This window comes from Poromitra crassiceps (assembly GCF_964638095.1).
Source record: "Poromitra crassiceps genome assembly, chromosome: 4".
NCBI lineage: Eukaryota > Metazoa > Chordata > Actinopteri > Beryciformes > Melamphaidae > Poromitra > Poromitra crassiceps.
Window position 1 is genome coordinate 19,502,564 of NC_139626.1, and position 71,749 is coordinate 19,574,312.

Below are 71,749 nucleotides of genomic sequence, written 5' to 3' on the forward strand. Positions count from 1 at the left end.
ATAACATCCTGCAGTTAGGCCATGTAACAAAGATGCATATCATAACCTCTTGCAGTTAGGCCATGTAACAAAGATACATATCATAACCTCCTGCAGTTAGGCCATGTAACAAAGATGCATATCATAACATCCTGCAGTTAGGCCATGTAACAAAGATGCATATCATAACCTCTTGCAGTTAGGCCATGTAACAAAGATACATATCATAACCTCCTGCAGTTAGGCCATGTAACAAAGATGCATATCATAACATCGTGCAGTTAGGCCATGTAACAAAGATGCATATCATAACCTCCTGCAGTTAGGCCATGTAACAAAGATGCATAACATAACCTCCTGCAGTTAGGCCATGTAACAAAGATACATATCATAACCTCCTGCAGTTAGGCCATGTAACAAAGATGCATATCATAACATCGTGCAGTTAGGCCATGTAACAAAGATGCATAACATAACATCCTGCAGTTAGGCCATGTAACAAAGATGCATAACATAACATCCTGCAGTTAGGCCATGTAACAAAGATGCATAACATAACATCCTGCAGTTAGGCCATGTAACAAAGATGCATATCATAACATCCTGCAGTTAGGCCATGTAACAAAGATACATATCATAACATCCTGCAGTTAGGCCATGTAACAAAGATGCATATCATAACATCGTGCAGTTAGGCCATGTAACAAAGATGCATATCATAACATCTTGCAGTTAGGCCATGTAACAAAGATGCATAACATAACATCCTGCAGTTAGGCCATGTAACAAAGATGCATATCATAACATCGTGCAGTTAGGCCATGTAACAAAGATACATATCATAACATCGTGCAGTTAGGCCATGTAACAAAGATGCATAACATAACATCCTGCAGTTAGGCCATGTAACAAAGATGCATATCATAACATCCTGCAGTTAGGCCATGTAACAAAGATACATATCATAACATCCTGCAGTTAGGCCATGTAACAAAGATGCATATCATAACATCGTGCAGTTAGGCCATGTAACAAAGATGCATATCATAACATCCTGCAGTTAGGCCATGTAACAAAGATGCATAACATAACATCCTGCAGTTAGGCCATGTAACAAAGATGCATAACATAACATCCTGCAGTTAGGCCATGTAACAAAGATGCATATCATAACATCCTGCAGTTAGGCCATGTAACAAAGATACATATCATAACATCCTGCAGTTAGGCCATGTAACAAAGATGCATATCATAACATCGTGCAGTTAGGCCATGTAACAAAGATGCATATCATAACATCTTGCAGTTAGGCCATGTAACAAAGATGCATATCATAACATCCTGCAGTTAGGCCATGTAACAAAGATGCATATCATAACATCCTGCAGTTAGGCCATGTAAGAAAGATGCATATCATAACCTCCTGTAGTTAGGCCATGTAACAAAGATGCATAACATAACATCCTGCAGTTAGGCCATGTAACAAAGATGCATATCATAACCTCTTGCAGTTAGGCCATGTAACAAAGATGCATATCATAACCTCCTGTAGTTAGGCCATGTAACAAAGATGCATATCATAACATCCTGCAGTTAGGCCATGTAACAAAGATACATATCATAACCTCCTGCAGTTAGGCCATGTAACAAAGATGCATATCATAACATCTTGCAGTTAGGCCATGTAACAAAGATGCATATCATAACCTCTTGCAGTTAGGCCATGTAACAAAGATGCATATCATAACCTCTTGCAGTTAGGCCATGTAACAAAGATGCATATCATAACCTCCTGCAGTTAGGCCATGTAACAAAGATGCATATCATAACATCTTGCAGTTAGGCCATGTAAGAAAGATGCATATCATAACCTCCTGCAGTTAGGCCATGTAACAAAGATGCATATCATAACATCCTGCAGTTAGGCCATGTAACAAAGATGCATAACATAACCTCCTGCAGTTAGGCCATGTAACAAAGATGCATATCATAACCTCCTGCAGTTAGGCCATGTAACAAAGATGCATATCATAACCTCCTGCAGTTAGGCCATGTAACAAAGATGCATATCATAACCTCCTGCAGTTAGGCCATGTAACAAAGATGCATATCATAACATCGTGCAGTTAGGCCATGTAACAAAGATACATATCATAACCTCCTGCAGTTAGGCCATGTAACAAAGATACATATCATAACCTCCTGCAGTTAGGCCATGTAACAAAGATGCATATCATAACATCCTGCAGTTTGGCCATGTAACAGTACTTTCTCACCCAAGGAAGGAAACGTCAACCTCTAGCAGACAGCAAAAGTGGATGGATCACGAAAATGTGCACCGCAACACCTTATGTTCCAATGCAGGGGTCAGCCAATTACTTCCTGTTGTGTTTACACTTCCTGTGACAGTACAGTACTATATTGTCAACCCGTTCTCACTCTGAGCGCGTCGCATATTGACGCTTTGTCCTGTCCCTTGTGCGTCGCTTGTTACTAACATGGTACCCTTGAGCGACACATGAAACGACTTGGGCTTTCCGACTAAACTCAATGCAAACCCATGGAAGTCATCTTTGACGCTTATGGCAACTGCTCCCCTATTAGCCTAACTGCTCCACCATTAGTCAACTGCTCGCCCATTAGGGTCTGGAGGAGCTAACCTCTCCCAGACCCTAACCCTAAACCTAACCTCTCCCACCCCATGCCTAAACCTAACCTCTCCCAGACCCTAACCCTAACCCTAACCTCTCCCACCCCATGCCTAAACCTAACCTCCCCCAGACCCTAAACCTAACCTCTCCCACCTCCCACGCCTAAACCTAACCTCCCCCCAGACGCTAATGGTGAGCAGTTGACTAATGGGCGAGCAGTTAGGCTGATGGGGGAGCAGTTGCCATAAGCGTCAAAGTTGACTTCTATGGGTTTGCATTGAGTTTAGTCGGAAAGCCCAAGTCGTTTCATGGGTCGCTCAAGGGTACCATGTTAGTAACAAGTGGCGCATAAGGGACGGGACAAAGCGTCAATATGCTACGTGGTCGGAGTGAGAACGTGTTGATATTGTGTTCAATGTGTTAACTGTGGCCAACACTGCTGAAGGAAATTAAGGTGTGTGCAGACCCCTAAGAGCCAGAGTCAGACTAGGTTTGAAACAGACGGTGTTTTGAACAGGAAGTCATAACACAACTGGGTCAAGTGGGCGGGGCTACATAATGTGAATAGAGCACAAGGAAAAAATGTAAAGAGGCATTGAAATGAGATTGACAGCTGCCTGTCTTTTAATGACAGGTGTTAACGCCATCACCCAGCTTTCATTAGACTAGGAACAGATGCTAAGAAAGACCTGCTCAGTGCAGACAAATCACTAAGCACATAGTTTACCTGCTCAGTGCAGACAAAATCACTAAGCACATAGTTTCATTTCCCCTGCACCTGAAGCCACATCATAAAAAATGATACACGTCTTAGCTAATCTGAAGCCTTGGATAACAGTAGGCTACTGTGTGTATCCTGCAGCTTGTGTCATCAGAATGCAGGCCATCAGAGAACAGAAAAACTATTTAGGGATATTTCAAACGCATCAACAAACGTCTGCATGGGTTTTGTCTAATGGCCATTTTGTGCAGTTACACTTTGAATCATGCATCATGATAATGTGGGGATGCCCTCTAGTTCAGCCCATTGAACAGGTGTGATGTATAAAATACAAATCAGATGCTTTCATACTTCAAGCTTTCGAACATGCTGCGAAGACTTGTTCATGCAAAAAGAGTTATTCATCATATAAAGAAATGTAGCCTACACCTTCTTTTACAAAATCAAGGTAAAGTAAATCACATTAAGGAGTACTACAAGGTTATGAATCATCTTAAGAGATGCACTTACTACAGGATTCTCTTTTGTGAATAGAATCCTGTTTTTGAAATGTTGGCTGGTAAATGTTTGCCAGAATGGCTAAATAGTGTTTTGACACCATTCCTATGAACTTTAACATCCAGTCAAAATAGATCCTGTAATTTATTTGATTACTTGTCCTTCTACATCAGCAGTTATTCAGTACTTTTCTCATGACCACAATTTGTTCTTAATGTGAAATATCTAATGTTCATATCATTTATTGATTTCAACTCGTGGACCCAGGACAGGTTCCGTGGTTCCAGTGTCAAACAAAGACACCCCAAGGGAGCAAATGAAAGGTCAGATAGGGCCATAGTTGTAGAAGCTGCAACGTGTCCACAGTGTAACCAGATTGCTTTGTGGAGCTGCCAAATTTTCCTCTCTCTCTCTCTCTCTCTCTCTCCCTGTCTAACATCATGCAGATAGGAGCACCAAGCTTGATTTGGAAAAGGTGGATTATGCATGTAATGTCATTGCCTTCAATAAAGGATTTTTGTGTGCATGAAATTAAACTCACTGTATTCAGTTTGGATCATTCGGGGTGATTGAAACAAGGTCAGAATGACTGTTGACATTTATGGACATTATTAATTATAATAATATTTAATAATAGATAGGGTAAAGGATAAAATAAATATGCTTTATGATTCAAGCTCATATCCAATGGCACTATAGAAAAGGTATGTAAAAAAAATGGCAGATGATAAACTTATATTTAATCATCAAGAGATTGGATCTATCTACTACATACATATAGCTGCTGCTACTACCACGAGTAGTGGATCCTACAAGTGCAGGTGCCTGATAGCCTACTCAAAAGGTAGATAGGCCCAGAGCTAAACATACTGTATACTGTAGCCTATAGAATAGATCATGACGCCAGTCGCCAGAGGATTTTTTCCAAAGTATGGGATTGGGATAGATGGTTTTTTTTGTACAATCAATAGCCTACATGTTAAATTAAAATGGACTTGTAAATGATTCAGGGAATAACCATCTTAATCATTTCCGTTTGGTTTGCATGTCCATGCGTAAAGTGCGCACGCTGCGTAAATTGAAAGCCTATCATGAGATCAGAACTCTTCTTCAAACAAACCATTAAGCCCAGTTGTCCACAAAATAAACATTAAAACAATCCACGGCACCAATCTTCTTGCACAACAGAAATCAAACTATAGTCATCGACTCCATTACATCTCCTCCTTGATAGAGTAGTCTAAGCAATACAGTTGGCCTGACGAAGACAATACTGTAGATCTCTACAAATAAAAACACACAACGTCCAACAAACGATTAAAAAACAAGTCGGCGATGACACGGTGACTCAGGTTAGGCGACACACATCACCAAAAATGTCAATTGATAGAGTCCATTAAAAGCTGGAGATGATAAAACGCGTCTAAACGGAGCCGGGCCGGTGCGTAATGATGACTGCACATCCACGTTTGAGCTGAAACGTGAAGTTGTTTGACATGTTTTAAGACGGCCCCTCCGAGTGACGGAGGAGGGACTCTGACTTGAACATGTACAAGTTATCTGGTGCGCCCGGGACCTCCCCAAAAGTTCTGCCATATAAAAGCCAAGCTTACCCATTTGTTTAGGCAGTAGGGAGTTTCCGCTAAGGTCTGGATTGGAGTTACACAGACCGGACCCAACTTGTATGAGTGGAGTCTGAGGAGAAAAACAGGATTCCCTTTGCCCCAAAGAGTCTACATGTCTAATATTTAGACATGTTCAGCTTTGTGGATATTCGGTTAGCGCTGTTGCTTAGCGCAACAGTGCTTTTGGCGAGAGGTCAAGGCGAGGATGATGGTAAGTAGGCCTATCACTTTCAAACATTGACTTGAGTTGTGTTGGGACAGTGGCACACAGCACACTCAACATCTGGATAGCCCGCAAGGATGCTGAGCAGTTTTCTGTTGTTTGGGAGATATCCTACTCTGCGGGAGACCTGATGGCAGTGATGGTGAACACATATGGCGTTTTGATGCTTTTGGAGATCTGGAAGTGGAGTTTATAGAACGAGATTTGTACAGTATTGTGCTGCTGCTCTCACTGACGTGCAAATACACGTTCAGTGCGTCCTAGGGCGAGGGAATTTTCAGCAGCTGCACAATCTTTGATGCGCAATGAGAGGACACTGGGTTCAAAGGGAGTGGACGCAGCTAGACTACAGGTTTTAAAAACTCTTGAAAACTGCCAGGTTCTTTTGATGAAAGCTCAAGTAGGCTATGTTAGTGCTGCAGTTTTTTTTTATCACCAACTTTCGAAAAGTTGCATTTTAATTTGTGTCGAAGTCTGGAGATCATCAGCAGCACTTAACTTCCAATAAAGCTACACGACCAAGTTGTAGGCTACTTGATTAACCAACATTTCGATACACTCTTAGCGAAACTAGAATTAGTTATATCTAATAAAATCACAATGGAAAATCTCTTAACTCTGACGTCGACTACGAAATTGTCTAGACATCAATTAATCACCAGAGAGTGGATGGTGTGTGTGGAGCTCTGTTTGTAGGTTAATAGCGCCACTACGTGGCAAGAACTGGAACTGTAGATCCAGCCTCCAGACCACGATCCTCCCACCTCTGAGGCCCAACCCACGCATCCAGCAAAAGCCCAACATATGATTACAGACACTTTCTCTCATTTTCCACTGGTAGGTGTCTGGTTTCTAGGTTTCTCTCCCGCTGCAGGGAGAGTCTGGCAAGCGAGACTACTGGACAAACGAATCTTTCCACAACTGTGCAGAAATGTTGGAAAGTGACTGGTGGTGTGGCCCAGAGGAGGTCTCTTCCGTGGCATGCCCTATTCTTATCACCCAACACTTCCCAAGCCGTTGGCACATTGCCCATTAACCCAGTTTCCCAGACATTAGTCGGCTGCTGAAGTGCTGACCTGGTGAGATGGAAGACCCAACAGTTTATCACATTTGTTGAATAACTGATCTAAAATATAAACAGCCTAGCCTACTTAATGTGCTATGTTGGGAAAACTAAAACTACCAAAGGACCAGAACTAGCCTAATTGATTTAAGCTGTATAGGGTCACGTGTTTCGTATGTGATGCACCTGTGCAGGTGTAGTCAAGGCTAAACTAGGTCCGCCACTTTCATGATGCACTGGTGTACTGTCTGTGTCAGTTTTTAAGCATTGACATCTAGCAATGCATCCTCATCCTGTCAGTTAGCCTACCTCTATGGTCGCTCACTCTTACCTACTATAGTGTCACCAAGCTCACCGCGGTGGTTATCCTCTTCTTCCCAGGCACATTCGGCAGCTGCACATTGGAGGGACAGTCGTATAACGACAAGGACGTATGGAAACCCGAGCCCTGCCAGATCTGCGTGTGCGACAGCGGCACCGTCATGTGCGACGAGGTGATTTGCGAGGACACGTCCGACTGCGCCGACCCCATCATCCCCGACGGAGAGTGCTGCCCTATCTGCCCTGACGATGGTACTCCTCCTTCATGACCCCCATCTCCATGCTCTGTGGTTGATTTAGCATTCTGGCGCCACCCAGTGCCCAGTTCATTTGAGGCACTTTGCACTTTTTTTTTTTTTTTTTTTACCATGGGGCTTGCTGGCCAGAAATGGACTGGAGAGGCCCTAAGCCTACCGCTTGCCTGAGGATTTTATTTCAGAAAAGAAACGCTTTGGATTTACCCTGTATTCAGTTCTTTTTTTGTTTATTCATTTAAAGATGGATTACACCTGCCTTTTGCCGAAGTCTGACCTATGTAACCGCCCAGCAGACCTACCTGTAGGATTACACTACAGTTTCTAGCTGGCTTACACAATGTCACCTACACTGCAGAAATGATTTACCAGCTACTGTTAGGCTATGGATGATCAAACCAACAAGCTCAGTGAAACATTCATGTTTTCACTAGCTTTGACACCCCAGCTTGGCCCTGCTATGGATATGTAGCCTTGAAATATCAGGGTAGGCCTAACACTCTGCACAGGTCTACCCTTTCACCTTAATTTAGGGTTACATTGTTTTGTAAATGTCAAAAGTTATGATCTGTGTCTGGTGGTAAATATGTTGAAGGGATGCTGACAATTTATCCTTTTCCATTGGCCCTGTAGGACCCATGGAGCCAGAGGCGGTGAGGGATTTTGCTTTTTAAAACCATTATGCTTGTTAAAAAAGAGATCTTTGTTTGGACATGCTGACAGTTTGGACAGCCCACTTTGGTTTAGTTTGTCATTACATGTGCATGTGCATCGTGAGTCTCTATGTTAGATGATGCACTTTGAAGAAGTGTTTTTATATTGTGAAGGATCCATTGCAGCAAAGCCTAACTCCCTTTTTCTGCCTATCCATAGCCCACTAAGGGAGACAATGGCGACAAGGGAGACAGGGTAGGTTCATGTTCACTTTCAATTTGCAACTTCACTCACTTTTATCCAGTCTGCTCTTCTTCAACACAACTATACCTTCTATGGCATTTCTGCAGTGAAATAGAGGCGCAATCTGACTGTAAACAAGAAATAAAGCTCAAGTGACTCTGGCTTGATGCATTGTTCAATATCATTATTTCCTGTTGGAGACAAGTTGGTTGTATTTTCCAAGCATTCCCATCACAATGTGTGTCTGTTGTGTTGAGTATTGTGTAGTTTTACTCACAGTGGCTCAGGCACTTCACATTCATAAGATTTCACTGCTAGCCAAGCCATACACCTTTGCGACATTGCATGTGGTTGACAATTTGTATTTTCATGCGTTTTCTAATCTCTCTAAGAAAGACAGCTTTTACCGTACTTCATACCGTAGACTTTTTACTGGCTAAATAAGTGAAAATGTAAACAATCTACAGCACATCGTTACTGTCTGTGCCACTACAAAGGATCATCTCAACCCCGATGAATCTGCTGTGATGTAATTGTCCCAGTGACCTTTGATTTATAGGTCAAAAGGTCAAAGTTCATTCAAAGTTCAAAGGTCAAATAAACATTTCTTGCTTGATACATGAAGAAGCAATACAAGTCACATTAATTTATTAAGAAACAGTAGCAAGTAGCGTGTCAACTAAAATTGAAAATGCATTAATTTAAAACATTTTGAGTGCTTTCATGATTGAAAAGAAACATTATTAGTTATTTTTTAATGCAACGATAGAGGTCAAATCAACATGAAAACACAATTTAAAGTTCTTTAGAATAACAGAAAAAGCAACGATGATTTTAAAACAAAAAATTAATTAATTACTTTAGAGAATATACACTTAAACAATCTGTACTGTATAATTACAATCACTATGGACTCATTTGTTGTTCTAATTTGTAAATATAAATAATTATTACAGATAAATGACATGGTGTAATACGTGTTGGTTATACTATGACCCATCATTTCGCCTCCAAGACAGATTAGCTGTAACAATAATTAGATAATAGATGAATGACATAGTGAATGTGAAATTGACCATGTCTGCCTGTCTTTTTCTTCAGGGTGTTCCTGGTGTTCCTGGCAATGATGGGATCGACGGCCAGCCTGGCCTCCCTGGACCCCCTGGCCCTCCTGGACCCCCTGGCCTTGGCGGAGTAAGTACCTCCATGTCAAAACACCCTGAAGTCTCGCACTAATGTCTTTACAAAGGAGATACCTGCATGGTATGCAAGCTTGAGTTCAGTTTAATGCACGTCCAGGAAAGCCACCCCTTCTTGCCACAAGGTTATCTCAATGATCACTCACTGAACAGGAGAGGAAGAGATCAGCAGGCAAGGAGAGGCTCCTCCCTGTTGGCTTCAGCACTGGGACTGTGGACAGCTCCTCAGGGTTAGCTCTGTGGAGTTAACCCAGAAACCTGTCCGTTGAGAGTCTTGCAATATTGGAATACTGTCTAAATTCTAAGTTCCGGTCTAAATCTGTGCTATAGGATTTGATATGTGATTACCTTCTGTAAATTTGACTCCCCTGCTGACATAGGAGAAGCTTGTGCTGCAAACCTCACTTTAAGAGTGCAAAGTAACCGTCAGAAAAGAACACAGTTTAGGGGCCAAGTGATGTTTTTGTGCTACATTACCCCATGGATGTCTTAAATAACTATTACATTTGATGTAGATCGTTCCTGCACTGCATGGTCCCTCGTTGATCTACAAAACAGTTGAAATCCAAGCTCAGTGACTAATTCTCTCCTCTTCTCTCTGCAGAACTTCAAACCTCAAATGAGCTACGTTGATCACTCCAAATCCAGCGGCCCACCTCAACCTGGCCCAATCGTATGGATGATTTTCTCTCTCCCCACATAAACTAAGAACTGACCTGTATTGCTAAAAATGCAAAAGGTGTACCACACATTGTATTATAATATTTGTCCTGATTCATCTAATTGTAACTTATCTGTTGGAATAAGAGACTTCTTAGCAGATTTGACAAGCTTAACGAAGCGATGATGTATTCGTCAGGTGCTAGTTGTCTTTGTTTTCACACACCTTTGTTGTACATTTGAAACACCAGTGTCCCAGCTAGCGCAGCTACAGTGGTGTAGCTCCTCCTGTTGTGTGAGGTCATGAATCTAAAGCCTTGTTTCTCATCTTGGTCAACAGGGTCCAATGGGTCCCCGTGGTCCTTCTGGCCCCCCTGGCTCCTCTGTACGTATTTCCTTATCAGTTACATGTCATCTGCACATTCAGACAATGACAGGCTAGTTACAGTTGGTTGGTGACATAGACTATTCCTATGCTGTACAGATATTGAGCTTAAATGTCTTCAGTGAGGGATTTTTTCTTGCATCAGATGTATAAAATCACACACAGATAGTGATAGATTTTGTATTCAGTTTCTCTTCTTGGTGTCCAACAGGGTCCTCAGGGTTTCACTGGCCCCCCAGGAGAGCCTGGTGAGCCCGGAGCTTCTGTGAGTATGCCACTTTTTCAACTACATAAACGCTTCCTATGGTTTGACTGTGATGAAGATGCTCTGTGTGTGTGTGTGTGTGCACACGTGCGTGCGTGTGTGTGTGTGTGAGAGAGAGAGAGAGAGAAAATGTCAGCATGTTTGTACTAAAGAAGCTACCCAATCTATTTAATTCTGCATTACTTGGTATTACCTGTTGATTATAGTCGACCTGTTCCACTTCCGGCTCTACCGACTGACCCACTGACACACATCTCTACAGATCGCTTATTGCTCCACAAACCCCCCCCCCCCCCCCCCAACACACACACACACACAAACATAAACAAATCCGGTCATTTAGGCCCAATGGCCTTCATCAGAGCATGATGCTGTGCTGAAGGCCATCCACTGGGCCAAAAAGTTTGCATGTTTGTTGACATGGCCAGAATAAATTGGTGAAATTTATGTCAACTTTGTCCTGAAGATCTGTGTGTGCTACTGTACCTTTTTACCTTTGGGTATTCAACATTGGAACTTATATGACTTTGGTTTAGCACCACAAACCAAATACTGGGAAGGCGCATCCTTTGAAAGATACAACTATATAACTATAACTATATAACTATCCTATTATAAAAGGGAGAAAGTGGGCAATGTTTGTCTGTTTGTCTGTTTTGTGCTGGCCACAGCTACGCCGTTTTACGTGCGATCGGGCTGAAACTTTCAGGGGGTGTAAAGAGCACCCGTGCGGGTGACCTGACGGAGCCGGATTTTTTAAATTAGGGCAGATGGGCAGATTAATTGCCCTAATGCTGAGCAATAGTTCAGTGATGATGTAATCAGTGATTATGTCATCAGTGATGTCATCAGTCTGAGGCTATATAAGTGATGGGAGTATAAGTAGGTAGAATCAGGGAGGAATCAGACAGAGACAATGGCTTCCACACCTGGGCTGTGCAGGTGATCTGACGGAGCCGGATTTTCTAATTAGGTGATTGCCCTAATTACCTAATGATGTGATGTCATCAGTGATGTCATCCTTCCTGGCTGAGGTTATATAAGTTCAGTGATGATGTCATCAATGATGATGTCATCAGTGATGTCATTCGTGATGATGTAATCAGTGATGTCATAGAGCAGGCGAGGCCGTGTATGCGTATGTGACGCGTAGTGGTCATCAGTGATATCATAAGAGCAAGTGAGCCCGCACAGCGGGCGAGCTGCAGGGCAGGCGAGGGAGCAAGTGAGCCCACATGGCGGGCAAGGCTGCGCAGTGGCCGAGCTGCGTATACAAGCTGCAGGGCAGGCAAGCCTAGGAATCGAGCGCGCGTAGCGTGAGAGATGCCTAGTATAACTATATAAATATAACTATATAACTAATCTGGTAATTTCTTGGTCTCTTTAGGGTCCTATGGGTTCTCGTGGTGCAGCCGGCCCCCCTGGCAAGAACGGAGATGATGTAAGTGATCTGCAGATTTATTTTCTCCTTTCTTTATTCTCCATCTGTTTCTGTTTATGATGCATCCTTGGGATCTGCTGGCAGTTAATCCTCACAAATGAACAGCTCAATGCAATGCGGTTTCAGTGTAGTTGTATTCCATATCATATATTACCTAGATATAATTATAGCTACAAATATGCAGAACACATCCCAACACATGATACATTCAGTATGATATATATAGCTTGTAGGTTATATTATTTTGTTGTTCCTAAAAAGTTATTCTGCTATATCAAGGATGTCAACATGAAAAACCAAAGAAAAATATATGACATATTCCAGCCTGTGATTTCTTTATGATGTATTAAGCTTGGTTCCACACACCGATCTGTTCTCACTAATCTGACCTCCCTGTGTGTCTCCCACAGGGTGAGCCCGGCAAGGCTGGTCGCCCTGGAGAGCGCGGAGCTGCTGGTCCTCAGGTGAGTGTGAGGTCAGGGAAAGGTTAGCTAAAAATGGATCTTATATGGGTGACATTTATGTTAGAGATGACCTAGGTCACGAGAACACACACACACACACACACACACACGGATAAGCACACAGAAAATGAGCCTTTAATTTGACTTATTTTCCAAATGATGTGCCGATTTTGAGAGTCAGTCAACCACTCTTCAAGTAGTTAAGTTATTTCAAACCATTTGGGGCTGTCAATTAAACAGTGTGGGCGGAGCCTCTTCCCAAACGCCACCTGTCCAACAACACACACTTCACACACAGCACTTCACAGGTTTGTTCACAGCCGAACACACAGACATTCACAATAAAAGCCCAACACACTTAATAACGCCCTTCACAATAAAAGCCCAACACACACTTTACACAGATCTTCACAATAAAAGCCTAACACACACTTCACACAGCCTTTCACAATAAAAGCCTAACACACACTTCACACACAGCCCTTCACAGGTTCGTTCACAGCCCTTCACAATAAAAGCCCAACACACACTTCACACAGCCCTTCACAATAGGCAGGCAAAGTCGATGTCACTTCCTGCTTCAGCATGCGCACCAAGAGATTTCACCCGCCATTTATTTTCCCACAAACATTTTGTAAAATGCTTATAACAAGTGAAATGATTCAGCTATAAAAAAAAAAAAAAAAATGGCGGATGAAATGAAGCAGGAAATTATGTCAACTTTGGCTCTCTGTAACTGCCCAAAACACACTTCACACAGCCCTTCACAATAAAAGCCCAACACACACTCCTTCAGGGGAAAGAGGTTAGGGGGAAAGTTAGAAACTCTTGAAGGGTGCTTTGTTCTAGTTTATTGTCATTAACAATGTGCAAGCACATGATAACGAAAAGAGAGGAAGGACTGCGACACAATACTAAAGAAAATAGAAGAATAAGCATGTTGTTTCTGAAGATGAGTTACTGAGATCTCTCTTGGTCTTCCCCTCCTCCCGCAGGGAGCTCGTGGATTCCCCGGAACCCCCGGACTCCCCGGCATCAAGGGACACAGAGTGAGTAGAGAGCGGCACCAATGGACGCCAACGTAACCATTTTCACCCGCTCACCGAGATCTCGTTATGAGTGGCACCTGAGCTAATTATGCTGATTGATTTTGTCCCCAGGGTTTCAGCGGTCTGGATGGAGCTAAGGGAGACTCTGGACCTGCTGGCCCCAAGGTAAGATAGCACCTTTCTGATCACCAGTGCAGTTCTTACCGAAAGATGATGAGACTTATTTTTCAGCTCATTGTTCCTTCTGTATTTGTCTACAGGGAGAGTCTGGTTCCCATGGCGAGAACGGTATTCCTGGAGCCATGGTAAGTCTTTCTCTCATCTCAATCATTCAGGATATCAGGCCTCAGTATAACTTGAGAAATGTATGATGTCCTCGCACTTCATCAAGCTAATATCAAACTCTCCCCTCTTCCTTCGCAGGGTGCTCGTGGTCTTCCTGGTGAGAGAGGCCGCCCCGGAGCTGCTGGCCCTGCTGTAAGCACTGCTACACTCCTCTAACACTGGACCTATTCCTATTTAGTCCCATTCATTAACCAGAACATCTTAGATTGCTAGAGAAAAAGGAAGATGACACAGATGAGTCAATGTTGTTCAATCACTAAATATATAGGCTGAATTCTGAAAACATGAATTTGACCTAATGTCCTTATCCTGTGCAGGGCGCTCGTGGTAACGATGGCAACACTGGTGCTGCTGGACCCCCTGTAAGTATATATATATTTTAAATATATAAATGCCATATTGCACATTATATTGCCAAATTAAAATCATCTGATATCAACACCAAATGCTCTAAAAGCTTTGACACATTATTGTTTTGGTAACAAACACATTCTGAAGTATCCATCCTTTGTGGCATTTCAAGTTTGTCTCAGTCTAGACTTTTGTTAATGTTGTGTCTTTCTCTTCCAGGGACCCACCGGACCTGCTGGAGCCCCTGGCTTCCCCGGTGGTGCTGGAGCTAAGGTGAGTCTCCCAATACACAAGCCATTTCCTCATCCAACAGAATGTGACCACAGCTGGTCTGGCTAGCTAAAAATAGACTGTCCAAATGGCTTGGTATGTCTGTGTGCACAAGTCCAACACCTGTCTGTGTTTCTCTCACATCTAAATGAGCTGATTATTGCAGTGCACTTGTATTCTGTACCCATTCAAATGCCAGCATTCAGTAATTTTCCTCACTCGCCCCACCCCCCGTCATCCACCTGACCCACCTCACTAGCCCCACCCCCCGTGTCATCCACCTGACCCACCTCACTAGCCCCACCCCGTGTCATCCATCTGACCCACCTCACTAGCCCCACCCCCTGTGTCATCCACCTGACCCACCTCACTAGCCCCACCCCCTGTGTCATCCACCTGACCCACCTCACTAGCCCCACCCCCTGTGTCATCCACCAGACCCACCTCACTGGCCCCACCCCGTGTCATCCACCAGACCCACCTCACTGGCCCCACCCCCCGTCATCCACCTGACCCACCTCACTAGCCCCACCCCCCGTCATCCACCTGACCCACCTCACTAGCCCCACCCCGTGTCATCCACCTGACCCACCTCACTAGCCCCACCCCCCGTCATCCACCTGACCCACCCCCCGTGTCATCCACCTGACCCACCTCACTAGCCCCACCCCCTGTGTCATCCACCAGACCCACCTCACTGGCCCCACACCGTGTCATCCACCTGACTGGCCCCACCCCCTGTGTCATCCACCTGACCTAGTGTCCTCTAGAGAGAGAGTGGCGTCAGCGGAGGACCAAAATGCGAGACTCATTAGCCAATGAACAGCCAGGAATGGGTCTCGCGCTACTTTTGCATGCTAAAATAAAGCTGATAATGTACAATTTGATTCAAGGGGGAAAAACCCTTTCAGAGTACAACACAAACTGTCTATTTTGCTGCAACTCGACAGTGCTGCTTAATCCAGGACCTTACTTCCTGGAACTCTTGAGAGTAAAAAACTGGTCCATTGGAGTGAATGGAGATGTCGGAACTCTTCTATTATACGGCTCTGACCTGACCCACCTCACTGGCCCCACCCCCTGTGTCATCCACCTGACCCACCTCACTAGCCCCACCCCCTCTGTCATGCACCTGACCCACCTCACTAGCCCCGCCCCCTGTGTCATCCACCTGACCCAGACAGCATCCAGCTCATTCTGAGCTCTTTGATGTTTTTGATGTTTCCCCACATCAGCATTAGTAGTAGGAGATTTGAGACACTCACTCCCTCATGGTTTAGGGGCAATATGACCCTATTAGGTTATGGAACATTTCAGCAGCATAGCCAGCATCAGCATCCACCTGGAGCAGATGAATAAACAGCTCAAATATCTCCACTCCTCTCCACTCCCCAGCATCAGGCGGCATATTGCAAAATTGAAAGGGGACTCCAGCACAGATGAACACAGTAACCACCAGATGGCATCAGCACACCTCTATTGGTACCCCGCCTCTGTGGCCCCCCCCTCCCTGTGCTGCTGTGGGCCTTTGAGCTATTATAGCATCCTGCAACTCTCACCTGTTATATAATCATATCCTTCAAGAGCCTGAGGACAAGAGGAAAGCAGTTTGTGATGTGACAGCAGACCGAAAGTGGGCCTAATACCTGCTATTTCTTCCTCCATTTACTCCACCCAGAAGATAATCACTCCCTCATCTCCTCCAACTAAACAAAACCCATGGACTGTGTATACTGAGAGATATTCTGTAGTTTACTGCTTTATCAAAATATAAACAATTGTGGTGTTGATGTGGTGAGATGCTACTAAGTGTTGTTATTTACTGTAGTATTTATTAATTTTTGATTGACCAACACACTCACATGCACGCGCGCACATACGCACACACACGTGTGCACCCATGAGCATGCACACGCACGCACGCACACACACATACATGTGCACACACGAGCACGCACGCATGCACACACACATACACCCACCCACACACAGGAAATGGAAGTGTTCTGTGACATTGTGACTAATGTGCAGCTGTTTGCGTCCCCTCACAGGGAGAGACTGGTGCTCAGGGAGGCCGTGGAAACGAGGGACCCCAGGGAGCCCGCGGTGAGAGTGGTAACCCCGGACCTGCTGGAGCTGCTGGAGCCGCTGTGAGTATAGCCTGGACGTAGGTGTTCCCTTTCACCTCCCTGGCATTGCACTTTGGTCATGTATCATTTCTATAGTATTTTAACTATTTTGTACTCAAATCTATGAAGGCAGAAAATTAAGACAACTTTTTTCTTTGTCTCACCACAGGGTGCCGCCGGATCTGATGGCTCTCCTGGCTCCAAGGGTGCCACTGTAAGTATCACACACATTGATCTGCCTGTCCCAAATCCTGCACATGAAGTGGTGTGACACCCACCTCTGCATTCCATAGGGTGCTGCTGGTATCGCTGGTGCCCCCGGTTTCCCCGGAGCTCGTGGTCCCGCTGGAGGCCAGGGTGGTGTCGGTGCTCCCGGTCCCAAGGGTAACAATGTGAGTAGGAAGTGCCATTCAGTGAGCCATCGTATCAACACACACTGTTCTTCTGCATTAGAGACCCAGGGTCACCTGACAGCGTCAACTCAATGTGTGTGTTTCTACTCACAGGGTGATGTTGGAAACCCCGGTGTTAAGGGAGAGCCCGGTGCCAAGGGAGAGTCTGTAAGTTTTAAAATACATTGACCCTGTATTGATATTTTGCAAAAACCTAACATGGACGCTGTATTTGCTGTTGGCCTTTTCTCTAAATGTCTCTCCTCACTTGCCGTCCTATCCAGGGCCCCGCTGGCATTCAGGGACTTGCCGGCCCCTCTGGCGAGGAGGGAAAGAGAGGTGGCCGTGGAGAGCCTGGTGGTGCTGGAGCCCGTGGAGTTCCTGGAGAGCGCGTACGTTACTTCCTCTTTCTCAGCACCTACATCAAACACACATGGCTGCCGCTGTGGGGGTCGAACCCAGGGCCAACCAAATGAGATGCATGCAGAGTTAGTCAACCGTGGAGCAGCTATTTCAAATAATAATGGGAAGGAGTATATTATTATACATATTGATCCCATATTACTGAAAGAATGATTTTTCAGCATCACTAATGGTAAGGAAGCTTGTCAACTTGCTGAAACATGAAAATCTATCAGTATAAGTCAGATTTCCATCTTCAAATTTAGCAATTTAAACATTGCATGTTGAATTCCCAAGGGGATTCAGCCTAGAGGAGCGCGTTGGTGACATTGTTGGTGTGTGTGTTTTTCCCCATTAGGGTTCCCCTGGTGCTCGTGGTTTCCCTGGTGCTGATGGAGCTGCTGGTGGCAAGGTGAGTTGATGGATCTACTCAAGGATTTCTGAAGCGTGTCAGGCTCAGTTCATTCAGCATTCACACCTACTGGATTTCCAATTTGCATTGCTTCACTCCATTCCTAATGTGAAGCCACATACTCATTCTTTCTTTTCTATATGTTTAAATCCTTGTTTAGGAAATCATAGCAAACCTCCAATTAACCAAAGACATCACTGAGGTTCTACTCTACACAGTTTAAACACTCTGAGCTCAGTGTTATGGCTAGCAGCTATCTCACCTGACTTTTCACCGAGGTTCTACTCTACACAGTTGAAACACTCTGAGCTCAGTGGTAAAGACATCACTGAGGTTCTACTCTACACAGTTTAAACACTCTGAGCTCAGTGTTATGGCTAGCGGCTATCTCACCTGACTTTTCTCTGAGGTTCTACTCTACACAGTTTAAACACTCAGCTCAGTGTTATGGCTAGCAGCTATCTCACCTGACTTTTCACCGAGGTTCTACTCTACACAGTTGAAACACTCTGAGCTCAGTGGTAAAGACATCACTGAGGTTCTACTCTACACAGTTGAAACACTCTGAGCTCAGTGTTATGGCTAGCGGCTATCTCACCTGACTTTTCTCTGAGGTTCTACTCTACACAGTTGAAACACTCTGAGCTCAGTGGTAAAGACATCACTGAGGTTCTACTCTACAGTTTAAACACTCTGAGCTCAGTGTTATGGCTAGCGACTATCTCACCTGACTTTTCTCTGAGGTTCTACTCTACACAGTTTAAACACTCAGCTCAGTGTTATGGCTAGCAGCTATCTCACCTGACTTTTCACCGAGGTTCTACTCTACACAGTTGAAACACTCTGAGCTCAGTGGTAAAGACATCACTGAGGTTCTACTCTACACAGTTGAAACACTCTGAGCTCAGTGTTATGGCTAGCGGCTATCTCACCTGACTTTTCTCTGAGGTTCTACTCTACACAGTTTAAACACTCAGCTCAGTGTTATGGCTAGCAGCTATCTCACCTGACTTTTCTCTGAGGTTCTACTCTACACAGTTTAAACACTCAGCTCAGTGTTATGGCTAGCAGCTATCTCACCTGACTTTTCACTGAGGTTCTACTCTACAGTTGAAACACTCTGAGCTCAGTGTTATGGCTAGCGACTATCTCACCTGACGTTTCTCTGAGGTTCTACTCTACACAGTTGAAACACTCTGAGCTCAGTGGTAAAGACATCACAGAGGTTCTACTCTACACAGTTGAAACACTCTGAGCTCAGTGGTAAAGACATCACTGAGGTTCTACTCTACAGTTTAAACACTCTGAGCTCAGTGTTATGGCTAGCGACTATCTCACCTGACTTTTCTCTGAGGTTCTACTCTACACAGTTTAAACACTCAGCTCAGTGTTATGGCTAGCAGCTATCTCACCTGACTTTTCACTGAGGTTCTACTCTACACAGTTGAAACACTCTGAGCTCAGTGTTATGGCTAGCAGCTATCTCACCTGACTTTTCTCTGAGGTTCTACTCTACACAGTTTAAACACTCAGCTCAGTGTTATGGCTAGCAGCTATCTCACCTGACTTTTCACTGAGGTTCTACTCTACACAGTTGAAACACTCTGAGCTCAGTGTTATGGCTAGCAGCTATCTCACCTGACTTTTCACTGAGGTTCTACTCTACACAGTTTAAACACTCTGAACTCAGTGTTATGGCTTGCGGCCATCTCACCTGACTTTCCTCCCCCTGTGTGACAGGGAGCACCCGGTGAGCGTGGTGGCAATGGACCAGTGGGACCTCAGGGAGCCACCGGTGAGGGTGGACGCCCTGGTGAGCCTGGAATGCCCGGATCCAAGGTGAGATTTGGAATATCACAGAAACTCTCTTGAATGTAACTGAAATGTAGAGGCATGCAGCACTGTTAAATAATGTTAAATACACTTACTATGACTTTCACGTGTTGTTGGTCTGTAGGCTATACACACTTATTGCTTCATATATATATATATACTCTTCTCTCCATAGGGTATGACTGGTAGCCCTGGAAGCCCCGGCCCTGATGGCAAAGCTGGACCTTCTGTAAGTCCTGACTGAGTAGAGCTGCTCATAGTTTCATAAAATAAAAATAGGTATTGTACACGTAAGCGACGTGTTTCTTCACAATAGGAGAGTACATGTTCATCCTCTGTCTTCCAATCCTCTTTAGGGTCTTGCTGGACAAGATGGCCGCCCCGGAGCTAATGGCCCCGCCGGAGCCAGAGGACAACCTGGAGTTATGGGATTCCCCGGACCCAAGGGAGTTGGTGTGAGTAAACAGTCCCAACCTCCCACTCCCCTGCTTTCGTTAGCATTATGTTATGCTAGCAGTGATTATAGCACTGACATACCAATTCAGACAAAGGGAAGAGTGATGCAGCATCCTCTGTTCTCCAGATCTAAGTGTGGACTTGGTTCTTTTTCCTATAGGGTGAGGCTGGCAAGGCCGGAGAGAGAGGTCCCGGTGGTGCTGCTGGCCCTCTGGTAAGTACTGGCTTATCATCCAACTGTTCCACCGTAAGATATATTAGATATATTAAAATTAAAATGCCAGAATGTGACTGGGTCTGTAATAGAATGTGTCTCTTTCTAGGGCGCCCCTGGCAAAGACGGTGACGTTGGTGCTCCTGGACCTTCTGGCCCTGGTGTATGTATCTTCTCAGCATTATCTCAACATCACTTGAGCAAATTACAGCATCTGTTCCCAGGTTTCTGATAATGTCGTTTGCTCCTTCCTCTCTAGGGACCTGCTGGAGAGAAGGGAGAAGGGGGACCTGCTGGTTCTCCCGGATTCCAGGTATGTTTCAGAGCAACCTGAGCCTGGTCTTTTACTCGCTTGATACAGTGTTTCTGAGCTCTAGACTGTCACCATTCCACTTCATAACCCAAACATTGCTTCCCCTATTATTTCTGCAGGGTCTCCCTGGACCCCAAGGTGCTACTGGTGAGACTGGCAAACCTGGTGAGCAGGTAAGTGTCCACATGTTTTGTAAAAATAGTTTCATATCCAAAATGTGTTACTGCTTATAAAATGGGCCTTCACATGCAATTAATTCAGATGTGGATATTTACTGTAATAAGCCATTCAGTTAAAACATTCAGCTGCTTGTTCAGACATGGCAGTCATGCTAGATGTCAAAGTGCACACTAGTCAAAGCACATCCTGCATGTTGACACAGTAAACCTGCTTCATGATAACCCCCCATTCTCTCTCCATCAGGGTGTCCCGGGCGAGGTTGGCCCCCACGGCCCATCTGGACCCAGAGTAAGTATCTGCTATCTACCTGTGCTGCAGATTCCACCATTTTGGGCATCCGCGTTAAACACCACTCCTCCGTCTGTTCATCTGATGGTCATGGCTCATACGTCCCTTCTCTCCTCCAGGGTGACAGAGGTTTCCCCGGTGAGCGTGGTGCCAATGGCGGCGCTGGCCCAACTGGACCCCGTGGTTCAACCGGGCCTGGTGGTAACGACGGTGCTAAGGTATAGCCTATCTGCCTCTCCTATATCCATCCACTCACATGCCTGTAGCTGACCATGATCAACATGAAAAAACTATTGACCTCGAATCATCAGTGTTAGGGCAGCGGTAGGTTCCCTGCCTCCTACAAGACAAGGATCGTAGGTTCAAGCCCCATGTTACATCTGGCTTGGTCAGGCATCCATACAGGCACAATTGGCCATGTCTGCGGGTGGGAAGCCGGATTAAGGGTATGAAGGACAAGTGCAATTGGGGGGAAAGGGGGGGTGATCAAGATGAATAGATAAAATACAATAAAAAAAAATCATCAGTGTTGACTTGGATACAAATGAGTTCTAAACACACAGTAAACAGTTATACACTATACACAAGATACACTGTATAGACATTGTTGTCCAGAGATAGTGGATTGTTCACATGAAATGGCTAGTATGAATTGAGAATAATGCCTTTTTCTTTCTTTCTTTGTGTGCAGGGAGAGGCTGGTGTTGGTGGTGCCCCCGGTGGTCAGGGACCCCCTGGTATGCAGGGAATGCCCGGTGAGCGCGGTGCTGGCGGTCTGCCTGGAGTCAAGGGAGAGAGAGTGAGTATCCCACCTGTCAGACAAGTCTCAGAGACATGCCCCCCACAGCAGCAGAGACATGTGCCTCCGGCTGAGGGGTTGGGTTCAGTATGAAACACGAGAAGATTCAAATGTACATTTTGATCCATTGGTGTCCATCTCACCTGGATATACCACCTGATATGTCACATGATAGAGTTCAGATATTTCATTGAGGTGTTGATTGTGATTAGACTTGACCGTAATTTAGTCTGTTTAGACTTCCAGGGTAATCTCTGAGACAAGAAGTGTGCATATCAAGTTTTGCAATTAATTAAAGATTATGTTAGTCATTATATTATTGCACAATCAGCAGCATTTTTAGATTATTTCACAATCAGCAACAATTTGTGGCATGCAGTACATGACACAAAATGACACTGGCTTGTAGCTGAGCACATCATTTCAAGTTGCGATCAGACTAGAGAGTGAACAGATATCCTCAAATCAGACACCTTTCAAATTTGCAGACTTTGCGAGACAGAAAAAGAGACCACAGAAAAAAGGTGCGATGAAGGTTATTGAGATGAAAGGTAATTGCTCAGAAGAAATGCCAGAGGTGGAAAGTGTACTGACATGTTTTATTGAGATTTTCTCTTCCTTTAAATTTGACTCAAGTTACTCCCCAATAAAAGAGCAGCTCAGAAGAAAGTATACAAGTCAAGATGTCCTACAGTATATGTCCTATAATTATTCTCCCAATTATAATTTCATAATCTGTTTGGGTGTGGCTCTTGTAATTAAGGATAGTATATTTTAAATTCATATCAACAAAGCTAGCATTACTTATAGGAAGTAAATGAACAGTGTGTGAACTTCCCTTTCTTCCCAGGGTGATGGTGGAGCCAAGGGTAATGATGGTGCCGGAGGCAAGGACGGTAATCGTGGTATGACTGGTGCTATTGGACCCCCCGGACCTCCTGGTGGTCAGGGTGAGAAGGTGAGATCAGACACAAGTTGGTTTTAAACCTTTAAACATCGAATTGATTCGCTTTCATGATCTCTCTGATGTTTTCTCTTCCTTTTATCATGATTATGGTCAACTCTGTCTTTATTCACATATACTCTTAGGTTTATTCCAAGGCTAAATCGCATTGACATAAACTAGGGGTTCATAAAAAAGTGCTCTTCTTGATACAGGAAACAATTGTATGATTATATCCAGTGTTGGGCAGTAATATAATGTAGTACTCAGCAATATTATTACTTTGAGATTAGTCACAGCAGTGGCCATATCTTGGGTTGAATCTATGAAGCCAGTGCAGAAATTGCATTCTGTCAAATGGCCGGGGGGGAAAGGCGCACGTTACGGTCCAAAAGGAAATTATTCAACATTGTTCTCTATGGAAAAATGACCCGACTTCTCTCGATCTATGCCTTAAATAAACACTTTCCAAATGAGTTTAGGCTATGGTCTGGAAAAACAATTTAAATAATTTTTCATGCTCTCATGGTCTCCGTTTTCTAAATTATGGCGCCATTTCAAGTGAAATAACGATAAATACATTGGATAAATAAGAACAGTAATACTTCCGACCGGTAGAGGCAGCAATGTGCCGCAAGGCATCTAGTCTGCCGGAGAGCTGCAGAAGAAGCTCGACCAGCGTTGCCAGATGTACGATAATTATCGTATTTGTACGATAATTTCGACCTCTGTACGATCAATAATCCCAAAATCCCCCAAATGTACGATAATTTCATCATTTTGTGACACTTAGACGAATCCTACGTCTATCACTCTGTTTATACAATCATCTCTTCAAACAACATATTTGCAGCCAATACGTGCAGGGTGTTTTGTTGTTGTTGCAACGCAGGCTGAGATCACAGTGTTGAAAAATCATGCCAAGTCCAAAAAGTAGCCTGTGATCAACCGCAGCCCCCCCGACATAGGCGCGCCGCGCTGGGGAGGGGGCATACGATAATTTCACTCCAAAAACGATAATTTTGACCCTCTGGTACGATAATTCAACATTTGCCATCTGGCAACACTGAGCTCGACAGATAGCTCGCTAGCAGATTAGCAAGTAGTAATTTAGCAAACTATCAGAAACAGCGTTCATTATCTTTATGATGTTTTAATCTTGTTAGTAGACACATGTAACAATATAGATCCCCATTATGAGGTCACTGACCTCATAATGGGGAAATATGCGTTATTTCGAAATCGGATTTACTTTGTGGAGGCTTAACAGTGGCAAATAGGCTGGGCTGGAGTATTTTCTTCTTCTTTGGTGTTTGACTGTAGGAGGCTCACAGAGACCTGACTCACGTGACACACCCCGGTTATTCGGGCTCCAGATTTGAAGATTTCCCAGAATGCTCCAGGAAAATCCATCCATCCAATCAAACATTACCCGGAAGCAAGAGCTTTAAGGCTTCATTTTGCAGTATCAAAAACTAATGGGTGATGTCACGCTCAGTCCGTCCAGAATATATATACAGTCAATGCTTTACAGTAATCCCAGAAGATAATAAAGTCATAATTCTGAGATTAAAGTCAGAATTGATGTCATCACCGATGTCATTCGAGCAATTGTCATATCATCAGTGAGTGATGTAAACAGTGGTGTCACCAGTGATGTCACGTGAGCAATTACAATCTTACTTGCGGTCTGAGTTTGGGGTCCCTAGATTCTTGTGACGTCAATGTGGGATCACAAGCAAAACAGGTTGGGAACCCCTGCTCTAATTGCTTGTTTTGACATGCAGATTATATTTCATAAGGTTGTGTAAGAAGAACCCTGTGTAAACAAGGCCACTGGCCATGGTCATGACTGACCAGATGGGTTGCTATTGCTAATTCACCCGTGTGTGTGTTTCCAGGGAGAGGGCGGCGCTGTTGGAACTACCGGACCCACCGGTCCTCGTGGTGCCCCTGTAAGTTCATCTGCAAACAAACAATCCAGACAACACTAGAAAACAAACCCAAGATACACATATAATGTACTGTAAAACACAATGATGTAGTACTGTACTCTATGGATGAAACATGTTTGTTGTTCATCTCTAATGCTCCTTTTCTCATAATCCAACAGGGTGAGCGTGGAGAGTCTGGCCCCTCCGGACCCGCTGGATTCGCTGGGCCTCCTGTAAGAACCTCGCCATTATATTTCAATCCAACACTGTCATTTTTCTGTAGATTCAAATGCTTTAAATGATGAAAAACATCTAAGAAGACAGCATGTCTTGAACTGTTTCTTGCCTTGTATCGTCCCACCACAGGGTCTTGATGGTCAGGTTGGTGCCAAGGGAGAGTCTGGTGACAGCGGACCCAAGGGAGATGCTGGTGCCCCTGGACCTTCTGGACCTGTCGGAGCTTCTGGACCTCAGGTAAGTTTGCCCTCCATGCAACTCAAACCACTGTAACTGGTGGCCCAAGCCCACATTTCACCTTAATTCCCACTGACACGGTACAGTCATGGTAAGCAGTCACGTAAGATAGCCAACCACCTGCTGTCACTACATCACAGTCTGTCATCCCAATTTGTTTTTCCCTAATTGTATTGCCTGTCTAACTTATAACTGTTTGTGTCAACAGGGACCTTCTGGTGCTTCTGGACCCAAAGGTGCTCGTGGTGGTGCTGGATCTCCTGTAAGTATCACATCAACTTCAAGGCTACACTCCACACTGATGCTATTGCATGTTAATTTTGAAGTAGAGATGGACTCCTCTCATTCTATTTGTGTGTGTATGTAGGGTGCTACTGGATTCCCTGGACCCGCTGGCAGAGTTGGACCCCCCGGCCCTTCTGTGAGTTTCCCAATGTCCCAATGACTAGCATTTCTTTATGATTCACCTGTGAGCCCATTCCTAAACAACAATCACCAAACATAGATGACATGAAAGTCTCCATTATCTACCTCGGGTTGAGTTGAGTCTGGGTGTTTACAGGGAGCTGGTGGACCCCCCGGACCCCTTGGACCCGCTGGCAAAGAGGGACAGAAGGGAGGTCGTGGTGAGACTGGTGTTGCTGGTCGCCCTGGTGAGGCTGGTGCTGCTGGAGCCCCAGGACCTAGTGGAGAGAAGGGATCTCCTGGCTCTGATGGACCCCTTGTGAGTATCCCCTCAAATTCCATGATAGATGTACCCAGGAGATGATAGTTGAGCAGCTGGTTACCCCCTTAAATGTCCCTTTCTCTCAAGGCATGTGATCACCTAGAATATGCTAGAGTGTTTTGTATGTCTGCAGTGCAGTGGCTAACTGCTGGCTGTGTCCTCTCTCTCTGCAGGGTTCCTCTGGTATCTCTGGACCTCAGGGTATTGCTGGACAGCGTGGTATTGTAGGTCTGCCCGGACAGCGTGGAGAGCGTGGTTTCCCTGGTACCGCCGGACCCGGTGTAAGTATTCCCTCAGTGCTAGTAACACCATGGCTGGAGTGCATCCTACCATTCCCTGGAGACTAATTCTGACTATATACAGTAGGTGGCAGTTATGAGTAGTTGCCTGAGCACACATTTTTACAATAGGTACAAAAAATATCTATGTATACAAAATACATGACAAGACAACATCAAATCACTAAACAGCTACAAATACATAATATGCAAAAACAAGTCAGTAAAATGTAGTTGTGGGTTTGTGGTGAAGCAAGTGCAGCTAACAGTGACCACATCCATTCATCTATGTTTAAAATAATTTAAATAAATGAGGGACTCAAGTTTGAGAATGGCCTGCAGGTCATTCCAGGACCAAGGACCATAGTACTAGTTGAATAGGCTTGCTTTGCCAAACTCTGTTCTGATAGAAAGCACTTTAAACTGAAGCCACCTGTGTGATCTGAGATTATGACTGTTTATAAAAAATGAAAACTTCTTGCTTAAGTAGGTCATTTTCCTGAAATAATCTTAAAAACTAAAATGTACCAGTGATGTAGCCTGCGTAAAGTGAGAGATGACCATCCTACCATGCTGTATAAGGTACAGTGATGGATCCTGAAGCTAGATTTAGTGATATACCTCAGGGCTGGGTGATACAGGGGATCAACTTTAGCCTGTGTAGAAAGCCCAGCGTGAATTTAAATTTATTAGCGAGACAATCAATGTGGTATTTAAAATGTAGGTTTTTGTCCATCCAAATTCCCAGGTATTTGTCTCGCTGATACTGGTCGAGAAAGAATTGACTTGTTCCAAATCAACTTGTACCAGCCAGGTTCCACACACAAGCTTTACAATGAATGGGACAATACTAAAACTGCTAGGCTAACAGAGATGACAAGATGAAAGTAAATGATTTGTAAAGCTCTAGTTCAGGGGTGTCAAACTAATTTTAGTTCATGGGTCACATTGGACCCAATTTGGTCTCAAGTGGGCCAGACAAAGAAAATCAATGCATAATAACCTACAAATAACACCAAAATTTCCAGTTTCTTAGGTACATTTCCAGGTACATTTTAAGAACACCGGTTATTTAACATACGGTTATCTCAGCTACCATAGGCCTATCATATAAAATCTACTGTCTGTAACTGTGCATTACAATTGACGACAACTGTGTAATTCTTCTCTATATTACGGTAATGAAAATAGTTCACCATTTAGTGATGTATACAGAAAATATGGCTACATATCATTGTAATATGAAACATGGTATGATCAATTTAGGTGTCAAATCCTGAGCTTGAAAAGTTGGATTGAAGGACTTCTCAGTGCAATTTTCACACTGCAAAATTATCCTGTGGCCCGGATTGGAACCTTTGGTGGGCCGGTTCTGGCCCCCGGCCTATGTTTGATACCCCTGCTCTAGTTCCTGTCAGAGCTTCCATCTGCAGCCAGAGAACCAAACTCTCTTGTTTTGTGTACTCAGGGTGAGCCCGGAAAGCAGGGACCCTCTGGAACCTTTGGTGAGCGTGGACCCCCCGGACCCATGGGACCCCCCGGACTGTCTGGTGCTCCCGGAGAGGCTGGTCGTGAGGTGAGAGGCCTCAGTATGCTGTGTACTGAATGACAAGCAGAATCACTTTCATCGCCAAGTCTCAGTCTCAGAGTTTCACAACATCTACTAGCTAACACACTGTAGTAGAGACTCTACAATAGACTGTGTGTATTTGTGTACTGCACGCACGCACACACACACATTTAGTAAGCTTGTTGCTAGCCATTGAACACTGTGATGATTGACCGGCATGGTTCTCTATTCTACAGGGATCTGGTGGTCACGATGGTGCTGCTGGTCGCGATGGACCTTCTGGCCCCAAGGTAAGCTAGACTTCCTCTAGAATTAATTTTTATTATCATTATTAAATCCTGAATACTTTCTCACCATTCAACCTCCTGTTATGTTTGAGTCTCAGTAAACAGTGAAAAACGGCATTGACCAAAATAGCTTCTCTATAGAAACAGCACCACTGTTAGCGATTAGCTGCCTAGCATTATCTTTGTTGTTGTTGACTTGACACGACGCCTCTCACTCATTCCCCGTCTGGCTGCTCCTGTAGGGAAACCGTGGTGAGAGTGGTCCTGCTGGTGCCCACGGCGCCCCTGGTGCACCTGGTGCCCCCGGAGCTGTTGGCCCCTCTGGCAAGTCCGGTGACCGTGGAGAGGGTGTAAGTGGCCTTCACTAAGACCTTGATCCAGTAAAGAAAATGTAACTTACTTTGTATAAGCAACTCTGCAGATCCTCATGTTGTATGACAAGGCATTTAAAAACATTTAAGCAACATTCACCAATGAATATCACTGTGATCCACACATAAAGACTTTTCTCACTTTCTCTTTCCTTTAGGGTGCCGCTGGTGCCGCTGGTCCTAGTGGTCCCGCTGGAGCTCGTGGTGGTGCTGTACGTTAGGCACTACTTCACACAAAGCCTGAACATGCAGAAACATAATTCATACGTACACGTACACGACCCTGGGATGACATGTGGGCCCTCTGCTGCTTTCTCTCAGGGCCCTGCTGGTGCTCGTGGTGACAAGGGAGAGACTGGAGAGGCTGGCGACAGAGGCCACAAGGGACACAGAGGATTCACTGGCATGCAGGGTCTCCCCGGACCTTCTGTGAGTAACCTTTTCCCTCATTCCCCTTTAGCCACAACTTTCATTGTTTTGTTGTCCAACTAGATGTTTAGATATTTAATAGGACCTCTAAACCATGGCTGGTTATATATAAAAGTGGCTGGTAAACTTCCCAGCCACTTCTGAAATGTGGAACTATTTAATTGCTAGCTGCTGTTTGTTTCTATCCTGCATTCATGTCTAATGCATGAACTCAGATTATGCAGACCTCAAATTTTGATTACTACAAAAGGTTTATAGTATGCTGTAACACAGTGATTCCCAACCAGGGGTACGTGTACCCCTAGGGGTACTTGAGCAGCTTGCAGGGGGTACTTGGAATGATTGGAGAATACAATTTACCTCCAAAATGATAAATAAATATATATATATTCCAAGTCATTTCATAAGCCCATTGTTAAAATGTGATGTGTGTGCCGCAACTGATAATGCCAAAAAACAACAACTAAAAAGCCCAAACACCGGCAGTTCAGTGAAACATATTTTGTATAGATTTACTTGTATGTAATCATCAACACGCATGAGTGAGGGGTACTATTGTCATGGAAAAACAGCTCAAGGGGTACATAAGACAAAAAAGGTTGGGAACCACTGCTGTAACATAAGTTGTGTTTCCATTACAGTTTTTCGCAAAATAATTGCGATATTTCTACAACTTCGACAATGTACAATTGCGACTTGTAGGCGTTTCCATTGAAGTTGAGTTTGGTACCGTCTGACGGAGCGCACACCTGAACGCAATTCCCATTAGCCTACCAGCAGCTGTCTGCCACAGTGGATCTGCCCCATATCCCGTCCCCTGCATGCTCAAATCCAACCAATGGTCAATGCAAATCACAACATGAAGTTACAACGCATATAAACGAGCCTGATTATCAATTCAAAATAAAATGAGTCGCAAAATGTTGCTGGCTGCGGTGAATGCAGTGAGCGCGACAGGCAGAGGAAAAAAGCCTAATAGCCTAATAGCCTACAACTGGTCCGATTTAGAGATGGAGGGGGGAAAAGGCTGATTTGGTCAATAATCACAATGTTGTGTAGCTATAATTATAACACTGCACCTGAAACGTGTGTAATGTATTACTCACAGTCACTGTATTCACTTCAGTCAGGAGCACGCACCGCACCGGTGTGTGCTTGCTTTTCATCCCCTCGCGCTGTGCCAAATGCGCGCACACAGGCAGCCTGTCACCATGGACCGATTTCTGCCATTAAACATTATCTATTTTATATATATTTTGCATAACACTCGTCTTTCTGCTAGCGTTGCTTCAAAGTTTTCCATTGCTGCGGAGGTTTTGCCACGGCTTATCGAACCGTTTCTTCCTCATTTTTCGCTGCTTTTCCAAAGCAGAATGGGTCACATGACATGCTAATGCGAAAAAACTGTTTCCATTACACTTTTGCGATAAACTGCTATATCGACACGTCTGAAAAACCACCTCATGAGAGCGCAAAAACGTTTTGCGAAATTTACGTGTTTCCATTACCCAATTTCTATTGCGATATTTAGATTTTGCGCATTTCTGATGGTAATGGAAACACGACTATAGTCTCTTAATTCAAGTACAGGTGATACAGGTGACTCAGGCTAGTTTTGACTTCATAGGGCAGGCTATCCATCCATTCTCTTTTCTGAACCTGTGATGTTATTTTCATCTTCATCTGCTTCTAGGGAAACCATGGAGAGCAAGGACCTGCTGGTGCTTCCGGACCTGCTGGACCCAGAGTAAGTACAACTGCTTTTACAATCAAGTCACATTACCAGTAGTAAAAAAAAAAAACGTTGGCTCATGGAAAATAATGATCAAATCAATCATGACAGAGTGAACATAATATCCCAAAAAGCAGCAATATTATACATGAGGTTGGACAGATAAGCAGCACTATAAAATGGCAAATTGGTGTTTTCTCTTAATAAGTGATCATGTGGCTTTTGTTCCATAGGGACCCGCTGGATCTACTGGTGCCCTTGGTAAGGATGGCATGAACGGTCTGCCTGGACCCCTGGGACCCCCTGGACCTCGTGGTCGCAATGGAGAGATGGGACCTGCTGTAAGTTGCACTAGGATGTATTTTTTGTCACAAACAGGCATACCCAGATACCCAGCCATTTAGACATGGCACCCCCCCCCCACACACTCTGAAACTAGTGCAATACATAAACCCCTGCCATCTCCAATCAGGGTCCTCCTGGAACTCCCGGACCCCCCGGCCCCCCTGGACCTCCCGGCAGCGGATTCGACTTCGTCAGCCAGCCTATTCAGGAGAAGGCCCCAGATCCCTTCCGTAGCGGACACGGACACTACCGCGCCGATGACCCCAACATGATGCGTGATCGTGACATGGAGGTCGACACCACCCTCAAGACCCTGACTCAGAAGATCGAGAACATCCGCAGCCCCGAGGGTACCCTGAAGAACCCCGCCCGCATGTGCCGTGACCTGAGGATGTGTCACCCCGAGTGGAAGAGCGGTGAGTGCAGCACACTGCCAATTAATGTACTGATCAATGTACTGATCGAGCCCCTGGAAGAAATCAGCTGTAATCTGAGGATGAGCTCCGTTTCAAACTCTTAACTGTGTATTATCTTCCTGCATTTGCACAGGTACTTACTGGGTCGACCCCAACCAGGGCTCCTCTCTGGATGCCATCAAGGTTCACTGCAACATGGAGACTGGCGAGACTTGCGTCTACCCCTCTGAGACCACCATCCCCATGAAGAACTGGTACCTCAGCAAGAACATCAGAGAGAAGAAGCACGTCTGGTTCAGCGAGTCCATGACCGGTGGATCCCAGGTGAGAACGCAGAGACAGAACCTTTTGGTTTCATTAACTAAAATCAACATTAGAACTCGCACCAATCCATGGACCAGAAGATAAAGATAGCAGCATACGAATTCTAAAAACCCATACCTCTCTCTGTCCCACCCTGCAGTTCCAGTATGGCAGCGATGGAGCCGACCCTGAGGACGTCAACATCCAGATGACCTTCATGCGCCTGATGTCCAACCAGGCCTCTCAGAACGTCACATACCACTGCAAGAACAGCATCGCCTACATGGACTCCGCCACCGGCAACCTGAAGAAGGCCCTGCTGCTCCAGGGCTCCAACGACATTGAGATCAGAGCTGAGGGCAACAGCCGCTTCACATACAGCGTCAGCGAAGACGGCTGCACGGTGAGCGACCTCTCTGTCTGTCTGTCTGTCTGCCTCTCTTTCCCTTATACATTAAATTCGACTTGATAAATCACCCAGCCTTGCCTTTTAGAGAAGCAGCAGAATTGCAGATCCTTATTGCACTCTAGATTGTAACTTGGCAAGTATGTGAAAAGGGAATAGGTAGAAGTAGTGCAATAGAAAATTCCACTTGATTACTTGAGCAAATCGTCAATGGTTTCTGATGTTTGCTCTCGTTTCTTTCCCTCCATAGTCACACACTGGCTCATGGGGCAAGACAGTCATCGACTACAAGACATCAAAAACATCCCGCCTGCCCATCATTGACATTGCTCCTATGGATGTTGGTGCACCTGATCAGGAATTTGGCGTTGAAGTTGGCCCAGTTTGCTTCTTGTAAAAAGGAAAGAAATATGGACATGAAATTGTTGTTTTTTTCTAGCAGTCATCTCTAAATCCTTTTCTATGCAATCAAAACTCATTCGGCTGCCATTGGTCCACTTAAAACCACTCTACTGAAGACGGTGCTTGTGTTTTTCCAGTCATGAGAAGCACTTTGTTGGGACTGCTACTTCAACCGAAACCAACAACAAGGACACTTTAAAAGAATCTTTTGTTTCCACTGGCAACAAGAAAATAATATATACTTGTGTAAAATTTCCCCCTGGAGTTTGAGAAAAAGAAAAGAAAAGAGATCCACACACACAATGAAACAGGTGACTTTTTACCACTGCGGAAGGACATTGAAAACAACAAATGATATGTACCATTTTCTGGTGTTAAATAAATTGTAAAAAGTGTGAAGTGTCTCCTTGTTCTAAATTCATCAAAAACACCTGAATGTGGCTCAGAAAGAAATGGCCCGTAATAGAGCAAGACTCACCTTAATTTTGATACCTTGATGGCTACCTCATACAAGAAGTCACCCCAGTTTTTGTTAAACACAAGGGTATATTTTACACAACAAGTCTATTGGGGAAATCAACAAAAGTCAAAGGTGCTAATATCAATTCAATGAGGTCCAGTTATTGGTGTTTGATTGGGAAGCTGTCAATATCATACTGTAATGTTGCTGCAGAACCTTTGGTGCTAGTAAATTGACTTATTGTCTTGTTGTCTATGCAGTGCAATTGTTTTCTTCTTCAGTGTTGCTTTGATGACAGAAGTCCTTTGAAAGGTGATCACTGCAGATGTAAAACATGCAATCATGTCTTTGTAGATAAAAGAAAGTGACTCTGGTTAAATACCATTCCCCTGCCCATGTGTTCAGTGTTGATCCTTATGTCTGTATGCCCCTGTGGATAACTTCTCTTCACCAAAACAACACACATCTCCCACCCCTTTGTTTTTGTTGTTTGTTGATTTCTTTTCCGCGAAGGGTTTCTTAAAAAAAGAAAGAAAAGAGTAAAAAAGTTCAATTGAAGCAGACCGACTTTCATGGTTTAAAGGAAAGATTCTGTACTTATTTTGTACATGTATAATAAATCAAGATGTTTTTAATTATTTTTGATGCTGAAATAAAGCATGTGAAGTGGTCTACTCAATGGCTGAGTTTTCACTGTTCTGTTTGCAACTGTTGTGAAACTGACATAAGGTTGTAGCATTATGGAAAATAATATGGAAAGTACTTCATATACTCAAGATTAATTCAACACTTTCAGAGTATTGTTCCTTTGACATAGACTTGTTTGCGACATCTAGGATTAAAATAGAATTTTAAAAGAGTTTAAAAATCAATTGTTCCACAACCGTTGCACTGAAATAAGTTTTTACTCGGCAGCAGTGAAAACTAGGCCAATGATTGATATCAGAACCTGGCTTTTCTTTCTAAACACACACACTAGCTTCCTTCCTTTCATCACATCTGCCTTTAAATCACTTATTACAAATCTTACCGGATCAAATGTAGGAGGTAGAATATCACTTGGTCATTCAGCTGTTGCAGTTAGGCTATATATGCATGTGCATTTGTGTGTGATTTCTCATAATCTGAATCCACCAAATCCATCATCTCTCTAATATACAAAATTAGCATGAGAAGAAATAACAGCCTCATAACAAACTGGTAATGGGAGAGGAGATGTGTGTCATTGAGGTGGTTGCCCCCAAAACCGGACAGATACACTAGTGACCCCTTGTGGACTGGTAATGGAACTGCAGAGACTTTATTCTCCTGTTTTATCACCACCATCACTGAACTATTGATACCTCTGACCTGGGACTTTGCTCATAATTTGTTTAGTTACTGGAGGCCGTGTATAGTCTTTAGGATGGTGGGGGATAAAGAAATGACAAGTCAGGTGCCTGTGACAAACAGGTTTGTCAGAAAAAGAGAGAGAACTGATTGCCTGACACTGGGGAACTTGTTCCAGAGGGAAGATGCCCCCGGCCTGCTGGTTTCTACCAGTGGTTTCTACTGAAGGTGTGGAATGACAAAGACTGCATCCAGATAGCATAGAATATGAGTGGGTTTACAGGGAAATTGGAATACCTAAATCGGTTATATAACCAGACTCAAATATAATTATTAAATTGTAAATTGTATGGGTTTTTGCACTGCACTTTCCAGAAATCACTTGTCTATCAAACAGTGTTTCCAGTCCAGTATTGTGATGTATTTTTCCTTGGGTTTTCTGTTGATGGAGTTTGATGTTCTGAAGATTCAAATATTAAAATTTCAATTTTCAAGTGGCATTGTAGAAGTGCCTATTAAAAAAAGAAAGAAAGAAAAAAGAAAAAGCAAGAAAGAGGAAGGGCCCAGGTCGGACAAAGCTGAACTCCTCACTACTGTTGGTGAAGAAGCAAGCAAGCAAGTTCTTACGAAAAAGAAGAAAAAGAAGAAGAAGGATGAGGATGCTATCATCAAAGAGTGTGGAAGGAAAGAGTCGACAATATTTGAAACAAACGCTAGAGTAAGGTGACCATATTTCTCAAATGAAAATCGGGGACATTTCCAGTCCGGCAATCAAATATATTATTAAAACATCCGCTGTTATTACCTATGAAATAAGAAAGGGGGATGATTCCAGTTTCATTTATTTTGCCACCCCCCCCCCCCCCCCCCCCACACACACACACACACACACTTCACTGTGGCCCTTTACAAAATGTCAGTGTGTTCTCCAGCAGCATTAGGCCTGGCCGTCCTACAGCGCCAAATGTTTTATGAATAGCCTCAGATCTCAAAAAGTATTCTCGTTGTAGCCTAAGTGCTTTTTCATTGTTCAAGATTTCCTGAAAGAGCTGCAGCAGAACATGTAAACATTTGTTGGATGCCTGGATCAACGGGTTACATAGACATGTGATGCAGTGATATGCTTTTAACCCGCCAGTAAGCCTCCTGCAACGCCCTGGAGCCGCCCACACGTAGGCCCTTGCCCACTCTGTCTGGAGCCGCTCACACGTAGGCTCTCACCTACTCTGTCTGGAGCCGCTCACACGTAGGCCCTCACCAACTCTGTCTAGAGCGGCTCACACGTAGGCCCTCGCCCACTCCGTCTGGAGCCACTCACACGTAGGCCCTCACCTACTCTGTCTGGAGCGGCTCACACGTAGGCCCTCGCCCACTCTATCTGGAGCCGCTCACACGTAGGCCCTCACCTACTCTGTCTGGAGCGGCTCACACGTAGGCCCTCGCCCACTCTGTCTGGAGCCGCCCACATGTAGGCCCTCGCCCACTCTGTCTGGAGCCGCTCTCACGTAGGCCCTCACCTACTCTGTCTGGAGCCGCTCACATGTAGGCCCTCACCCACTCTGTCTGGAGCTGCTCACATATAGGCGCTCGTCCTCAGTCTGGAGCCGCTCACACGTAGGCCCTCACCTACTCTGTCTGGAGCCGCTCACACGTAGGCCCTCACCTACTCTGTCTGGAGCCGCTCACACGTAGGCCCTCACCTACTCTGTCTGGAGCGGCTCACATGTAGGCCCTCGCCCACTCTGTCTGGAGCCGCTCACACGTAGGCCCTCACCTACTCTGTCTGGAGCCGCCCACATGTAGGCCCTCGCCCACTCTGTCTGGAGCCGCTCTCATGTAGGCCCTCACCTACTCTGTCTGGAGCCGCTCACATGTAGGCCCTCACCCACTCTGTCTGGAGCTGCTCACATATAGGCCGTTGCCCACTCTGTCTGGAGCCGCTCACATATAGGCGCTCGTCCTCAGTCTGGAGCCGCTCACACGTAGGCCCTCGCCCACTCTGTCTGGAGCCGCTCACACGTAGGCCCTCGTAGGCCCTTGCCCACTCTGTCTGGAGCCGCTCACATATAGGCCCTCGTACTCTGTCTGGAGCCGCTCACATATAGGCCCTCGCCCACTCTGTCTGGAGACGCCCACTCTGTCTGGAGCCGCTCACATGTAGGCCCTCACCTACTCTGTCTGGAGCCGCTCACATATAGGCCCTCACCCACTTGTCTGGACCCGCTCACACGTAGGCCCTCACCTACTCTGTCTGGAGCGGCTCACACGTAGGCCCTCACCTACTCTGTCTGGAGCCGCTCACACGTAGGCCTTCACCTACTCTGTCTGGAGCGGCTCACACGTAGGCCCTCACCCACTTGTCTGGAGCCGCTCACACGTAGGCCCTCACCTACTCTGTGTGGAGCCGCTCACACGTAGGCCCTCACCTACTCTGTCTGGAGCGGCTCACACGTAGGCCCTCGCCCACTCTGTCTGGAGCTGCTCACATATAGGCCCTCGCCCACTCTGTCTGGAGCCGCTCACACGTAGGCCCTCGTAGGCCCTTGCCCACTCTGTCTGGAGCCGCTCACATATAGGCCCTCGTCCTCTGTCTGGAGCCGCTCACATGTAGGTCCTCGCCCACTCTGTCTGGAGCCGCTCACACGTAGCCCCTCGCCCACTCTGTCTGGAGACGCCCACATGTAGGCCCTCGCCCACTCTGTCTGGAGCCGCTCACATGTAGGCCCTCACCTACTCTGTCTGGAGCCTCTCACACGTAGGCCCTCACCTACTCTGTCTGGAGCCGCTCACACGTAGGCCCTCACCTACTCTGTCTGGAGCCTCTCACACGTAGGCCCTCACCTACTCTGTCTGGAGCCGCTCACATATAGGCCCTCACCCACTTGTCTGGAGCCGCTCACACGTAGGCCCTCACCTACTCTGTCTGGAGCGGCTCACACGTAGGCCCTCACCTACTCTGTCTGGAGCCGCTCACACGTAGGCCTTCACCTACTCTGTCTGGAGCGGCTCACACGTAGGCCCTCACCCACTTGTCTAGGGCCGCTCACACGTAGGCCCTCACCTACTCTGTGTGGAGCCGCTCACACGTAGGCCCTCACCTACTCTGTCTGGAGCGGCTCACACGTAGGCCCTCGCCCACTCTGTCTGGAGCTGCTCACATATAGGCCCTCGCCCACTCTGTCTGGAGCCGCTCACACGTAGGCCCTCGTAGGCCCTTGCCCACTCTGTCTGGAGCCGCTCACATATAGGCCCTCGTCCTCTGTCTGGAGCCGCTCACATGTAGGTCCTCGCCCACTCTGTCTGGAGCCGCTCACACGTAGCCCCTCGCCCACTCTGTCTGGAGACGCCCACATGTAGGCCCTCGCCCACTCTGTCTGGAGCCGCTCACATGTAGGCCCTCACCTACCGTAAATTCCGGACTATAAGACGCACCGGTCTATAAGCCGCACCTTCAAAGGTGACTATTTTTTTCTTCTATAAGCCGCACCGGTCTATAAGCCACGGGTGTTTTGATGTTTAATTACCATATGTAAGGCTTCGTGCACAGAGGGGATTGTCGGGAAAGAGATGGCTGTTTGGGGAAGCTCCCATTTATTAACATTTCAACAAAACAAAAGTCAGGTCACTAATCCCAGACAAAATCACACATTGTGGTATTTTTTGTTTTTTTTACAGTGCACACAGTGTCCGCGGTGTGGTGAAAAGAGGGCAAGAGAGGAAATTAAAACAGAAGTGGATTTATAGTTAGAAAGAGTGCTAAAGAAGAGAGAATTCCGTTTTTTATTTTTTTATTTTAGTTACTCACAGTACTATTGACCAGTCCAACTCAAAAGATATTCGGCAGTTTCACTTTGAGCTCTTGTTCCGCCGCTGTCCATCAATGGTTATGACGAGTCTCGCTGGGTACAGTACGCCAAAGCGATATCCATTGACTCGATGATGCTGTTGTATGTTGCGCGTTTCTGTTGCACCAACGCGGAGAGGTCCTGCCGGACGAAAAAGCGCGTACCCTCCCAGGTGAGGGGCTTCTTCCCCGCAGCCTGGAGGATGAGTTGACGGTCGGGCCAGCGGAGTAGGCAGATGAAGATGGCCCTCGGTGGCAGGCCGGGGTCTGGACGTGGCCGAGGCGCCCGGTGTGCCCTGTCCACCTCTGGTGGTTTCTCGCCTTCCTTCAGGTCCAGGATGTAACACAGGATTTTGCCACGAAAGCGTCCATGTCACCAATCTCAGCTCCCTCTTTTACATTGATCAGGCGAATGTTATTTCTTTTACTCCTGCTGATTAAGTCATCAACCTGCGTGTGCAGGGTTTCGATTTTGCATTTTATCCATTTTCGGACTCACTGTGTTGTTTTTGTCCTCCAGTGCGCGGATGCGCTTTTCCGCATTATAAACTCTGTTCACGGTTGCCTTAGTTTCTTTAGTGAGTGAGTGGATGGACTTCTGCACGTTTTCAAACTTGTTTTCAAGCTGCTCAAAACCTCTGAGCGATGTCGGACTTAATCGATAGTGTTTCACGGAGTAAAAGTTTAGCCCAAGCGGTGTATCTCCAGCCTCCAGCAGGTGAGTCATTTCCTCATTCATGGCGTGATTGCTTCGTCTTTTTCTTTCTGCTTACCTGTGTTGTGTTATGTTATGTTATGTTGTTAAAAGAGGGCAAGAGAGGAAATTAAAACAGAAGTGGATTTATAGTTAGAAAGAGTGCTAAAAAAGAGAGATTTTTTTTTTTTTTTGGAAAAAATCCATAGATAAGACGCACCGTTATATAAGCCGCAGGGGGCAAAAAAGGCCAAAAAACGGGAAAAAAGCCGCGGCTTATAGTCCGGAATTTACGGTACTCTGTCTGGAGCCTCTCACACGTAGGCCCTCACCTACTCTGTCTGGAGCCGCTCACACGTAGGCCCTCACCTACTCTGTCTGGAGCGGCCCACACGTAGGCCCTCGCCCACTCCGTCTGGAGCCGCTCACACGTAGGCCCTCACCTACTCTGTCTGGAGCGGCTCACACGTAGGCCCTCGCCCACTCCGTCTGGAGCCGCCCACACGTAGGCCCTCGCCCACTCCGTCTGGAGCCACTCACACGTAGGCCCTCGCCCACTCTGTCTGCAGCCGCTCACATATAGGCCCTCACCCATTTGTCTGGAGCCGCTCACACGTAGGCCCTCACCTACTCTGTGTGGAGCCGCTCACACGTAGGCCACAGTAGCGTAGCCAGACTCGGCTCATTGGGTGTGCCACAGAAAGCCAGGGTGTGCCAGGGGGCGGACCATTTGGTGGCGGCCGCGAGGCCGCCGCCAAAAAAAATTTGGGTCTTTTCAAACCAGATTTAGAGGAATATTTGTGTGTTGTTTGCTCCTTTTCGCACTCATTATTAGCAGGTAGAAGCAGTCAATTAAATTGTATTTTTTGGCAACATGTAAAACCACTTTGTTTAGTATCTCAAAAAAGTCTCACCTACTTTTTCCAATGAGTGTTCTAGTCGGGAAAGAACGCAAATTTGGTTGGCATGTTCGTGTGGACCCGTATATTATTAGAAATCTGAGACGCATGCAGATGCATGACTGAAAAGTCTCCTGGCTAACGTTAAATGCGAAGGGACACGCCGCCAACATCTTCACTGTGCGTGGCGTGCATTAGAAAGTGCGTTTCACAGTGATACATGGGGGCTGCTAGTACTGTTAACGCTAGTTAGATAGTACAGTAGTGTGGCAGTCTCTAATATGCTACCGCCGTTCATTCCCCCAAAAGCACACACAACAGCGCTAGAAACAATCACATACATGTTGTGACTTGTGTACTCACCATGCGATCATCAAATAATAATCCAAAGTACGCGAAACTGTCATTTTCAAAGTAAATCCATAGCGAGAGGAACCAGCAAGAGTGGTTCCAAGAGGGTTACCTCTCTGCAACGAAAATCACTTCCTTGTTTGCCTGAGACGCATGGGTACACATGCGTCTCAGGCAAACAAGGAAGTGATTTTCGTTGCAGATGGGAACGCTCTTTGCTACTTATTTTCTCTATGGATTTACTTGCAGGCGGACAGTTGGACACAGTGCATGACAGCGTTGACATGTGTTTTGCAGACAAAACAAAACACTTTTTTTACCCCATTTTTTTGGGTGCGCCAGTGGCCTGTCTGGGTGGCATTTGCACACCCTAGCGCACCCGTGGCTACGCGCATGGTAGGCCATCACCTACTCTGTCTGGAGCGGCTCACACGTAGGCCCTCGCCCACTCCGTCTGGAGCCGCCCACACGTAGGCCCCCGCCCACTCCGTCTGGAGCCGCTCACATAGGCCCTTGCCCACTCTGTCTGGAGCCGCTCACACGTAGGCCCTCGTAGGCCCTTGCCCACTCTGTCTGGAGCCGCTCACATATAGGCCCTCGTCCTCTGTCTGGAGCCGCTCACACGTATGCCCTGGCCCACTCTGTCTGGAGCCTCACACGTAGGCCCTCGCCCACTCTGTCTGGAGCCGCCCACATGTAGGCCCTCGCCCACTCTGTGTGGAGCCGCTCACACGTAGGCCCTCACCTACTCTGTGTGGAGCCGCTCACACGTAGGCCCTCACCTACTCTGTCTGGAGCGGCTCACACGTAGGCCCTCGCCCACTCCGTCTGGAGTTGCCCACACGTAGGCCCTCGCCCACTCCGTCTGGAGCCGCTCAACTATAGGCCCTCACCTACTCTGTCTGGAGCGGCTCACACGTAGGCCCTCACCCACTCTGTCTGGAGTTGCTCACACGTAGGCCCTCACCCACGCTGTCTGGAGCCGGTCACATATAGGCCCTCACCCACTTGTCTGGAGCCGCTCACACGTAGGCCCTCACCTACTCTGTCTGGAGTTGCTCACATATAGGCCCTTGCCCACTCTGTCTGGAGCCGCTCACATATAGGCCCTTGCCCACTCTGTCTGGAGCCGCTCACACATAGCCCCTCGCCCACTCTGTCTGGAGCCGCTCACACGTAGGCCCTCGCCCACTCCGTCTGGAGCCGCTCACACGTAGGCCCTCGCCCACTCTGTCTGCAGCCACTCACATATAGGCCCTCACCCACTTGTCTGGAGCCGCTCACACGTAGGCCCTCACCTACTCTGTGTGGAGCCGCTCACACGTAGGCCCTCACCTACTCTGTCTGGAGCCGCTCACACGTAGGCCCTCGCCCACTCTGTCTGGAGCCGCCCACTCTGTCTGGAGCCGCTCACACATAGCCCATCGCGCACTCTGTCTGGAGCCGCTCACACGTAGGCCCTCACCTACTCTGTCTGGAGCGGCCCACACGTAGGTCCTCGCCCACTCCGTCTGGAGCCGCTCACACGTAGACCCTCACCCACTCTGTCTGGAGCTGCTCACATAGGCCCTCGCCCACTCCGTATGGAGCCGCCCACACGTAGGCCCTCGCCCACTCCGTCTGGAGCCGCTCACACGTAGGCCCTCGCCCACTCTGTCTGCAGCCGCTCACATATAGGCCCTCACCCACTTGTCTGGAGCCGCTCACACGTAGGCCCTCACCTACTCTGTCTGGAGCGGCTCACACGTAGGCCCTCACCTACTCTGTCTGGAGCCGCTCACACGTAGGCCTTCACCTACTCTGTCTGGAGCGGCTCACACGTAGGCCCTCACCCACTTGTCTGGAGCCGCTCACACGTAGGCCCTCACCTACTCTGTGTGGAGCCGCTGATGGAAAGGGTTTCTCTGTACCTCGTTCAACCTAATTAAAAACAGCCCACTCCAATCAGAAGGTGTGACATATGTTAATACCTTTCCAGTGTCCAATTATTCCAGATATATGAAAAATCAATACAACAAGCAATTCTGATATTTAGAACATTATTTTATATAGAGAATTTTGCATAAAGTACAAAGCAGATCAAGTTATATTACCCCATTCAGAGATCTCAGAGGTGGATTTGCAGTGGTCTTTCCCTCACAGCTGATATGAAGCAGGTCAAAAGAAGACCCCTGAAAACCGACCCCTCCCTTCTCTTTTGCCTGTGCTTTTAAACTACATTCCCTTGGGGGCGTCTGTCTTCCGGTATGGTTCCTCCTCCATCTAGTGTCATCCTTCACTGCTGGGCTGTCATTGGTTGGTCATATGATCTCTCCCTTCTGTCACTCCTATTTGGCAGGCGTGTTTTTCTCCTCCTCCTCCTCTTGGTCCGCATCATGTGACCTGGCTTCCACTGGAGGTCACAGTACTAACCTTCACTGAATACTGGTTATCCATTTTATTTCCTATCTACCAAAACAACTGTCAATTTATTTGCTAATATTACCAGCTTGATATATTTAAATTCCTATTTTGATTCTTATAATTTGAGTCAGCTAATTTAGCTATTTACCTATTAAAGTCCTAGTTTAGAACATTATGTAAGGTTATTGTTAGACTTGATAAACTAAACTATATTCTGGATAGGATCGAATTCAGCTATATTTGGGCTAATCCCAGTCTAAACTGGAAAAACAATCATACAGTTCAGACTTACTGTCTCTCGGTCTGTAACCACCCTAAGGATGTAACCAGAATAAGAGCGTATTCTTCAATCAAAACAGAGAAAAACTCACCCTGTTTAAACCGGATGAGAAAACTCTTATCTATTACCACTTATCAACTAATTTGACTATACCTTTATTTTCCATTCTATAGTTACAATAATAACAATAGGCTATCATTTATCTAAATATTATACAGCTCTCTTATTGTATGGCAAGTAATGCAAATTTGAAGTTATTCAAAACACAGAAATACAACATCATACAACCATTCCATTACTGTTCTAAACACACTCTATTCTCATCAGATAACCCATTTACATCCCAGCCGGGCCGTCTGAGATTCCAACCATGGTTCCTCTTGCAATGTGCTGTGTCTTTGTGCATATCTTCTCTTCTCTGGGGAAAGATCAGCGCATCTAATGTATGCTTTTAAACTTTATTTCATATCAGATATCCAATCATCTCTTTATTACCATTTCACATTCTATTGAACCTCTATTTTCCCTGAGACCCAAAAAAGCCTATTTGAACCCGTGGCCCTCTTCTCTGCTCTGCTCTTGTCCTTTGAGCCTGTCCTCTTCTGGGGGAAAAATCAACACATAGTAAAAGCATCAAAATACACAGTGCTGTCCTTATATGGCCGATCTCTGTGACCTCTGCCCCGACCCTATCCTAAATGACCGTCCTTGTGCAGCTTTATCCACTCGGCCACCTCGTCCACTAACCAGTCGGCCAAGAAGATCCTGTGTAATGTTTTCCCAGACCGGCCATAAACAGCACTAAACCTTCTAATGGTTAATCCCCAAAGCCACCATATCTCCTGGCAGGAAGGAGAGACGTTTATCTTTAAGTTTAAAGGTTCCTCAGCAGCTCACCCGATGACCTACAAGTGTACTTCAGGAATCAAAGATATATTTGAATTGTCCAAATAGTCAGTGACTAGAAGTCACGACTGGTGAGCACTCTCAAAAGTTTCAAAAAGTTACGGTGCACGGCTCAAAAAATAATAAGAGAGGGGCAAAAAACCAGCACTCAAAATAATTCCTTTTGGTTGTTTTATTTACCTTCAAGCAAGATGACAATGTACGTTTCGGCGTGGAGCCTTCCTCAGCAATGCTGAGGAAGGCTCCACGCCGAAACGTACATTGTCATCTTGCTTGAAGGTAAATAAAACAACCAAAAGGAATTATTTTGAGTGCTGGTTTTTTGCCCCTCTCTTATATACGGTATTTGAATTAACAAATGACAAGATCATCTCTGTAATTGCATATTTTCATATCAGCATGCAGGGCCGCCATGCTGAAGTATCTGCCTCCTGTTGAGTCCAAACTGGGCCTATGGAGAAATGTTTGATCAAAATACCATAGATCGGGGAGAGAAATCTATCACCGCTCACACGTAGGCCCTCACCTACTCTGTCTGGAGCGGCTCACACGTAGGCCCTCGCCCACTCTGTCTGGAGCTGCTCACATATAGGCCCTCGCCCACTCTGTGTGGAGCCGCTCACACGTAGGCCCTCACCTACTCTGTCTGGAGCGGCTCACACGTAGGCCCCCGCCCACTCCGTCTGGAGCCGCTCACATATAGGTCCTCACCTACTCTGGAGCGGCTCACACGTAGGCCCTCACCTACTCCGTCTGGAGCCGCCCACACGTAGGCCCTTGCCCACTCCGTCTGGAGCCGCTCAACTATAGGCCCTCACCTACTCTGTCTGCAGCCGCTCACATATAGGCCCTCACCCACTTGTCTGGAGCCGCTCACACGTAGGCCCTCACCTACTCTGTCTGGAGCGGCCCACACGTAGGCCCTCGCCCACTCCGTCTGGAGCCGCTCACACGTACGCCCTTGCCCACTCTGTCTGCAGCCACTCACATATAGGCCCTCACCCACTTGTCTGGAGCCGCTCACACGTAGGCCCTCACCTACTCCGTCTGGAGCCGCCCACAAGTAGGCCCTCGCCCACTCCGTCTGGAGCCGCTCACATATAGGCCCTCACCTACTCTGTCTGGAGCGGCTCACACGTAGGCCCTCACCTACTCTGTCTGGAGCGGCTCACACGTAGGCCCTCGCCCACTCTGTCTGGAGCCGCTCACATGTAGGCCCTCACCTACTCTGTCTGGAGCGGCCCACATGTAGGCCCTCGCCCTCTCCGTCTGGAGCCACTCACACGTACGCCCTCACCTACTCTGTGTGGAGCCGCTCACACGTAGGCCCTCACCTACTCTGTCTGGAGCGGCTCACACGTAGGCCCTCGCCCACTCTGTCTGGAGTTGCTCACATATAGGCCCTCGCCCACTCTGTCTGGAGCCGGTCACATATAGGCCCTTGCCCACTCGGTCTGGAGCCGCTCACACGTAGGCCCTCGCCCACTCTGTCTGGAGCCGCTCACACGTAGGCCCTCACCTACTCTGTCTGGAGCGGCCCACACGTAGGCCCTTGCCCACTCCGTCTGGAGCCGCTCACACGTAGACCCTCGCCCACTCTGTCTGGAGCTGCTCACATAGGCCCTTGCCCACTCTGTCTGGAGCCGCTCACATATAGGCCCTCGCCCACTCTGTCTGGAGCCGCTCACACGTAGGCCCTCGCCCACTCTATCTGGAGCCGCTCACACATAGCCCCTCGCCCACTCTGTCTGGAGCCGCCCACATGTAGGCCCTGGACCACTCCGTCCGGAGCCGCTGACACGTAGGCCCTCGCCCACTCTGTCTGGAGCCGCCCACTCTGTTTGGAGTGGCTAACACATAGCCCCTCGCCCACTCTGTCTGGAGCTGCTCACATATAGACCCTCGCCCACTCTGTCTGGAGCTGCTCACATATAGGCCCTCGCCCACTCTGTCTGGAGCTGCACACACGTAGGCCCTCGCCCACTCTGTCTGGAGCCGCTCACACGTAGGCCCTCGCCCACTCTGTCTGGAGCGGCTCACACGTAGGCCCTCGCCCACTCTGTCTGGAGCGGCTCACACGTAGGCCCTCGCCCACTGTCTGGAGCCGCTCACACGTAGGCCCTCACCCACTCCGTCTGGAGCCGCTCACACGTAGGCCCTTTGGGTTCCCTGCCTGGTTGTGACAGTGATGTAGTTTACTTTAAGTAAACAATGTAAATGTTCCTTCATTCTAAACCCCAATGTGCTTTTACTACTAACCCATCCTTTTGGTGTAAAGTGACCATATTCAGGACACACCTATGGGTGACAATGTGGCCATTACTCAAAGAGACAGTCATTCAGTTACAGTAAGAGTCCAGGATATACAGTATTATAAAACGGCTCTCTCAAATCAAGCAATCTGATTGGTTCACAGCCATTGTATAATTCCAGTAACCGAGTTCAATAACCCATGGCCATGGGTTATTGGTTGCCATGGCAACTCTCTTACTAAGAGTAATAATAAGGCTTACCTCAAATGACAACGTAGGAAAAAAAAATGGCGGAGACAGCTGTCAGATCCTTGTGAATCGATCTTCGCTTATAACTTTACTAATACTTCGCAGAAAATTATGTTTTGTACAAGAATAGATGCGGGCTAATGTCTTCTTTGCAAAAGAAAGGCTGTTAACCCCGCATTTAACCCCGCATTTAACCTCGTAACGTTAGTTGGTGTCGGGCTTTGCAGAAAGCATTCAGCTTCTCAGCAAGCGCTGAGAATGCAACGCTGCGCGCGAGCTGCCTGTCGGGGTTTCCAGAAAGCGCCAGGATTGGCCAATGTCAACTTCAGTCTCCAGAACGATCCAATCAAATCACCCGCATGTTCTTGCGGTCCCGCCTTACAGTAGTGTTTCAACTGACTCTATCAGAATGACATGCCAGTCGGAGTCGGACTTATAGTATTATTATTATTATTATAGTATCATACTTGGAAACCGTTTTATAAAAGCAATATAGCACTCGAGCTGCGTGTGTTGTGGAATATATCCCCCTGCTCAGCAGTTATCCCACTCGGCCTGCGGCCTCGTGGGATAACAGCTGATCAGGGGGATATATTTGGCACAACACACTGGCTCTCATGCTATATTGCTTAATTATACCATGGTCTGGGTGAATACTCGATTCTGATTGGCTGCAAAAAAAAGAAGTGATAATGTACAGTTGGTAAAGTCGTTCAGCCAAATGGTCTGTTCACCATTAATATCAATGCGCCATAGTTTCAACAGTGGTATCAAGAGAGCTGTTTGAGCTCTATACCCCCGTTAAGGGTTAATATGACAATTTTGGAAGTTGAGAAAAAAATTGAGTCGGTCAAAGTAACTATTTAAATCACCCCTGTGTGCTCAGTTTATCAAAAATAACTCTTATTTACAATTTTGATTTTCGTTTCGGAGATTTCTAACCTCGCGTCACCAGGCTCTTCTCGGCAAGAAAGAGCAAGTACCCCTTCCCTCTGAGCGGTGCGAGCCGGGCCTTTGACAGAGAGAGAGAGAGAGAGACAACTCTCTGCATTTCACCACATACAGCACACGCAGGCGCGCCCCCGCTGCTCTCTGCCACTTCCTGAAACTCTTCGCTGTTAAATGTTAATATACTTGGCCAATACGTATCTATCATACAAAATAAAGCAAGAGGCCAAACGGTAATGTCTTCATTTAATGTAGAACGCAAAACATCGTTAAACCCGCATTCCTGTGATAAAGTTAGCGTTTAAAACGGAGGGTGGTGGAGGTGGGAGGGACTATTTTATTTCGTGGAAGACTGATTTACAGTATGAATAACAGACATTTAGCCATTTAGATTGCTTTATTTATTACACATGGAAATATAAATGACTGGTCTTATTGTTTTGTTGGCAAGTGACCATGGTATAAGCGGGTTAATGCACTTCGAGGTGTACATTATCACTTTTTAAGGGATTTCGGCTTCGCCTCGGACGGTTCACGCCTCTCGCGTCGTCCCTTAAAAAGTGATAATGTACACCTCGTCGTGCATTAACCCTTACTTAAACGTCTTTTGGTGGAATATATAATACGGCAGGGCTCGACGTTAACTTTTAAAAGTGGTTGCCGGAGGGGCAACCTGGCAAGAGCTTTTGGTTGCCCGAATAAAAATATGGTTGCCCAATTTTAGTCGCTTTATATTTTGAGTAATTAAGATACTATGCAGTCATAAGCCGGCTTAATAATGACGATGTGACAGAAAAGTAAGTATAATAATCTATAGTATAGTATAATAGGCCTATTCAGTGTGCGCACCGGGTGTAGTAGTAGTAATAATGATAATAATAATAATAATAAATTTGTGTCATTTCGTTTTCTAAACAAATCTTATTTTTTGTTTTTATAATGCATTTGCACTGAAAGGATTTAACTAATATTTGTGAACTTTCATTTTCATATATTTTTCAACAGTTATTGTTCATATTGTGCTTAATTTATTAATTAAAAGCGTTATTGATAATTAAGTAGCCTACCCTCCTCCAGGCCCGGCTCCAGACCCAAGTTACAGAGGGGGCCTACCCCTAGCTTGGGGGGGGCCAAGCTACCCAAGGGGGGTCCGGGGGGATTCTCCCCCGGAAGAAGATTTTGTACATTTTAAAGTAAAATTCGTCAACCTGGTGCATTTGAGAGCAAAATGAAGAGGCTAAATCTGTGAAGAACTACACACATCTCTAATGTGTTGTGACTTTACAAATAATTAGGCCTAAACAATTAATATTAAGTGTATTTACACATTGTGCACAAATTGCATTCATTGTGACAAATTTACAATAGTTAATATCCAGCCAGAATCATTGCAAATGGATGTTCAAAGTAACAGTTAGCAATAGCATTGAGTTAATCAATGCCTAATGACAGCCAGATTCCATGTTAAACTTTAAAACAGAAAAACGTTTTTAGCAACAAAAAAAAAAAAAAAAAAAAAAAAAAAATTGAATGGGGGGGCCAGTTTGTTAAATGGGGGGGCCCGGCCCGGTCAGGCCCTGCCCGGTCAGGCCCGGCCCGGTCAGGCCCGCCCCTAACGCCGGGCCTGCCCTCCTCATGTTCATTCAGGGATACTTTGATGACAGTGGTTTGGGGCCCCCACTCTGATGTTGCATAGGGCCCCAAAAGGCCCAGAAGCGGCCCTGCAATCCCTCTCTCTCTCACCCCGTATGAGAGGCTGACAGGCCAGGGATGCAAATCATTTCTCAGCACATATACGCGGTGGTAAAACGTTTTTGAAGGATGTCCTGGTCGAGGTGTATGTTGTAGGCTTGTTGTAGGCTACATGCTTTGCAGTATAGCGTTATGCTGGAATTATGCTTGAAGTTTGGGCTGTCGCACGGAAATGAGAGACACTGAATCTTGACGAGGAAACGTGTGGAGCGTTTATACACTGTGTGTGGGTTTCTGCTCGCGGAAGTGAGCTGGAGTCTTGAAAACTCCACTTTGTCCGCCCAGCCGCGTCCACGTAGTTACACAATTCGGGGTGTGCACAGCCAGGCGAAAACCGTCTGCACAGCAGCCTTGTGGAGGGGCGCGTCTGCTGATTTAACTAACTTTTCCGTGTGGACACTCGCCGATGCGGGAAGCATATGAGACCTAAGCGCTTGTTGTAGGCTACATGCTTTGCAGTATAGCATTCGTTTTCCGTCCCGTTCAAAGACGCACGGGTATTTCACCTCAATGACAATTTCCTCGTCCTTTGTTTCTGTGCGGGGCTGCGGGCGGGCGAGGTTCTTCTTGCGTCTTGCAGCCGCTGTGATTGTGTGCGAGCAGCCCCACCTGTCCCAGTCAGTACTCGTTAAACATACCGCACGTGCAGCATGCATCACGTAGGTTCCGACTGGTAATTAGTAACATCGTTTCGATTGTAACAGCAATAAAATGTCACATATATGTCACTCACAACAAGTATTAAAACATTTATTTGGTGTATATTTTGCTGTTTGCTGCTGTACATATTTTGTTGCATGTTAAATCGTGGTTGCCCCTGGGGCAACCAAAGACCGAGAAATGGTTGCCCCATGTTTTTTTTGGTTGCCCGGGGCAACCGGGCAGCCGTTAATGTCGAGCCCTGTACGGTGAGAAATGTGAGTCTGTCAGTTCCTGTGCTTGCCTGAAACAGGGCTGGTTGGTAATGCTGAAAGCCAGTAATGACACAGAAAGGATGGGCGAGTGATGATATGGTTCTCAGGGTGCAGGGGGCCGTGCATGGCAGTTGCAGGAACGCTATTGCCTATTGGTATTCCCAGTCATGCCCCTCGCACTGAATGGTACTCACTCCTACTTATTCTAGGCACACTCTCAAAACTGCAAACAACCACTAAGCATGAATTGCAATGCATAAAATAGCCATACCTCAAATGAAAAATGAATCACCATTACCTCACATTGCAGACTGCTTGAAAAAGATCATCTACAATTGTTTTCATCGTGAATTTATTCATAACAACTGAGGTCATTCCCAACCATTCCAGTGCGAGCCACTCCATATATTATCACTCACTTAATTCACAGCACTGACTTGTAGAAATGCAATGGGCCATGTATCATGTTTGGTGGTTGCTGAATCAAGGGTGATGACATGCCCCTCTTGCAGGGCCACAAGCACTAAACCACAGGTCACTGATGTGCTGTCACTCCACAATTACAGCAATCCATTTTCCGCAGCTTCAATATCTATCTATCTATATAAGACTGTGAACGCCCTCATTATGCAACCAAAGAGAGACCCAAGCGTAATGAGCAGCGGAGAATAAACCAGCCAGAACTATGGATACAATAAAGACATGTACTTGTCTCCATTGGTACTTAATGCTGTTCTATTCAGCACTGGCGGGCGGTAAAAGGATGGATAGGGGACCGTCGTCATGCAGTCTTTGCATGGGGCGAGAGAGGCTTCTTCTAAGTAGGCATGCATAGCAACCTTAGCCTTGTTGAATTAAATCCAAGTTCACTTCAATTAATTAGAACTAAATAAACGTGCATGTGCAAGGAGCCTATTTAGAGGTTTTATTCTCAAGACATAAAAGCCATTAGTTATCAGGGTCAACGTGAGAGAAGGAGATAAGGGAGCGCATGGGGGCATTGAAATAAGTGCAAAACAGGTAGGATTCTGAATGCCAATTAGATCACTACTACCTAGGAGAAACAAGCTCACCTCAAAGATATTCATGATGTTTGTGCTTATGAATGGATGAAAGATGCCACAATTCTGAAATGTAAATAGTGTAGAAATGAAACATTTGAAAGACTACAAAATTTACCCTGAGATTACTCTTACTTGTTTTTGAGTGTCCAGGAAGGCAGGTGAAGTCTGCCCTTATTACCAATGTCAGAGATTCGATTAAGCACGAGGAAAGCAAATGATCCCAATGAACTAATGATTAATCCGGCAGGTCTATTTACTAATGTACCAGAATGCATTAGAGGCATAAGTTAATGGGGACAGGACATCAATTCAAATACAAATGAACCACATTTGCATCGGACGCTTGACTGGTGTAACAGAACGAATTACAAAAGGTAATCTATTTATTAGGGGTGGGAGAAAAAATCGATTCACCTAAGTATCGCGATTTTTAATGTCACGATTTTTTGGATCGATCTTTTATTCCAGAATCGATAATCGCAAATAAAAAAAAAAAAAAAAAAAAAAAAAAAATTTTTTTTTTTTTTTTTTTTTTTTTGGTGCTTGCAGTCAGGCCACTCACTGAACAGCAGGCTAGGCGCCGCCTACTGGTTTACTAGTGGTTTTATTACTTTATTAGTTAGTCTGAAGTAATAATTACACTTCAGGGTTAAAGTGGGTGCATCTCATTGTAAAATTGGACTTCAAACGGCCCAAATCTGGCTTAAAACGGCCCAAATTTCACGCGCGTTGGCCCATATCGGCCTGGCCTGCTTGGTATCTAATGCCCGGCCTGAATTATGATCCCAGTCCGCCCCTGTTTTTAACTATATCGCCCAGCCCTACTCATGATATATAATATACAGTCTCTAGTGTATGATTCAACTTTTCCCATGTTCTAATCTAGTGTAAAAAAGCAAACAAACTGAAAAAAGAAAAGAAAAAAATAAACAAAAATCGCAATAAATCGTAATATCGAATCGCAATAATCGTAGAATCGCAATAATCGTGAATCGCAATATATATCGAATCGGCACCAAAGTATCGTGATAGTATCGAATCGGGAGATAAGTGAATCGGCACAGCCCTACTATTTATAAACCTTAGAGACGGATGAAACATGATTTCCCAACATATTATCTACGATCTAACTTGGAGCCATTCTTGCCTCCAAAAATGACAGCATCAATATAAACAGATTGACTGGGTCTGACGTCAAAATAAATCTGGTCAGATTAAGAGAGAAACTAGAAATGATTAAGGGGGTTCCCTGTCAATGCAGGAAAGACAACAGTTCATTCCAATAGACACTTCTCACGGGGGCCATTTTGTGTCGAAGAGGCAGGATAAACACAGGTGCAAGCAAAACACTAATGAGGGTTTCCAACTTCCAATCATGGAAGAAGGAAACCCTCATTATAATTAGACATTATAGATGTCTCTGCAATGTGGTCTCTTGTCTTCCTTGTATTATTTTTCATATCCACTAGATGGAGATCAGTAGGATTAAAGCACTGATATTCAGGATCTAGTAATCTTGAAAAGTCTGAAACTGGATCAGGGTGATCCTATCCTGAATTGCTTTGAAATACTGGGACAAAATCTGGCCGAGTTGTCTGATCCTGGATCACAGAAAATGGGATTTCAAAATCTGATCGGATCTGATTGAGATTAAACGTTTTGAACTACTGGGCCCAGGGGATTGGGATCAGATACTTCATTTGAGCAGAGCCATGCTACATCAAAGACATTCAAATGAAGTAGTCTTCTATTGCAAATTAAGCTCCAAGGGTGTGTGTGTGTGTGTGTGTGCATGTCTGTGATTTTCTGTCTGTGTGTGTGTGTGTGTGCATGTCTGTGTGATTTTCTGTGTGTGTGTACATGTCTGTGATTTTCTGTGTGTGTGTGTGTGTGTGTGTGTGTGTGAATGTCTGTGAATGTCTGTGATTGTGTGTGTGTGTGTGTGTGTGTGTGTGTGTGTGTGTGTGTGTGTGTGTGTGTGTGTGTGTGCATATGTCTGTGATTTTCTGTGTGTGTGCGCGGACGTATGCATCTCTGTGTGTGTGTGTGTGTGTGTGTGTGTGTATATTTGTGCTGGAGGGGAGGGGTGAAAAAGTGAATAAGGAGAGAGAGAGAGAGGAAAGGAAATCAAGAGCTGAAGGGCTTGAAAGAAAGAGGTGTGTGTGTGTGTGTGTGTGTGTGTGTGTGTGTGTGTGTGTGTGTGTGTGTCTGTGTGTGTGTCTGTGTGTGTGCATATTAGAGCTGGGCTCGGGCTGAATTTTCCTTGCCGAACCCGACCGAGCCCGTCACATTATTAGCCGAGCCTGGCCGACACCGACAGGTGTCCAATTGATTCTGTTCGAGCCCGGCCCGAACCACCCCCCCCCGGAGCGCAACAAGCGCATAATTCAGTGAGTCTGTCACAGTGATTAATAGGAAAATAATGAATTTGGCACCATAAAGGCGCACTTACAAGGCTTTGGAAAATTAATAGATGGCACATTGAGGGAGTTTAGTTGGCACCACTGACAGCAAACAGCGCACTCGCAAAATAACGCTATAGCCTAATATTAGGCCTAAAGCAACAACAGCAAATAGCGACCAGCCTAACAGCCCTATATAATCCCAAACCAAAATCAGTCCTCGTAATTCAAAGCAGTCAATGATTAATACGTAATGTACAAAGCAAAGCACCAAACAGCCTAATTCGTGTGTGCGTGCACACTGCCCACACAATCCCACATCGCTGAAAGAAGTACTGCACGGTGTCGGCGACGGCGACACCAGCCAAAGTTACAACAAGTAGCCTAGGCTATAATATGCAGCTTTATCAATGCATCAAACAATACATAAACAAACAGACATTCAAAAGCACCAATCAACCACCACGGCAGGTGAGTGAGCAGCACTAACCAAATCCACACCGCGGCGGGTGAGGAAGAGCACTGAGCAGCAGCTAAATGCATTTTACGCACGCCACATTACGCACAGCGGCCATGTAGACTACAGTCACACACAGTACACACATTATACGCACTCAGCAGTTGTAATAAATTATAATAAAAGTTGCAGTCTCTTACCTTTGATGATTGGCGACTTATTCAAACAAACTGGAAACTCAGCTCGAACCGCTGAAACAATTGAAGAACTATTTACAAAATCCAAACATCTTATTTGGAGTGGTCATGGAGGAAGAGGATCGCGTCCACCGTGGACGGGTCCAGGGGTGTCCTCCTCTGGTCGATGGTTCTTCCAGCAGCGCTGAAATTGCGTTCACTGCTGCTGCTGCTCGCTGGGATGGCTAGGATGCCCCGGGCAAGTACACCAAGCTTTGGGTAGGTGGAATGATGATGTTGCCACCAGCCCAAAAGATCCCTCTCGTTCTGCATGACATGATTCTGTGTTGAATAAAGTTCAACTTCATCGACATGATCATCCGCTGGGAGATTATCCCAGTCTCCAAAGTCCAATGCAGCTCTCTTGGGTGCACTGGGCCCCGGCCTGTCATCTGCGGCTGCAGCATTTGCACCTGGTTCGGTGGCGGTGATGTCACGCAGCTGACTCCGGACCTCCAGGTGTAGGGCATCTCTCTCAGAACCAGTTAACATCCTGACTGAGCTGGCTGTATTTTGGCCAAAGAAACGTGGCGATTTTGTGCTGGATCTTTATCTCAACCTTTTCTTTAATCCATTTGAGATGCCTCGCACGGATGATAGCCTGGTAAGGAGTGTCGGTTGCTGTTCTCATACAGTGACGCTTCAGCCGCTCGGCCCAGAGGAACACAAGGTTTAGCGTCGTGTACTGGTCTCCTTCAAGTTCACGCTGGGCATCATAGAAGGGTTGCAGAAAATCAACAAGAAAAGTGACCACATCTCGGGAGATGTCATCAATCCGATCAGTTTCTCCACGGGCTTCCAGCTTGACACGCAGCTCATCATACACCCCACGCACAGACTTTAACGTGAGATAGACGGTGCTGAAGTGTGTGTCTCCCATTTGCAACACTGTTTTGGACAGTGTAGCAGCCATGCCAGTCTTCTTCCCATACTTCACCAGTGACTTGGCAGCTAGCAGAGTGTCTGCAACCTCTGGTGCGTCCTGTGCCAGCTCTGTGGGGTCGAGCGCATGACGCAGCACCGTGCATCACATGAGCCTGCAAGTACAGTATAGCTGCCACCAATATAGTAATCAGCAGTTACAATTTAGTATACAGAATGATGGCAAAAATTGCAGACACACATTTGAAGAGTTCAACATGTGTTAATGTAAAACTTAATTAAACGTAAACTTAAGAGCCCGGCCTTTATTTCCTTCAATCACTGAACTCAACAGGCATCTATATGGGAGAGGCCTTTCATTTCTTATGCATAAAACTCTTGCTCAGCAAAGAAAGAAAATGCTATCAAAATGTTTATTTAAACCAGTATGAACATTACCTGTATAAAAATGTGGCTATCGAATAACATATAACTTACAAATCATTAATTTGCTCTCGCTCCAAGAGACAGTGCATCAAGGCCAATACGTGCATAATAGAGCAACATTAGCCTTTTTCACTTCCCACCCAAGTCACCCATTTTGTGTCTAAAAGGCAGGAAGTAACACAGGTGCAAGCAGAACATTAATGGGGGTTTCCAACTTCCAATCCGATAAGGCTGGCATTTCTTTATGCATTGCTTACCATCAACAAATCTTATGAAAATAAAGGTTAATAGTGGCTCACCTGGTAGAGCGCGTACCACAAAGGCTTTGTCCTTCGCAAATCCGAACTGTGGTCCTTTGCCGCATTGCATCCCCTCTCTCGCTCCCCAGTCACTCCCCACCTTTCCTGTCTGCCTGCTGTCCTATCAAATAAAAAGGCAAAATGCCCACAAAAAAAGTTAGTAAATATGGCACAGTTTTGCAATCTTAAAAAAAAATCGTTGCAGAGAATGGGACACAGCATCACCCTATACTGGTGGAGGAGTCACACAACCAAACAAAGATTGTAATGTTACATACAGAATGCTATGCAATAGACGGGTGTTCAACAGCAGAAGGATTTTACGTGTTTTTCGTTTGGTTGTGTTTTTTGTAGTGTTCAACAAATTCTAAGTATATAGCACATTACATAATACATATTTAATTGATAAAACTTGAAACCAGTTGTAAACCTAAGGTCCAAGTTGCTGAAGTAAATTTGTCTTGGTCTCCGCAACCCATATCTTATGACTTGATATATGGAAAGCATGCAAAGCTTATAAGTCTTATTGCTTATAAGTCTTATTGCTTATTGATGCCTATTTCTTATTGCCTTATTGCTGTCTTATTGCTTATTGATGCCTATTTCTTATTGCCTATTACTCATTGCTTGTTGCCTATTTGTACTATGTCGTAAACGGAGACTGCACAAGAATTTCACACGTGGTACTTGTACCATGGAGTGACAATAAAAAATCTTGAATCTTGAATCTTGAAGCAGTGGAAACTATCCAGGCGATACTCCGAAACACAACTCTGGGGGGTCAAGACAAAACGTGTCTGGCATCCATTTCCTCCAGTGTCACAAACTGTGCTCTTGTCCTCATGGCAAGTCAGGCTGAGGAAATGTGCTACCCACAGTGGGCAGTTAGATGTTATCTGGTTCAAAGCTATGGATATGGCTGAGATGTGTCTGGAACCTCAGGGCCTGTTCTTACATCCTGTGATGTTGGTAGCAGTATGATCTAGTATTTATGTTAATGCATTGGCACACACTGTATGTTTATTGGATGGTAGCGTGATTGTATCACATCAAAATCAAAGTCGCGGAACTGTGCCCTGAGACGGACGCTATGGCCCTGAGCCTGGACCATCCGGTTTGAGTCACAACTGATGCACTTTCTGGTCTTTTCATAGGGGCGTTTCATTTCAGCGACCGCCAGCTATTGTTGTGAAATTAGTTTAGAGATGTCTAACAAATGCAACATGTCAAATTTCATATGAATACATGGCAATTAAAATGTCCAAATAGTTAAGAAAAGTGATTTTGATTAGAGTCCACACTTCTTGTAAATGAAATACTGGTGAAGTTTCACAATTTATCAGTTTGCTGGGGAACCCCTCAAACCCCCTTAAGGACCCAATTTCACAAGGGGCCATTGTATGAAATGCTGTGGGAGCCTCACCACCATACACCCTACTCACAAAATAGACTCAATGCAGCTCAATTCTGAAATATAGGCATAATTGAAATTAATTTAACCTAATAATTACGCTGTCCAGTAAATATAAAAATTAAAGTTGCAAAGATTCCTAATTTTAACATAGGCTAAGCACACCACACATTTGTAGAAACATTCACCAACGAGTAGAAACACAAGAGATCAAAGACGTGACTTGCTAGTTGCTACACATGTTGGCCACCATCTATTACTTATTAATTTATTGTAAGAGAGCATCAAAATGCGAATAGACATAGTAGCCTACAGATGGTTTGGCGAGGGAGAAAAGGCCCCACTAAACTAGCTAGCATCAGCCAGAGCCAATAGAATGGACCAGCTTTTCAGGAACAATTTTGCGAGGATTAAGCAGCGCTGTCGAGTTGCAGCAGAATGGACCGTTTGTGATGTACTTGAAAGGGTACGTTTAAAGAATCAAAATGGTATATTATCAGCTTTATTGTATGCATTCAAATGCGCGCGAGCCCCCTTCTATAGCCAAGACACAGCTAGCTTTATTGTTTGCATTCAAATGCGCGCGAGCCCCCGGCCTTCTAGCCAAGACAGAGCTAGCTAGACAGCGAATTGTCTGGCAGTAAACGCCACTGTAATTTATTGCTAGGTTACTCAAACAATGTCTGGCACATACCTACACATTATTATGGGCCAGGCAAACTGTACCTCGTTATGTCAGGCTGAGGCCTGCTGGCAGTCAGACTCAGTGCAGTACAGCAGGTGCCGAGGCGAGGTGATGCTAGCGTCCACACAGCTAGCTCGAGTTGCATTGTCTCGCTGGTGCTGTTTCTTCCGACAGGTGTCCCTGCTGCCGAAGACTTCTGCATGAAGGCCGTTAACTATTGTTAAAGTTTTCCACCTTTATGTACACTACTTATGAGATAGTCATATTAGCTAACGTCATTTTCTCAAAACGACGAAAAGAGCACTTTGGGCAAGAAGGGCAGGTGCTCGCACGCCCCCTCAACCCGCCCTTCCCTCCTCTCCTCTGCCCCTCTGCGCGCGCCTTATATTGTCTTCTTCTTCTTCTTCTTCTTCTTCTTTCTTGTGTTGTTTTATTGCGGTTGGCAAACAGCTATTGGTGCATTACCGCCACCTTCTGAAATTTAATATATTTCGTCCAGTCTCATGAAAATATAGCCCTAATCCATAAAATAGTTCAATTGTAACAATTATTTTAGTTCTATCTTGATGCGATAATTTTACAGTCTGTTCTTGAGAATCTATCTTCCCTGTTGGTAGTAGGAAAATCAATCATTAGGCTATACTGTATGTTCTACTAATCATTCATAAGTAACACAATGACTATTTCGGTCATGGGTTTCATACACTTTCCGTAATAAAACATCTAAACACATCAATCTGATTATCATTTGGGGGACCTTCGGACAAAATCCTATCAAATGGGGGTCCGTGGTCAAATTTTTGTCAGTTTAGGGGTCCTTCATGTGAAACAACCACTGATCTAAAGCATAACGAATAAGAGGTCACTGACGCATTCAAGATGTCAAATTGCAACCCTTTTTTTTGATAGAGTGGACTTCAGTTAGCTTGAATGATATGTTTTTAGAACAAGAACCCATCTGCTACATGAAAAAAAGTGGGTGGCCCAAATAATTTTAATAACATATAAAGTACTTGTTCCCTTAGAAGGGTTTGTTTCTTCAATCAGTAAAGCACTTACATAATTGTTTTAGAGAGAGAATCAGTCACTCCAACTTGAACCAAACATTAGTGAGGGGAAATCTTAAATATTGAGTACATTAAAGCTAGGGATGCACGATATATCGGCAATCATATCGGTATCGGCCGATGTTAGTCATTTTTTAACATATCGGTCATATCGGTATCGGTCAGATGTTGCAATGTTAATATCGGTTATCATTATCAGCCAAATTCTTCACATTGATATGAAATAATGCAGTAAATCTATGATTTATGGGCTTTTCCAAAGGCTTTGCAAATAAAGAAATGCATAACTTTTTCAAATTCAGTGTTAACATGTGTTTTTCAGTATGTACAAAATGTGATGATCATAAAAATGTGGTTTTATACAGATCATATCGACATCGGTAAATATCGGTTATCGGCCATAACAGCAATGTTAATATCGGTTATCGGCATCGGCCAAAATTTTCATATCGGTGCATCCCTAATTAAAGCACTTTCAACATGTTATTTTTGCAGAGGCTAAACTAAAGCTAATTCCGCCTTGGCCCACTTTTAATCACATGCCCTTATGCAATTTGATTACCACGTCATACACCCTTTAAAGTCTCCAGCATGTGTCTGGCACGGGGGGTGGGGTCTCTGGCACAGGCCTGGGCTCAATTAAAAGCAAGCCCAAACCTTGTCCCCACTTCACAGCCTTGCCTTTCTGGAAACTGGAGTGTGTGTTTTGATGAAGCGGCATTGACTTCGGCGTCATAGCGTCCCCTGGTGTATTTCTCCTTCTGCAAGGTGGCGCGCTAAAATGGACACTTTCTGTTAGGGCAGCAATAGGACAACTAATCTGATTGCTTTTAACCAGGTGGAACATGATCATCAGTTGAGCCACTCTTACTGTCAATATAATGATGTTTACTGGTACAGGGAGGTCAAACAATTAAAATAATGTATTTGTTTAGCAAAAAATACTCCAAACCATAGGGTACAGTACAGTACATACTGTACTGAAAGCACTAAAGCTCCTCCAGTCCACATGTACAAGTGTCCATGGGCAAGATACTGAACCCCAAATTGCATTCAAACAGGGCTGCTTCATTGAAAAATGAATTGTGAAAAGGAAAAATAATACAAAACTGAATAAGCAACAAATTAACAAATGAAAGGCACATTTTCATCATTCATCAGTAATTTATTCGTCCATTTAATTAATTATTTTATAAATAGTTTTATGGCCATTTAGAAGCCCCTTAATTAATGTGTTAAAAAGTTTGTTTTAGGTATTTATCTTTTAATTAATTACTTAATTAATAACTTAATTATTTGAGCCACAGATCAATTGTCATTATCATCAAAGACATGATCAAAAGCACTGCAGGTGTCTATCAGAAACTGTTGTCCAGCTGGACGATCATCTCTTTTGGCAACAAAATGGACAACAAATAAGTTTTCCTTCAACACAGAAAGACTATTGTGATGTAAAAGAAGACTAATTAAATGTGTGTCTTTGCAGTTCCCCTTGTAATGTAACTGAAACACTTCTTAGTGCTTATGGGAACAAAAATAAAGAGGAAAATACATTATTCACCTGAAGCCACATGTCCTGTTAAAGTGATCTTGAAAAGGATGCTGAACCAGCTGTCAGCTAAAGGTCTAATGTGCTTATATAAAAGTCAAGGCCACAACATGAACAATGTAATGATGGCAGGTTATATAGAATAAAGTACTGACAATGAACAGCAGAGGGAGACAGACTGTCTGATAGTGAACATGATTCATGAGGATTTCAATATTGATATGTATAGAACATGACATAAAAATGGTAGAACGCTTTTTTTATGATTTAGACTTTTGACCTTTTGAATTCACTGACTCAACAACATTTATTAACAAATACATCCCCGCATCATTGCCTCACATGGGTGTCAGGCTGCGGTATCTAATTTGGGACAATAAAATGATCAGTCTCTGCCTTAATGCTTAAGAACATTAGTTGCCGTGTTAAGACAGGAAGTTGACCATCTGGTGACTTGGTGCAGTCAAAACAACCTGGTGTTAAATGCTCAAAAAACAATGGAGATGATTGTGGATTACAGGAAGCACAAAGCCCCACCTTCCCCCATCACCCTGGGTGACTCCCCAGTCAACACTGTGGAGTCCTTCCGCTTCCTGGGGACCATCATCAGCCAGGACCTAAAATGGGAGATGAACATCAGAGCTCTCACCAAGAAGGCACAGCAGAGGATGTACTTTGTGCGGCAGCTGAAGAAATTCAAAGTGCCAAAGGCCACGATGGTGCACTTCTACTCCTCCATCGTTGAGTCCATCCTCACCTCCTCCATCACCGTCTGGTATGCTGCTGCCACTCAAAAATACATCAACAGACTTCAGCGCATCATCCGCTGCGCTGAGAGGATAATCGGATGTAACCTGCCATCCCTCCAGGACCTGCACGCAGCCAGGACACTGAAGCGGTCTCGCAAGATCATGGCTGACCCCTCCCACCCTGGCCACAAACTCTTTAAGACACTCCCCCACGGCAAGAGACAGGTCTGCCAAGACCAGAACCACCCGCCACAAGACCAGCTTCTTCCCAACCGCCATCAGCCTCACCAACAAGGCCCGGAAACCCCTTCCGCCAAGGGCCTCACCAACAACCCCCCCCCCACATAAAACTGGAACTCATACTGTATCTAATTTAATGCCTGTCTAACTGGGACTGGTAAATTGATGTAAATTCCCTGCACATTAATGCCTATTTAACTTAGCCTGTAAATTTCATGTACATTCAATGTAAACTCTTATCTAACTCTGACTGTAAAGTCATGTAAATCCACTGCCTATTTAACATATATTTAACTCAGTCTGTAAATCTCATGTAAATCCAACGTAAATTCATATTTATCATCCACAGAACACTTCACCACTCATGTACATATTGTATATATTGACTCGATTTGATTTGATTTGATTGCACTTGCAACCTTGCGATTGCCGTTAGTTATCTTCCTACTTCTTATCCCTGTATATTGATGTAACCGCTACGCTGCATACAGACGCTAAGACAAATTCCTCGAATCTATCTTGCATACTGTGGCAATAAAAGTGATTCTGATTCTGATGAGCATGTTTTTTTTTCTTTACGATAAATACGACTCGAATGTGGATGGTGCACATATTTGGCATTGGCTGTCTTTTCTTCTTTAGCTAGATCTTGAAGATCAGAAGCCAGAGCTGCCAGTTTACTCTTTAGCCTGATCTTGAAGATCAGAAGCCAGAGCTGCCAGGTTGACAGAATCCAACTCTGGTCAACAAAACGCAAAGGGCAGCCACAGCTTATATTACATGAGGAAAGCAGTGTTGGGCTTATTACTCAAAATCAAATATATTTCTCATTACTCTTTTCAAAAGTAATATTACTATTATTCCCTTCCAACAATTCGTTAAACTACTTGTTATATTATTTTTCCATTACACCCCACAAATGTACACATCTTTATATAAATAGATTAGATGATTATACATTTAAGGTCAAAACAAACTGAAATATTCATATAAAATACAGAATGTTACAACAAATCACAACTACATTTCTGCTAGGAGAGAATGATATGAGTGAAAAAGTAACAAAAAATGCAGTTGGATTGTTTTGAGGGAGTTTATTTCCATACTGTTGTATGGTAAGAGGCTTGCGTCAAATTCAACAGCCTTTTGTGATGAAACAAAATATATCTTTCAGTAAAATTGTCTACAAAACCAGAAAAGCAGGAGACATAGTATGGATATTTCAGAAGGTGACACTGATAATAGTACATTCATTAAAAAAAACTAATTTCTACATGAAATTCATAAACGACAGATAGGGGAAGGTTACAGCTGGAAATACTGAGTAAGATCGGTCAGATTTTGAAGTCAATCTCCTCAGCCTTTCAACTAACAATACTCTCCACTAGATGGTGCTATTATATCACCATCTTCAACTGTAGAGACGCGCCGGGTTAGACACCATTATGGGTTAGAGCAGGGATGGGAAACTTTGATGATATATAAATATATTATTAGATATAAATATAATAATTTGATGAAAAGAATGAAAAATATCTACTGCTAATCAAAGTTTATTATACCAACATTTATATTTTTATGGCATGGCCACTAGGGGCCAAACCGTCTATAAGAGGGTCTGTGTCTGTGTCTGTTTTTGTTCTTTCTTTCTTTCTTTCTTTCTTTCTTTCTTTTAGGCGACAGACATACAGAACCTCTTATAGACGACTCGGCCCCTATCGGTGTCCATGCTGTAAAATATTTTTTTATCGCTTTTTGTTTTGTTCAGAGTGAAATGTTATATGGTCTCTCCTGATTCTAAATATAGCTGAATCGCTTGGTTTGACCTAAACTAGTTTTAGCTGTGGCCAGCAGCTCTAAGTCACTCGGTTGGTTGGTTGGTCGGTCGGGTCGGTCCATAAAAAAATTTTGGTCCCCAAAATCTACACAGGACTACACAGCATAATGTTGATTTAGTAGATTATGGTCCCATTTAGAGTCAAATAGAGGAAAAGCAGACTATGCTTTGGGTCCAGTGATCATCACACAGCTTGCCAATCATGGACCAATAGCAGGCAGCACTGCGGCTGTATGGCAAGAGAAAAAAGATCGACGTTAAAATGCCAACATCCAGGCTTCAAAACGGGAGTCCACAAACCAATGGGTGACATCACAGTGAATTTCCATATTTTTTATAGTCTATTTATAAGTGTCAGATTAGGGGCATGGTGGTGCAGTGGTAAGCACTGTCGCCTCACAGCTAGAAGGTCCTGGGTTCGATTCCCACCTGGGATGCTGTGAGCGCTGAAGGAGTGCGTGCCCGTCCGCATGTCCTCGAGTGCCCGCCGCCCAAGTGGGGTCGTCATAAGGGCCTTTCTGTGTGGAGTTTGCATGTTCTCCCCATGCCCCCTGGGGGTTTCCTTCATATAGGAACCCCACACCAAAACATGCAATATCCTGGTCGCTGATGTGGTGCCTCCTCTGGTCATTAGGGGCGCCTGTTCGGAGGGAGGGGAACTCGTTGGAATAGCGTGATCCTCCCACGTGCTATGTCCTACCGGTGAAGCATCCCCTGTCAGGTGACAAGTGGCTGGCTACTGCCCATGTCTCGGAGGAAGCATGGAGCCAGTTTCAGCTCCCCCCGTATTGGCAGAGGGTGGAGCAGCAACCAGGATAAATAAATTAAAATTAGCAGTAACGGGGGATTGAAATGGGATAAAAATCGGGGGGGGGAGAAAGTGTCAGATTATTAAAGAGCATGGTAGCTCACATTGCATTAATATGTGGGAGGCGTATATACAGTAGCAATTGGATTTTCAGGAGAAAATACCCCCCCACACATAGCTGCATCTAGTTTTTTTCTCGATCTCCGTCTTCATCCATCGTCTTCAGCTCCTCCACGTTCAGATGCATATCGCCTCTGAACTTGATAGGCCTGTTGCTGAGGATCTTCTGTACGGGGTCAGAGTAATCAAACACCACAATGCCAAAATTTGGCAGCTTCCGTCTGCTTTTGATCGTCAACTCCAGGACTGTACCATACTGTTCAAAGAACTCCTTGAGCTTGACTGTGTCCACCTCATGTGGGATGTTTCCCACGAACAGCTGGTGGGCGTTGGGGTACCGGACGACCCTGCACACGTCCGCCTCGCCCTCCCGCACTGGCCTGGGCCCTCTGTGTACAGGAAGGCCTCCAGGCCTCTGGTCTCTCTGTGGTCTCTGTGCTGCTGACGGCAACTCTGACTTCACCTCCACTCTGGACGGTGCTGTGGGAGTGACTTTGACGACATGGGGGGAGGAGGGTCCTGAGACTGGGACGGCTCCACTGAGTGTGAGGTTCTCAGTGATGGCCGATAGCCAGGAGAGCGGCAGGTATTCGTCTGGAATGGCAGTGGTGGTTTCAGAAGGCACGGCGACAGGCTCTGCGGTGGGCGTGGCCTTGGCAGGGGTTTTCTCTGTCTGCTCGCCGGCTGTGTGTGTGTCTGCCTGCATCTCCAGCATCGTCTCAGTCTTCAGCTCCACCATGGCGGCCTCAGCTTCCTTCTCGGCCTCGGGTCTTAGCGCTGCTCCTTCCTCGTCCTCCCCATGAACCGCCAGCTCCGGACAGGGTCTCTGTTCGTAGAAGGCAGCAGACTCTTCCTGAGGACCCCTGGGGCCTCCAGGACCCCTGGGCCGTCCGATGTCCCACTTATTGCCCTCCCTGGCCGACCGGGTGGTCATCTCTTCCACGTTCAGATGCAGGTCGCCTCTGAACTTGATGGGCCTGTTGCTGAGGATCTTCTGTATGGGTTCAGAGTCATCAAACACCACAAAGCCAAAGTTTGGTAGCTTCCCTCTGCTTTTGATCGTTAGCTCCAAGACTGTACCATACTGTTCAAAGAACTCCTTGAGCTCGGCCTTGTCCACGTCATGTGGGATGTTTCCCATGAACAGCTGGTGGACATTGGGATACCGGACGACCCTGCGCATGTCTGACTCGCCCTCCCGCACTGGCCTAGGCCCTTGGATGTCCCACCTGTCACCTTCCCTGACTGACAGGGTCTTCACCTCCTCCACGTTCAGACGCATGTTACCTCTGAACTTGATGGACCTGTTGCTGAGGATCTTCTGTACAGGTTCAGAGTCATCAAACACCACAAAGCCAAAATTTGATAGCTTCCCTCTGCTTTTGATTCTCAGCTCCAGGACTGTACCATACTGTTCAAAGAACTTCTTGAAATCAGCGTTGTCCACATCATGCGGGAGGTTTCGCACAAACAGCTGGTGAGCATTGGGGTATCGGACGACCCTGCGCACCTTCGCTTCGCCCTGCTCGCCCTCCCGCACTGGCCTGGGCCCACTGTGTACAGGAGGCCCTCCAGGCCTCTGGTCTCTCTGTGGTCTCTGTGCTGCTGACTGCAACTCTGACTTCACCTCCACTCTGGACGGTGCTGTGGGAGTGACTTTGACAACATGAGGGGAGGGTCCTGAGACTGGGATGGCCCCACTGAGTGTGAGGTTCTTACTGATGACCGATACCCAGGAGAGTGGCTTGTATTCATCTGGAATGGCAGTGGTGAGTTCGGCAGGCACCGGCTCTGTGGCGGGCGTGGCCTGGGCAGGGGTTTTCTCTGTCTGCTCGCCGGCTGTGTGTGTGTCTGCCTGCGTTTCCAGGATTGTCTCAGTCTTCAGCTCCACTATGGTGGCCTCAGCCTCCTTCTCGGCCTCATGGCTTACCGCCGCTCCTTCCTCGTCCTTGCCAGGAAGCGCCGGCTCCGGACATGGTCTCTGTTCGTAGAAGGTAGACTCTTCCTGAGGATCCCCGGGGCCTCCAGGACCACTGGCCCGTCGGATGTCCCACCTGTCGCCCTCCCTGGCCGACCGAGTCTTCATCTCCTCCACGTTCAGACGCAGCTCGCCTCTGAACTTGATGGGCTTGTTGCTGAGTATCTTCTGTATGGGTTCAGAGTCATCAAACACCACAAAGCCAAAGTTTGGTAGCTTCTCTCTGCTTTTGATCGTCAGCTCCAAGACTGTACCATACTGTTCAAAAAACTCCTTAAGCTCTGCCTTGTCCACATCATTTGGGATGTTTCCCATGAACAGCTGGTGGGCGTTGGGGTACCGGATGGCTCTGTGCACTTCTGACTCACCCTGCTCGCCCCCCCGCACTGCCCTGGGGCCTCGGATGTCCTGCCTGTCACCCTCTCTGGCTGACCGGGTCTTCATCTCCTCCACGTTCAGACACACATTGCCTCTGAACTTGATGGGCCTGTTGCTGAGGATCTTCTGAACGGGTTCAGAGTCATCAAACACCACGAATCCAAGGTTTGGTAGCTTCCCTGTGTTTTTGATAGTCAGCTTCAAGACTGTACCATACTGTTCAAAGAAGTCCTTGAGCTCGGCCTTGTCCACATCATGCGGGACGTTTCCCATGAACAGCTGGTGGGCGTTGGGGTACCGGATGACCCTGCGCACCTCCCACTCGCGCTGTTCGCCCACCCTCACTGGCCTGGGGCCTCGGATGTCCCGCCCGTCACCCTCCCTGGCCGACCGGGTCTTTATTTCCTCCACGTTCAGACGCACGTTGCCTCTGAACTTGATGGACCTGTTGCTGAGGATCTTCTGTACGGGTTCAGAGTCATCAAACACCACAAAGCCAAAGTTTGGTAGCTTCCCTCTGCTTTTGATCCTCAGCTCCAGGACTGTACCATACTGTTCAAAGAACTCCTTGAGCACAGCCTTGTCCACATCATGCGGGACGTTTCGCACAAACAGCTGGTGGGTGCTGGGGTACCGGACGACCCTGTGCACCTCCAACTCGCCCTGCTCGCCCTCCCACACTGGCCTGGGACCTGTGTGTACAGGAGGGGCTCCAGGCCTCTGTTCCATCTGGCTTTGGTCTCTCTGTGGTCTCTGTGCTGTTGATTGCAACTCTGACTTCACCTCCACTCTGGCCGCTGCTGTGGAAATGTCTTTGATGATGTAGGGGGATAGTCCTGAGACTGGGATGGCCCCGCTGGGTGGGAGGTATGCCCAGAATGGCCTGTATTCCTCTGGAATGGCAATGGTGGCTTCGCCCGGCACGTCAGCAGGCTCTGTGGTAGCCATGGCTCTCAGCCTCTGGTCTCTCTGTGGTCTCTGTGCTGCTGACTGCAACTCCGGTGTTGTGAGATTAACTTTGACGACATGGGGGAAGAGTCCCGAGACTGATACGGCCCTGCTGGTGACCGAGGAGAACGGCCTCTTTTCCTCTGGAGCGGTGGCGGTGGAGCTTTCCGCTGCCGGCATCTCCAGCATCGTCTTCATCTTCACCTCGACCTCCTTCTCAACCTCCGGCTCAGGGCTCACTGCTGCAAGTGTCTGTTCGTAGAATGCAGCAAGTGTCTGTTTGTAGAAGGCAGCAGGCGTCTGTTTGCAGAAGGCAGCAGGCGTCTGTTTGTAGAAGGCAGCAGGCTTCTGTTTGCAGAAGGCAGCAGGCGTCTGTTTGTAGAAGGCAGCAGGCGTCTGTTTGTAGAAGGCAGCAAGTGTCTGTTCGTAGAAGGCAGCAGGCGTCTGTTCGTAGAAGGCAGCAGGCGTCTGTTTGTAGAAGGCAGCAAGTGTCTGTTTGTAGAAGGCAGCAGGCGTCTGTTCGTAGAAGGCAGCAAGTGTCTGTTTGTAGAAGGCAGCAGGCGTCTGTTCGTAGAAGGCAGCAGGCGTCTGTTTGTAGAAGGCAGCAAGTGTCTGTTTGTAGAAGGCAGCAAGTGTCTGTTTGTAGAAGGCAGCAAGTGTCTGTTCGTAGAAGGCAGCAGGCGTCTGTTCGTAGAAGGCAGCAAGTGTCTGTTTGTAGAAGGCAGCAGGCGTCTGTTTGTAGAAGGCAGCAGGCGTCTGTTTGTAGAAGGCAGCAAGTGTCTGTTTGTAGAAGGCAGCAGGCGTCTGTTTGTAGAAGGCAGTAAGTGTCTGTTTGTAGAAGGCAGCAGGCGTCTGTTTGTAGAAGGCAGCAGGCGTCTGTTTGTAGAAGGCAGCAAGTGTCTGTTTGTAGAAGGCAGCAAGTGTCTGTTTGTAGAAGGCAGCAAGTGTCTGTTTGTAGAAGGCAGCAGGCGTCTGTTTGTAGAAGGCAGCAAGTGTCTGTTTGTAGAAGGCAGTAAGTGTCTGTTTGTAGAAGGCAGCAGGCGTCTGTTCGTAGAAGGCAGCAGGCGTCTGTTTGTAGAAGGCAGCAGGCGTCTGTTTGTAGAAGGCAGCAGGCGTCTGTTTGTAGAAGGCAGCAAGTGTCTGTTTGTAGAAGGCAGCAGGCGTCTGTTTGTAGAAGGCAGTAAGTGTCTGTTTGTAGAAGGCAGCAGGCGTCTGTTTGTAGAAGGCAGCAGGCGTCTGTTTGTAGAAGGCAGCAAGTGTCTGTTCGTAGAAGGCAGTAAGTGTCTGTTTGTAGAAGGCAGCAAGTGTCTGTTCGTAGAAGGCAGTAAGTGTCTGTTTGTAGAAGGCAGTAAGTGTCTGTTCGTAGAAGGCAGCAGGTGTCTGTTCGTAGAAGGCAGCAGGTGTCTGTTCGTAGAAGGCAGCAGGCATCTGTTCGTAGAAGGCAGCAGGCGTCTGTTCGTAGAAGGCAGCAAGTGTCTGTTCGTAGAAGGCAGCAGGCGTCTGTTCGTAGAAGGCAGCAGGCGTCTGTTCGTAGAAGGCAGCAGGCGTCTGTTCGTAGAAGGCAGCAAGTGTCTGTTTGTAGAAGGCAGCAAGTGTCTGTTTGTAGTAGGCAGCAGGCGTCTGTTTGTAGAAGGCAGTAAGTGTCTGTTCGTAGAAGGCAGCAGGCGTCTGTTCGTAGAAGGCAGCAAGTGTCTGTTTGTAGAAGGCAGCAAGTGTCTGTTTGTAGAAGGCAGCAGGCGTCTGTTTGTAGAAGGCAGCAAGTGTCTGTTTGTAGAAGGCAGCAAGTGTCTGTTTGTAGAAGGCAGCAAGTGTCTGTTTGTAGAAGGCAGCAAGTGTCTGTTCGTAGAAGGCAGCAGGCGTCTGTTCGTAGAAGGCAGCAAGTGTCTGTTTGTAGAAGGCAGCAGGCGTCTGTTTGTAGAAGGCAGCAGGCGTCTGTTTGTAGAAGGCAGCAAGTGTCTGTTCGTAGAAGGCAGCAGGCGTCTGTTTGTAGAAGGCAGCAGGCGTCTGTTTGTAGAAGGCAGCAGGCGTCTGTTTGTAGCAGGCAGCAAGTGTCTGTTCGTAGAAGGCAGCAGGTGTCTGTTCGTAGAAGGCAGTAAGTGTCTGTTCGTAGAAGGCAGCAGGTGTCTGTTCGTAGAAGGCAGCAGGCGTCTGTTTGTAGAAGGCAGCAAGTGTCTGTTTGTAGAAGGCAGCAGGCGTCTGTTCGTAGAAGGCAGCAAGTGTCTGTTCGTAGAAGGCAGCAGGCGTCTGTTCGTAGAAGGCAGCAAGTGTCTGTTCGTAGAAGGCAGCAAGTGTCTGTTTGTAGAAGGCAGCAGGCGTCTGTTTGTAGAAGGCAGCAGGCGTCTGTTTGTAGAAGGCAGCAAGTGTCTGTTTGTAGAAGGCAGCAGGCGTCTGTTCGTAGAAGGCAGCAAGTGTCTGTTTGTAGAAGGCAGCAAGTGTCTGTTCGTAGAAGGCAGCAGGCGTCTGTTCGTAGAAGGCAGCAAGTGTCTGTTTGTAGAAGGCAGCAGGCGTCTGTTTGTAGAAGGCAGCAGGCGTCTGTTTGTAGAAGGCAGCAGGCGTCTGTTTGTAGAAGGCAGCAGGCCTCTGTTTGTAGAAGGCAGCAGGCGTCTTTTCGTAGAAGGCAGCAGGCGTCGGTTCGTAGAAGGCAGCAAGTGTCTGTTCGTAGAAGGCAGCAGGTGTCTGTTTGTAGCAGGCAGCAAGTGTCTGTTTGTAGAAGGCAGCAAATGTCTGTTCGTAGAAGGCAGCAGGCCTCTGTTTGTAGCAGGCAGCAGGCGTCTGTTTGTAGAAGGCAGCAGGCGTCTGTTTGTAGAAGGCAGCAGGCCTCTGTTTGTAGAAGGCAGCAGGCGTCTTTTCGTAGAAGGCAGCAGGCGTCTGTTCGTAGAAGGCAGCAAGTGTCTGTTCGTAGAAGGCAGCAGGCGTCTGTTCGTAGCAGGCAGCAAGTGTCTGTTTGTAGAAGGCAGCAAATGTCTGTTCGTAGAAGGCAGCAGGCCTCTGTTCGTAGAAGGCAGCAGGCGTCTGTTTGTAGAAGGCAGCAGGCGTCTGTTTGTAGAAGGCAGCAGGCCTCTGTTTGTAGAAGGCAGCAGGCGTCTTTTCGTAGAAGGCAGCAGGCGTCTGTTCGTAGAAGGCAGCAAGTGTCTGTTCGTAGAAGGCAGCAGGCGTCTGTTCGTAGAAGGCAGCAAGTGTCTGTTCGTAGAAGGCAGCAAGTGTCTGTTCGTAGAAGGCAGCAGGCGTCTGTTCGTAGAAGGCAGCAAGTGTCTGTTTGTAGAAGGCAGCAGGCGTCTGTTCGTAGAAGGCAGCAGGCGTCTGTTCGTAGAAGGCAGCAAGTGTCTGTTCGTAGAAGGCAGCAGGCGTCTGTTCGTAGAAGGCAGTAAGTGTCTGTTTGTAGAAGGCAGCAGGCGTCTGTTCGTAGAAGGCAGCAGGCGTCTGTTTGTAGAAGGCAGCAGGCGTCTGTTTGTAGAAGGCAGCAGGCGTCTGTTTGTAGAAGGCAGCAAATGTCTGTTTGTAGAAGGCAGCAGGCGTCTGTTTGTAGAAGGCAGCAAGTGTCTGTTTGTAGAAGGCAGCAAGTGTCTGTTTGTAGAAGGCAGCAGGCGTCTGTTCGTAGAAGGCAGCAAGTGTCTGTTTGTAGAAGGCAGCAAGTGTCTGTTTGTAGAAGGCAGCAGGCGTCTGTTTGTAGAAGGCAGTAAGTGTCTGTTTGTAGAAGGCAGCAGGCGTCTGTTTGTAGAAGGCAGCAGGCGTCTGTTTGTAGAAGGCAGCAAGTGTCTGTTCGTAGAAGGCAGCAAGTGTCTGTTCGTAGAAGGCAGTAAGTGTTTGTTTGTAGAAGGCAGCAAGTGTCTGTTCGTAGAAGGCAGTAAGTGTCTGTTTGTAGAAGGCAGTAAGTGTCTGTTCGTAGAAGGCAGCAGGTGTCTGTTCGTAGAAGGCAGCAGGTGTCTGTTTGTAGAAGGCAGCAAGTGTCTGTTTGTAGAAGGCAGCAAGTGTCTGTTTGTAGAAGGCAGCAGGCGTCTGTTCGTAGAAGGCAGCAAGTGTCTGTTTGTAGAAGGCAGCAAGTGTCTGTTTGTAGAAGGCAGCAGGCGTCTGTTTGTAGAAGGCAGCAAGTGTCTGTTCGTAGAAGGCAGCAGGCGTCTGTTTGTAGAAGGCAGCAGGCCTCTGTTTGTAGAAGGCAGCAGGCGTCTGTTCGTAGAAGGCAGCAAGTGTCTGTTCGTAGAAGGCAGCAGGTGTCTGTTTGTAGCAGGCAGCAAGTGT

The 71,749-nt window shown here is 46.1% G+C and overlaps 1 protein-coding gene and 1 pseudogene across 2 annotated transcripts in view; one reads left to right on the forward strand and one right to left on the reverse strand.

Moving 5' to 3' along the window:
* Window positions 1-5,487: 5,487 nt before the first annotated feature.
* On the forward strand, window positions 5,488-33,835 carry col1a1b (collagen, type I, alpha 1b). Its single transcript, XM_083635094.1, has 51 exons — window positions 5,488-5,685; window positions 7,142-7,333; window positions 7,969-7,988; window positions 8,209-8,244; window positions 9,334-9,426; window positions 10,036-10,104; window positions 10,432-10,476; window positions 10,688-10,741; window positions 12,129-12,182; window positions 12,593-12,646; window positions 13,642-13,695; window positions 13,807-13,860; window positions 13,956-14,000; window positions 14,119-14,172; window positions 14,358-14,402; window positions 14,611-14,664; window positions 16,713-16,811; window positions 16,960-17,004; window positions 17,084-17,182; window positions 17,297-17,350; window positions 17,467-17,574; window positions 17,943-17,996; window positions 19,737-19,835; window positions 20,005-20,058; window positions 20,186-20,284; window positions 20,446-20,499; window positions 20,609-20,662; window positions 20,759-20,812; window positions 20,932-20,985; window positions 21,236-21,280; window positions 21,400-21,498; window positions 21,972-22,079; window positions 22,930-23,037; window positions 24,924-24,977; window positions 25,136-25,189; window positions 25,323-25,430; window positions 25,639-25,692; window positions 25,798-25,851; window positions 25,993-26,154; window positions 26,331-26,438; window positions 27,904-28,011; window positions 28,242-28,295; window positions 28,535-28,642; window positions 28,822-28,875; window positions 28,985-29,092; window positions 30,786-30,839; window positions 31,058-31,165; window positions 31,297-31,585; window positions 31,719-31,909; window positions 32,049-32,291; window positions 32,545-33,835. Exons 1-51 carry the CDS (start codon window positions 5,604-5,606, stop codon window positions 32,689-32,691), a joined length of 4,350 nt encoding a protein of 1,449 aa, XP_083491220.1. The 5' UTR covers window positions 5,488-5,603; the 3' UTR covers window positions 32,692-33,835.
* Window positions 33,836-64,273: 30,438 nt separating this feature from the next.
* The window catches only part of LOC310775658 (ras GTPase-activating protein-binding protein 1 pseudogene), a 9,036-nt pseudogene continuing 1,560 nt past the window's right edge, over window positions 64,274-71,749 (reverse strand). The window contains exons 2-3 of the transcript in view: window positions 65,684-66,214; window positions 64,274-65,356 (exon numbers count right to left, since the gene is read on the reverse strand). The product of the transcript in view is annotated as a ras GTPase-activating protein-binding protein 1 pseudogene (transcript). The remainder of the gene's footprint in view (window positions 65,357-65,683; window positions 66,215-71,749) is intronic.

What these genes read in the sequence shown, in the direction of transcription:
- col1a1b (XM_083635094.1), top strand. Translation starts at nt 5,604, where the DNA reads ATGTTCAGCTTTGTGGATATTCGGTTAGCGCTGTTGCTTAGCGCAACA. An exon ending in CCGGTCCCAAGGGTAACAAT is followed by an intron (nt 17,183 to 17,296) that starts GTGAGTAGGAAG and finishes TTCTACTCACAG; the next exon opens with GGTGATGTTGGAAACCCCGG. An exon ending in CTGGTTCTCCCGGATTCCAG is followed by an intron (nt 20,813 to 20,931) that starts GTATGTTTCAGA and finishes TTATTTCTGCAG; the next exon opens with GGTCTCCCTGGACCCCAAGG.